At 38.9% G+C, this 72,089-nt stretch overlaps 2 protein-coding genes across 2 annotated transcripts; one reads left to right on the top strand and one right to left on the bottom strand.

Moving 5' to 3' along the window:
* Positions 1 to 22,711: 22,711 nt before the first annotated feature.
* Positions 22,712 to 25,282, bottom strand: LOC140837491 (uncharacterized). Its single transcript, XM_073203661.1, has 3 exons — positions 24,187 to 25,282; positions 23,167 to 23,395; positions 22,712 to 23,057 (listed from the first exon to the last, which is right to left on the bottom strand). Exons 1-3 carry the CDS (start codon positions 25,080 to 25,082, stop codon positions 22,893 to 22,895), a joined length of 1,290 nt encoding a protein of 429 aa, XP_073059762.1. The 5' UTR covers positions 25,083 to 25,282; the 3' UTR covers positions 22,712 to 22,892.
* A 10,388-nt stretch (positions 25,283 to 35,670) lies between these two features.
* LOC140837490 (protein GET1-like) lies at positions 35,671 to 39,520 on the top strand. The gene is made up of 7 exons (XM_073203660.1): positions 35,671 to 35,868; positions 36,023 to 36,102; positions 36,686 to 36,756; positions 38,245 to 38,315; positions 38,405 to 38,486; positions 38,725 to 38,774; positions 39,190 to 39,520. The coding sequence occupies exons 1-7, from the start codon at positions 35,758 to 35,760 to the stop codon at positions 39,259 to 39,261; spliced, it is 537 nt and encodes a 178-aa protein (XP_073059761.1). The 5' UTR covers positions 35,671 to 35,757; the 3' UTR covers positions 39,262 to 39,520.
* Positions 39,521 to 72,089: the final 32,569 nt, after the last annotated feature.

Below are 72,089 nucleotides of genomic sequence, written 5' to 3'. Positions count from 1 at the left end.
GAAATGCAATCGGATTGATTTTCGGTTATCGTATGCCATTATTTCGAAATTACAGCCTATGAGTATGATGGTGTACCGATTTTGAAGTGATAATGAGATTATTGTGATGTTGATGAGATTATGATATTGTTATATGTTGAGATTGAGTTACCGGTATCAAAGAAATACGCCGTTATGCCGTCGATTGTTACCGAGATGGAGTATGATTAAGTATTGACCTGTGCAAGATTTTGATATGAGTTATGTCTTGATAGAGTGCATTGTTACATTGTCATTTCAGACTAGATTTGACAGAGTGGCAGCTGATTCGAGAGTGTGACAGATTGTTCGACAAGAAAGGTATAATTCATGTGGTCACGGGATTGCACAACTCGATTCAGATTTGATACGAGTTTCCCTAAATCACATACTAGATTGTTATTACATTTGATTATGTAACGTCTTGTTTATTGATTTATATTCGAGTCCTGAGATAGGAGATATTGGCAGATTGGCCAAAACTAGACGTTTCGGTGTATCGACGCATAGTAGTAGATTTACTCTATGTGTAGACCCTCGATACAGAGTTGACCGAAGTCTAGGAATAAGACGTACCGTCACCCCGAGTGGTTGGGTAGGTGACAGACCGTCTTATTCACACCGGGATCCCTAGATTAGAAACGAATCGAGTCAAGAACTATATGTTGAATACAGATTTGTATTCCTTTACATGTTTAGATTTTAATTCAAGTTACTTGATATATGCTATGCTTTTGTACTTGATTTAGTTACATTGCATGCATCCATGTTTTATACTGGGATTCGTTCTCACCGGAGTTATCCGGCTGTTGTCTTGTCTGTATGTGTACTTGACAACAGGTGGGGCTGGTACAGGGTCACGTCGTTGAAGAGAGAGTTTATAGAGTGGCGATGCCGGGCGTAGAAGAAGACTACTTGATATTGTACTAGACTTGTACGGAACATTTGGACAATCGTGTATATGTATATCAGACAGATGTGTATGTACATTATGGTGGTTTAAATAATAATGACATGCTTTATGTTTACACTTGATTGAATATTAAAAAGCAAAATTTTGACCCACATTTTCGAGCAAAGATCCAATAAATCCCAAAAGAATTGAGTTAGAGCCCAGGTCCCCACAACAGGTGGTATCAGAGCAGTAGGTTCTGTAGACTGAGATAGAATAGAATGAGCGGGGTAGATCGAGTCATCTTCCTTGCTTTTGACGTGATAGCATGATTTACTGCTTTCCCTATTATATGTTGTATTGTATCTGAATTGATTTACAGCATATACTTGTCAAGCCTGAATCAGAACCGATTCTCGATCAGAGTTTATCATCAGAGGAGGGCTGAGACAGATGATATTGATTATGCACTAATCATTTTGATAATCAGATTTATGCCGCCTAGACGTATACCACAGCCAGAGCAGGGTAGCACATCCGGTGCACAGATGGATGTTACCGCTACGCCGATGGAGACCTTATTGAAGAGGTTTCAGTCTTTCCATCCGCCTACCCTGAAGGCACAGAGAGTGCAGTAGAATGCGAGAGCTGGCTTGATGATATCGAGATGTTGTTTGAATCTTTGGCATATACTGATGAGCGACGTGTGAAATTGGTAGGGCATCAGCTACAAGAGGTTGCAAAGAGCTGGTGGTTGACTACGAAGAGAGCCTTGGAGCACCGAGTCATTGATATCACGTGGAAAGTATTCAAGGATGAGTTCTATCAGCGTTTCTTCCCCGTCTCCTACCGAAAAGATAAAGGAGCTGAATTTGCGAATCTGAGGCAGGGACAGTGGAACATCGAGGATTATGTTGCTAAATTTTCTGCATTGCTACGATTTGCACCTCATGTGGCAGGGAACGACGAGGCAGTGGCCGATCAGTTCATCAACGGGCTGAATCCAGATGTCTTTACTTTGGTGAACACGGGACGGCCTAATACTTTTTCAGAGGCACTGAACAGAGCTAAGGGAGCAGAGGCTGGCCTGATCAGGCAGCGAGGCGCTTCTTACGGTGTTCAGGGGCATAGACCGCCACAGCCTACCGCCGTTCAGTTCCCATCACCTCCTCCTCGATTTGACAGTGGATCTAGTGGTAGTGGCAAGAAGGAATTTCTGAAGGCTAAGGGCAAGCAGTTTAAGAAATCCGAGAACAGTTCATCGAGTTCGAGTGGATCTCGACAGAAAGGTCAGGGGTCAGATTACAGTGGCGTGTATTGTAGTTCGTGCGGAGGGCGACATGCCACGGAGCAGTGTCAAAGAGTTATGGGACGCTGCAACATCTGTAGGCAACCGGGACACTTCGCCAGAGTTTGTCCCCAGAGAGGTGCACAACGATTCCAGAGTACAGGGTCATCAGCACCAGTGCCGCAGATGGAGAGACAGGCATCCTCTGTACATTCCTTCCAGCCACCATCTACACAGACCCAGCAGAGACCAGGAGGTAGTCAGACAGTGAGTCAACCTCCCAGACAGCAGGCTAGGGTGTTTGCGCTGACAGAGGAGCAGGCGCAGGAGGCACCAGACGATGTCATTGCAGGTAACTGTTTCCTTTTCGGTTATCCTGCATATGTGTTGATAGACACAGGTGCATCACATACATTCATATCTGAGCATTTTGCATTGAGACATTCATTGCCTGTTGAGTCTTTGTCGACTGTTGTGTCTATCACATCTCTGTTGGGAAGTGGTTTGATATCTGTGACTACTGTTAGACACTGTATGCTTCAGTTTGAGGGGCATGAGATTTATTTAGACTGTGTAGTACTTGGTTTAGCTGATTTTGATTGTATAGTTGGCATATATATGTTAACCAAGTACAGGGCCACTGTATATTGTTTCCACAAGATTGTCAGATTCAGACCCGAAATGACAGATGAGTGGATATTCTACGGCAAGGGTTCCAGATCTCGGATTCCCTTAGTATCTGCTCTGACTATGAGTAGATTGCTTCAGAGAGGAGCAGAGGGCTTTCTCGTATACTCAGTAGATCTACTGAAGTCGAGCCCAGCATTGGCAGATCTGCCAGTGGTTTGCGAGTTTGCAGATGTGTTCCCAGATGAGATTCCAGGGTTGCCTCCAGTTCGAGAGGTAGATTTTAGTATAGATCTTGTGCCAGGCAGTGTTCCTATTTCGAGAGCTCCGTATAGGATGGCACCTATTGAACTGAAAGAATTGAAGGCACAGTTGGAGGATCTTGTGTCCAAGGGATATATCAGACCCAGTGTATCTCCTTGGGGTGCTCCGGTGCTTTTCGTTCGAAAGAAAGATGGTTCGATGCGACTGTGTATTGATTATAGGCAGTTGAACAAGGCAACATTGAAGAACAAGTATCCTTTGCCTCGCATCGACGATCTGTTTGATCAGTTACAGGGATCTTCAGTATACTCGAAGATTGATTTGAGATCAGGGTATCATCAGCTCAGAGTTAGAGACGTTGATATTCCGAAGACTGCATTCCGAACCAGGTATGGACATTACGAGTTTGTTGTTATGCCTTTCGGTTTGACGAATGCACCTGCGGTATTTATGAGTTTGATGAACCGCATCTTTCAGAGATATTTAGATGATTTTGTAATTGTGTTCGTTGATGATATATCGGTATATTCGAAGAGTCTGACTGAGCATGCAGATCATCTGAGGATTGTATTGCAGACTTTGAGAAAGGAGCAGTTGTATGCCAAACTGTCCAAGTGCGAATTCTGGCTGAAACAGGTTGTCTTCTTGGGGCACATCATATCTGGAGAGGGTATTGCGGTAGCTCCGAGTAAAGTTGAGGATGTGATCAGTTGGCCGAGACCGACTTCTGTGCCAGAGATACGCAGTTTCATGGGTCTAGCCGGGTATTATCGTCATTTTATTCGAGATTTCTCCAGTGTAGCGAAGCCTATCACCCAGTTGACACAGAAGAACATGCCATTTGTGTGGTCCGAAGATTGTGAAGCCAGTTTTGTAGAGTTGAAGAAGAGGCTGACTAGTGCGCCTGTCTTGACGATTCCTTCAGGGTCAGGTGAGTTTGTTGTATATTGTGACGCATCTCACAGAGGGCTAGGATGTGTTCTTATGCAGCGAGGGCACGTGATAGCGTACGCGTCAAGACAGCTGAAGCCACACGAGATCCGTTATTCGATTCATGATCTTGAATTGGCGGCGATTGTTTTTGCCTTGAAGATCTGGCGCCATTATCTGTATGGCGAGAAATTTGAGATCTATTCCGATCATAAGAGCCTGAAGTATCTCTTTTCTCAGTCAGAGTTGAACATGAGGCAGCGACGATGGCTTGATCTATTGAAAGATTTTGATTGCGAGATCAAGTACTATCCAGGAAAGTCGAATGCTGCGGCAGACGCTTTGAGTCGAAAGGTATGTGCTCTTTCCTTGTCGACAGTAGGTGTATCGAATATAGTAGAGGATTGTTGCTTGTCTGGATTGACATTTGATACAGAGAGTAGACCGTTGCGACTTGCTGCGATTCTGATTGAGCCAGATTTGATTTTGAAGGTCAAAGAAGCGCAGAGGACAGATCCGAGCGTTCAGAAATCGATTGATATGGTCAGAACTGGTCATATATCAGAGTATCAGGTTAGAAATTCTGTTCTGTATGTGAATAACCGTCTAGTAGTGCCAGAGGTTTCAAATTTGAGACGACAGATCATGTCAGAGACACACTGTAGTCGGTTCAGCATTCATCCTGGTGGCAGGAAGATGTACAATGACTTGAAGACACAATTCTGGTGGAAGCAGATGAAGACAGATATTGCAGAATTTGTGTCTAAATGCCTGAATTGCCATCAGGTGAAGGCAGAAAGAAAGAAGCCCGGAGATTTACTTCAGAGTTTGTCTGTTCCTGAATGGAAATGGGACCACATTTCCATGGATTTCGTGACGAAGTTACCTCGATCTTCGCGGGGCTGTGACGCGATTTGGGTTGTGATAGACAGACTGACCAAATCAGCGTGCTTTATTCCGTACCGAATGACCTATCGACACGATCAGATGGCAGAGTTGTATGTCAGAGAGTTCGTTAGATTGCACGGTGTGCCGAAGTCGATCGTATCAGATCGTGATCCACGATTCACTTCTCACTTTTGGCACAGTCTGCAGCAGGCCTTGGGTACGACTTTACACCTAAGCACTGCTTATCATTCCCAGACAGATGGACAGTCAGAGCGGACTATCCAGACCCTAGAGGACATGTTGAGAGCTGTAGTACTAGATTTTGGTACCAATTGGCAAGATTCATTGCCGTTGTGTGAGTTTTCATACAACAACAGCTATCAGACTAGCATTGAGATGGCACCGTTCGAAGCTTTATACGGAAAGAAGTGCAGATCTCCGTTATACTGGGATGATATCTCTGAGGTACCAGAGTTGGGGCCTGATATGATTCGTGAGATGACCGAGAAAGTGAAGATCATTCAGAAGCGAATGAAGACGGCACAAGATAGGCAAGCGAAATACGCCAATGTCAGACGCAGACCGTTAGTGTTTGAACAAGGAAACAGAGTATTTTTGAAGATTTCTCCTTTCAGAGGTGTTGTCAGATTTGGCAAGAAAGGGAAGTTGTCTCCTAGATACGTCGGTCCGTATGAGATTCTTGAGAAGATTGGCGATCGAGCTTATAGACTTGCTCTTCCTCCTTCATTATCTGGGATACATGACGTATTTCATGTATCGATGCTGCGTAGATATATGCCAGACAGTTCTCATGTCATTCAGCCTGACGAAGCCGAGTTAGATCAGACTTTGAGCTATGTTGAGCGACCGATACAGATTCTTGATCAGAAAGAGAAACAGCTCAGAACGAAGACTATTCCGCTAGTAAAGATTCAGTGGGATCGTCATGGCATCGAAGAAGCGACTTGGGAGACAGAGTCAGAGATGAGACAGAGGCATCCCGAGTTATTCATATGATGTGAGTTTTCTTTCAGTTCTGATTTCATTTCTTCCTTTACTATTGTTGATTAGTGGTTTGCGAGTTCGAGGACGAACTCATGGCTAAGAGGGGGAGAAATGTAATGCCCAGACTTTTGATTAATGTTTATGAAGTACTTGATAAGTATGTTATGAATAATGCATATAGAGGTCAGAAGTGGAAAATGAAGAAGTTCGGCATGAAAATGGAAATGTTATAAGGCATGATCGAAACCACACCGCACCCGCGGTCTTGGAACCACCGCACCCGCGGTGCATGGCCAGTGAGTTGAGAAATTTTGTGGAATCAATACCGCACCCGCGGTGCATGCAGGGACCGCACCCGCGGTCATCATTTTTAGAAAATGGAATTGCTGCCGTGACACGAGCGCACCCGCGCTGTTGTTCACGCCGCACCCGCGGTGCTGCATGCGGAAGTGCCACCTTTGTTTGTGCTTATGACACATGGCATGTATATATATAGAGTCTCATGCTGATTCATTCTTCTCCATTTTTCAGTAGAGAGAACCGAGAGCTTCTTCCAAAATTCCTCAAGTTCTTCATGGCTTTAAATTGAGCTTGTACAAAATTCATCCATCCAAATTTTGAGATAAGTAGGGATTATCGATTCTTGCATCGTTGGCTACGAAAGGATGTAAGTATTGTTCATTTCCAGCATGTCTCGATATTTATGTGTTGGAGAAGTCATGATTTTATTGAAGGAATGTGTTCTAGATAGGGTGCACATTATAGAAATGCAATCGGATTAATTTTCGGTTATCGTATGCCATTATTTCGAAATTCCAGCCTATGAGTATGATGGTGTACCGATTTTGAAGTGATAATGAGATTATTGTGATGTTGATGAGATTATGATATTGTTATATGTTGAGATTGAGTTACCGGTATCAAAGAAATACGCCGTTATGCCGTCGATTGTTACCGAGATGGAGTATGATTAAGTATTGACTTGTGCAAGATTTTGATATGAGTTATGTCTTGATAGAGTGCATTGTTACATTGTCATTTCAGACTAGATTTGACAGAGTGGCAGCTGATTCGAGAGTGTGACAGATTGTTCGACAAGAAAGGTATAATTCATGTGGTCACGGGATTGCACAACTCGATTCAGATTTGATACGAGTTTCCCTAAATCACATACTAGATTGTTATTACATTTGATTATGTAACGTCTTGTTTATTGATTTATATTCGAGTCCTGAGATAGGAGATATTGGCAGATTGGCCAAAACTAGACGTTTCGGTGTATCGACGCATAGTAGTAGATTTACTCTATGTGTAGACCCTCGATACAGAGTTGACCGAAGTCTAGGAATAAGACGTACCGTCACCCCGAGTGGTTGGGTAGGTGACAGACCGTCTTATTCACACCGGGATCCCTAGATTAGAAACGAATCGAGTCAAGAACTATATGTTGAATACAGATTTGTATTCCTTTACATGTTTAGATTTTAATTCAAGTTACTTGATATATGCTATGCTTTTGTACTTGATTTAGTTACATTGCATGCATCCATGTTTTATACTGGGATTCGTTCTCACCGGAGTTATCCGGCTGTTGTCTTGTCTGTATGTGTACTTGACAACAGGTGGGGCTGGTACAGGGTCACGTAGTTGAAGAGAGAGTTTATAGAGTGGCGATGCCGGGCGTAGAAGAAGACTACTTGATATTGTACTAGACTTGTACGGAACATTTGGACAATCGTGTATATGTATATCAGACAGATGTGTATGTACATTATGGTGGTTTAAATAATAATGACATGCTTTATGTTTACATTTGATTGAATATTAAAAAGCAAAATTTTGACCCACATTTTCGAGCAAAGATCCAATAAATCTCAAAAGAATTGAGTTAGAGCCCGGGTCCCCACAGAGTTGGTGGCTCGCCCCAAACCAACTGTTGCTGCAAAGGAATCTGGTTATACTTCTGGTAGTCAAAATCCAAACCCCATCACGGATACTCAAAATGTTACAGAAGAAAAAGTTCCTGATGAGCATGAAGAAGATGAACAATCTCTGGCCGAGTTTCTTGCTCACCTTAAGGAAGAAGGGCTGCCAAGAAACAAATGTCTAAGGATGATGAACCTGATTCAGAAATGATGAAGGAATTTCAGCAAAACCGACCTGGAGCTTCTGATGATTCCTCTTCATTGTCTGTATCTGACTTTGAATCTGAGGAACAGGGTGATGATGAATCTAAGGATATTAGCTCTGAAGCTAGTGAGTCTTCTGGTGATGCTGCTGCTACTGCTGCCGGTGTTGAGGTGGATGTTGACAACACCGAGCCCAACATTGACTCTGCTGACTATGACTTAAGTAAGTCTTTTTCCCCCAAATGTTATTCTGAGGATGCCTTGGCATTATGGCCGCTTTTTGTTCAGAGAGAGCTGATTGAGGAGAAAAATATTGATGTCAATGCATATGGGAAATACAACCTGATTGAGTTTCTCAAAAACAGAGGGTTGCTATCCACAGTCACCACTGTTATGCCCTACTGTCGCCGTGTGGTGTTAGAATTCTACTGTAATCTTCTGAGCAGTGTTGGAAATGAGGAATCGGTGAAGTATGGGAGAGTGTTTGTTCGGGATCGTATCTACAAGTTTTCTCCTTCTGTGATCAATGCATTCTTCAACACTCCGGATATTGAGGAAGTTGACGAGGATCTTGACATACATGTTGTCACCTCTATGATCACTGGAGGCGTGATCACCGTGTTCTCTGATTATCCCAAGATATTGAGTGCTGCTAATCTCACCTCCTTTTTCTCTGTGCTGCACAAGACATCAATCTGGAATTGGACACCATCAACCAATTCTACTACTGTGACCAGATCTCAAGCGTTGGTGTTGTTTGCTATTGGCACTGGAAGGGACTTTAACTTTGGAAAGCTGGTGTTTAGGACAGCCCTACAATATGCTGAAGAAGATTTCAAGAAAACGAAGCTGCCCTACCCCTCACTCATTTATGGAATCCTGGAATCTCAAGGTTTCATCAAGGATATTGATGAAGAACTCTGTCCTGTCGGAGGATCACTGAAGATTTCTCCTGTCTATTTCAAGGGCAACAGAAAGATCATGAATCAATTCCATACTGGTTCCAAATTAGAGGGAGTGTTGCTTTGGATGTTGGCCACACTGGTGACACAACATCTGAGCCTCTGCCTGACTCTGTTGATACATCTGAGCCTCTGACTGCGAGTTTACCCCCTACACCTCCTCCTGGTTATGTTACATTCTCTCTCCTACATTCGCGCTCAGATAGCCTATGGTCGACAACATATTGCTAATGCCAAGAATACCATTGATCATTACGAAAATCAAGTGGCAGATTATGAGCTTCTACTTGCTGCTAGTATCCATTCTGGACAAAAAGGGGGAGTAGATGATACAGCTGGAACCAGTGGAGCCAAAATAGATGATGATGATGATGGTAGTAACGATGGAGAATGTGAGTTTGAGTTTTTTTCTCTTTTGATGTTTTTTGTCTGTGGGGACCCGGGCTCTAACTCTGTTCTTTGGGATTAAATGGATCATTAATATAAAAAGTGGGTCAAATTTTCGCTTTTCAACATTCATTCTAATGTTATATAAACAAACGTAAAGTCTTTATTTATTTTACAAACATACAAACATGTCGTGTTCTAATACATAAATCCAACTAGTGTTTAATACAATACCAAATACAAATAGTCCAAGTCTACTAAAACCACTAGTCCTCTGCTGCGCCCGTAGTCTCCACGCTATATCAATCTCGTCTCTGTCTCGACCCAGATCCTGCCCCACCTGTTGTTATGCACACATACAGACATAACAACAGCCGGAAACTCCGGTGAGAACAAATCCCAGTATAAACATGTATATAATCAATCTAAACATGAAACATGCTATATGAATGACAATCATATGAACATGCAATGCGAATCACACCATGTCTGGACTCGACTCGACTAGAACTCTAGGGATCCCGGTGTGAATAAGACGATGTATCACCTACCCTCCCAATCGGGGTGACGGTACGTCTTATTCCTAGACTTCGGCCTAATCTGTATCCACATCTACAATAGGAGACGAATCTTCTCCTAAGCTGTGATATCACCGAACATCTAGATGTTTGACTGTTTCTGTCAAGGCTCCCTATCTTAAATGCAATGCATAACAATCTGTAAACAATGCATAAACATCTCAAAAGATTTGAATACAATTCATAAACAAACCACAATCATAATTCAAGATAAACAATAAATCTAGTATGTGATTTTGGTTGGGAAACTCAAATGGAATCTCATTTGAGTTGTATCTCCCCAAACAAAACATGTACTATACCTTTCTTACAACAATCTGTGTCGTACTCGAAGTCTCAATGTCAATTCGGTCAGCTTCAGTCTGAAATAACAATGTTGATACACATTCTATAAATTTCTAATCTCAATCAACACATATCCGATTCAATACTTGATCTTGGTATAGTTGACGGCATTACGGCATGAATTCTCGATACCAATCAACTCATATAACAGTATCAAATAACCTCAACTCATATTCATCATAATATCTATATCATAAGCCCATATTACTTCTGAAATCTCCATCTTCCCAATTTAATACATGATAAAAAAATCATAACAATCACGTATAGTATCATTTTCTCGATCCGTTTACATTATTACGATGCTTATATTCTTAAGAACATCTAATAGCAATCACATCTTAATTCCTCCAATACATAAAATCTGAACCATGTTGGAATTCAAAAATACTTACATTACCTTGTAGCACTTAACGAGAGAAGCTCAAAAATGAAATCGGATTAACGTTTGGATGATTAAATCTTGTAAAATCAAGTCCTAGAAGGATTAAAATTTGGAGGGGATTTCTGAAAGTTTGGCCTTCTTTTTCTCGTTGCTAGCTGCTGAATGAAGACATACTATATATATATATTGCATTATTACGAACACATGGCTCATCCTTTGACATACACGTCTCGCGCATATGCGCGACATCACCCGCGCATATGCGCGAGACCTACTGGTCTCGGCAATGCAGAATTTATCACCTCGCGCATATGCGCCACTTTTCTCGCGCATATGCGCCATTGCTACTGGAGGTGTCGCGCATATGCGCCGCTTCTTTCTGCGCATATGCGCCGATGCTACTTTAGGTGTCGCGCATATGCACCACTTCTTTCCGCACATATGCGCCAATGCTACTGGAATTGTCGTGCATATGCGCCACTTATCTTCGCGCATATGCGCCAACTGTTCTGTCCTAATTTGAAGATTTTCTCCTCTTGTCCATGTATTTCCTATTCTCATCTCAATTAACACTCCTCATTATATATATATGCATACTCCTATATTCCGAGTATTATGTAAATGAGAACTGATAATCTCGAGCCTTACATTTCTCCCCCTCTAAGAATGATTTCGCCCTCGAAATTGCAGGCAAATTATCAAACATACATGACAAGTAATATAATCAATACTGAAAATTTACTTACATCATGTAAATAATTCAGGATGTTTCTGTTGCATATCCGCTTCTGTTTCCCAAGTCGCTTCTTCGATGCCTATGACGACTCCATTGGACTTTCACTAACGGAATAGTCTTCGTCCTGAGCTTCTTTTCTTTCCGATCTAGAATTTGTATCGGTTGTTCAACATAGCTCAAGGTCTGATCAAGTTCAGCTTCGTCAGGCTGAATGACATGAGAGATATCTGGCATATACTTACACAACATTGAGACATGAAAAACATCATGTATCCCGGATAACGAAGGAGGAAGAGCAAGTCGATAGGCTCGGTCGCCAATCTTCTCTAAGATCTCGTAAGGACCGACGTATCGAGGAGACAGCTTTCCACGCTTACCAAATCTAACAACGCCTCTGAATGGGGAAATCTTTAGAAATACTCGGTCTCCTTGCTCGAATACCAACGGTCTACGTCTGACATTGGCGTATTTGGCTTGCCTATCTTGTGTCGTCTTCATTCTCTCCTGAATGACTTTCACCTTCTCAGTCATGTCACGAATCATATTTGGCCCAAGTTCTGGTATCTCTGAGATGTCATCCCAGTATAGCGGAGATCGGCACTTCTTACCATATAAAGCTTCAAACGGTGCCATCTCAATGCTCGTCTGATAGCTATTATTGTAAGAGAATTCACAAAGAGGTAGAGAATCTTGCCAACTAGTGCCAAAATCTAGCACTACGGCTCTCAACATATCCTCTAAAGTCTGGATAGTCCGCTCTGACTGTCCGTCTGTCTGAGGATGATAAGCAGTACTCAGGTGTAATGTCGTACCTAAGGCCTGCTGTAAACTGTGCCAGAAGTGTGAAGTGAATCGGGGATCACGATCTGATACGATGGACTTCAGGCACACCATGTAATCTAACTACCTCTCGGACATATATCTCCGCCATCTGATCATGTCGATAAGTCATTTTGTATGGAATGAAGCAAGCGGATTTGGTTAGTCTGTCAATGATGACCCAAATCGCATCACAGCCTCTAGATGATCGAGGTAACTTCGTCACGAAATCCATGGAAATGTGATCCCATTTCCATTCTGGAATGGCTAAACTCTGAAGTAAACCTCCGGGCTTCTTCCTCTCGGCTTTCACTTGCTGGCAATTCAAGCACTTAGACACAAATTCTGCGATATCTGATTTCATTTTCTTCCACCAGAACTGTGTCTTCAGGTCATTGTACATCTTTCGGCCACCAGGGTGAATGCTAAACCGACTACAGTGCGCCTCTAACATGATCTGTTGTTTCAAATTTGAAACATCTGGCACTACAAGACGGTTATTCACATACAATACATGATCACGTACCTGATATTCTGACAAATGCCCTGATCTGTCCATCTGAATTGATCTCTGCACATTCTGATCCGTTCTTTGTTCTTCTCTAATCCTCCAAATCAAATCAGGTTCAACATGAATGGAAGCAAGTCGTAGTGGCCTACTTTCTGTATCAAATTCTAATCCAGACAAACAGCAGTTTTCAACTAACTTTGTAACACCTATCGTCGATAAGGATAAAGAACAAACCTTTCGACTCAAGGCGTCCGCTGCCGCATTTTCCTTCCCTGGATAGTATTTGATCTCGCAATCAAAGTCCTTTAGCAGATGAAGCCATCTACGTTGTCTCATGTTCAGTTCTGATTGAGAAAATAGTTACTTCAGGCTTTTGTGATCGGAGTAAATCTCAAAATTTCTCGCCGTAGAGATAGTGACGCCATATCTTTAATGCAAATACGATAGCCGCCAATTCAAGATCGTGAATGGGGTATCGAACTTCATGTGGCTTCAATTGTCTCGAGACGTATGCGACCACATGACCTCGCTGCATTAGAATACATCCCAAACCTCTGTGAGAGGCATCACAATATACAATGAAATTACCCGTACCTGAAGGTATCGTCAGTACTGGAGCACTAGTCAGCTTCTTCATCAATTCCACGAAGCTAGACTCACAATCCTCCGACCATATAAATGGCGCATTCTTTTGTGTCAACTGGGTGATTGGCTTCGCAATACTGGAGAAATCTTTGATAAATCTTCTATAGTATCCTGCCAGACCCATGAAACTGCGTATTTCTGGCACAGAAGTCGGTCTCGGCCAACTGATCACAGCTTCCACTTTACTTGGATCTACAGCAATACCATCTCCAGATATGATATGTCCCAAAAAGACAACTCGATTCAACCAAAACTCGCACTTTGATAATTTAGCATACAATCTCTCATTCCTCAATGTCTGCAATACAATTCTGAGATGTTCTGCATGCTCATTTCTGTTCTTTGAATACACCAAAATGTCATCAATAAAGACAATCACAAAATCATCTAAATACCTCTGAAAGATTCGGTTCATCAAGCTCATAAACACCGCTGGGGCATTTGTTAAACCAAAAGGCATGACAATAAATTCGTAATGTCCATACCTGGTTCGAAATGCTGTCTTCGGTATGTCTACATCTCGAACTCTGAGCTGATGATATCCAGATCGCAAGTCAATCTTAGAATAAACAGAGGATCCCTGTAATTGATCAAAGAGATAGTCGATGCGCGACAATGGATATTTATTCTTCACTGTCGCTTTATTCAATTGCCGATAGTCTATACACAATCGCATCGATCCATCTTTCTTCCGCACAAAGAACATTGGTGCGCCCCAAGGAGATACACTGGGTCGGATATATCCCTTGGCTAGAAGATCTTCCAACTGTGCTTTCAGTTCTTTCAGTTCAACAGGCGCCATCCTATAGGGAGCTCGGGATATAGGAACAGTACCTGGCATAAGATCTATGCTAAAATCTACCTCTCGAGCTGGAGGTAACCCTGGGATTTCATCTGGGAACACATCCACAAAATCCCGTACTACTGGTAAATCTGCCAATGCCGGGCTTGATTTTTGTACATCTACAGCATACACAAGGAACCCATATGCCCCTTTCTGCAACAATCTATTCATAGTCAAAGCCGAAATCAAGGGAATCCGAGATCTGGAACCCTTTCCGTAGAATTTCCACTCTTCTGCCATTTCTGGTCTGAATCTGACAATCTTGTGGAAACAATCCACGGTGGCTCTGTACTTTGTTAACATGTCAATCCCAACAATGCAATCAAAATCATCTAACCCAAGTACTATACAATCTAGATCAATTTCATGACCCTCAAATTGTAAGATGCAATGTCTAACCGTGGTCAGAGCTATCAAACCACTTCCCAACGGAGAAGTAATGGACACTACATCCAACAAAGACTCAACAGGCAGGGAATCCAATAATGCAAATCGTTCTGAGATGAATGTATGCGATGCACCCGTATCTATCAATATATAAGCAGGATAACCGCAAAGGGAACAGTTACCTGCTATGACATCATCTGGGGCATCCTGTGCTTGCTCCTCTGTTAATGCAAACACCTGAGCCTGTTGTCGAGGAGGTTGGCTCACGGTCTGGCTACCTCTGCCTTTGGGCTGCGTCTGTGACTGTGGTGGCTTAAAGGAGTGTACAGATGAAGCTTGCCTCTCAGGCTGAGCTACGGATGCAGATGACCCTGCACCTTGAAATCTCTGTGAGCTTCTCTGGGGACACACTTTGGCGAAATGCCCTTGTTGCCTGCATATGTTACATCTGCCCCCTACACCCTGACACTGTTCTGTGGCATGCCTGCCACCACAAGAACTGCAATATACACCTGTGTACCTGGTACTCTGATCAAAACCACTCTGTCTGGATCCACTGGAGCTTGATGAGCTGCTCCCAGGTCTTTTGAACTGCTTTCCTTTCGCTTTCAGCTGATCCTTTCGCCCACTGCTACTACCGCCGCTGTCGAATCTAGGAGGAGGTTGTACTGGAGGTATGGTGGTCTCGGACTCGGGGCCACATACGGAACACTCCGCTGCCTAATAAATCCTGCTTCTGCTCCTTTGGCACGGTTCAAGGCCTCAGCGAAATTGTTGGGTCTTCCAGTATTTACCAACGTAAAAATATCAGGATTTAAGCCGTTTATGAACTGATCTGCCACGGCCTCATCACTACCTGAAACATGAGGTGCAAAACGAAGCAAGGAAGAAAATTTAGCGACGTACTCTTCGATGTTCAATTGCCCTTGCCTCAAGTTTGCAAATTCAGCGCCTTTATCTTTACGGTAGGATATAGGAAAGAATCGCTGATAAAACTCTGTCTTGAACACTTTCCATGTAATCTCCGTGCCACGCTGTTCCAATGCTCTTTTAATGTTCAACCACCAATTCTTAGCCACGTCTTGCAGTTGATGGCCAATGAGTTTCACTCTTTTCTCATCACTGTATTCCAAAGACTCGAACAACATCTCGATATCCTCCAACCAGCTTTCACATTCGATGGCGTTTTCTGTACCCCGTAAGGTAGGTGGTCTGAAAGACTGGAATCGTTTTAACAGAGTCTCCATGGGTGTAGCAGTAACGTCCATTGGATCCCCGGATGTGCTACCCTGTTCTGGTGCTGTGGGTCGTAGAGGCACTGCTGCTCTTCTAGGAGGCATGTATCTGATATTCAACAAATTAGTATACAAACTATACAAACTGTCTCAGCCCTCCTCTGATCATTTACCTCTGATCCAGAATCGGCTCTAATTCAGTCTTTACTAATACATGTTGTAGTACAAGTCAGATAACAATACAACATGCACTAATAAAAGCAATAAATCATGCTAGCACATCATAAGACAAGGAAGAAGACTCGATCTACCCCGCTTATTCTATCTTATCTTAATCTAAAGGATCTATCGCTCTGATACCACCTGTTGTGGGGACCCGGGCTCTAACTCTGTTCTTTGGGATTAAATAGATCATTAATATAAAAATTGGGTCAAATTTTCGCTTTTCAACATTCATTCTAATGTTATATAAACAAACGTAAAGTCTTTATTTATTTTACAAACATACAAACATGTCGTGTTCTAATACATAAATCCAACTAGTGTTTAATACAATACCAAATACAAATAGTCCAAGTCTACTAAAACCACTAGTCCTCTGCTGCGCCCGTAGTCTCCACGCTATATCAATCTCGTCTCTGTCTCGACCCAGATCCTGCCCCACCTGTTGTTATGCACACATACAGACATAACAACAGCCGGAAACTCCGGTGAGAACAAATCCCAGTATAAACATGTATATAATCAATCTAAACATGAAACATGCTATTATGAATGACAATCATATGAACATGCAATGCGAATCACACCATGTCTGGACTCGATTCGACTAGAACTCTAGGGATCCCGGTGTGAATAAGACGATCTATCACCTACCCTCCCAATCGGGGTGACAGTACGTCTTATTCCTAGACTTCGACCTAATCTGTATCCACATCTACAATAGGAGACGAATCTTCTCCTAAGCTGTGATATCACCGAACATCTAGAAGTTTGACTGTTTCTGTCAAGACTCCCTATCTTAAATGCAATGCATAACAATCTGCAAACAATGCATAAACATCTCAAAAGATTTGAATACAATTCATAAACAAATCACATTCATAATTCAAGATAAACAATAAATCTAGTATGTGATTTTGGTTGGGAAACTCAAATGGAATCTCATTTGAGTTGTATCTCCCCAAACAAAACATGTACTATACCTTTCGTACAACAATCTGTGTCGTACTCGAAGTCTCAACGTCAATTCGGTCAGCTTCAGTCTGAAATAACAATGTTGATACACATTCTATCAATTTCTAATCTCAATCAACACATATCTGATTCAATACTTGATCTTGGTATAGTTGATGGCATTACGGCATGAATTCTCGATACCAATCAACTCATATAACAGTATCAAATAACCTCAACTCATATTCATCATAATATCTATATCATAAGCCCATATTACTTCTGAAATCTCCATCTTCCAATTTAATACATGATAAAAAAATCATAACAATCACGTATAGTATCATTTTCTCGATCCGTTTACATTATTACGATGCCTATATTCTTAAGAACATCTAATAGCAATCACATCTTAATTCCTCCAATACATAAAATCTGAACCATGTTGGAATTCAAAAATACTTACATTACCTTGTAGCACTTAACGAGAGAAGCTCAAAAATGAAATCGGATTAACGTTTGGATGATTAAATCTTGTAAAATCAAGTCCTAGAAGGATTAAAATTTGGAGGGGATTTCTGAAAGTTTGGCCTTCTTTTTCTCGTTGCTAGCTGCTGAATGAAGACATACTATATATATATATATATATATATATATATATATATATATATATATATATATATATATATATATATATATATATATATATATATATATATATATATATATATATATATATATATATATATATATATATATATATTGCATGATTACCAACACATGGCTCATCCTTTGACATACACGTCTCGCGCATATGCACGACATCACCCGCGCATATGCGCGAGACCTACTGGTCTCGGCAATGCAGAATTTATCACCTCGCGCATATGCGCCATTTTTCTCGCGCATATGCGCCATTGCTACTGGAGGTGTCGCGCATATGCGCCGCTTCTTTCCGCGCATATGCGCCGATGCTACTGTAGGTGTCGCGCATATGCGCCACTTCTTTCCGCGCATATGCGCCGATGCTACTGTAGGTGTCGCGCATATGCGCCACTTCTTTCCACGCATATGCGCCGATGCTACTGTAGGTGTCGCGCATATGCGCCACTTCTTTCCGCGCATATGCGCCAATGCTACTGGAATTGTCGTTCATATGCGCCACTTATCTTCGCGCATATGCGCCAACTGTTCTGTCCTAATTTGAAGATTTTCTCCTCTTGTCCATGTATTTCCTATTCTCATCTCAATTAACACTCCTCATTATATATATGCATACTCATATATTCCGAGTATTATGTCAATGAGAACTGATAATCTCGAGCCTTACATTGTCTCTCTTGAAGGTTCTAGTATTTCTTACTTCAGTTATCCTTTTATTCTCTCTGATATTTGTCCCTCCAGATTAATAAAAGATTTCGATGTTGTGATTCGAGTGTTGTAACATCTAACATAAAACATCTGTTTTAAACCAATGTTTGCTTTCAGGGAAAGTTTACCGGTTGAATTCATGGGTAGTCAACTAAAGTTGGCTGAGTCATTGATCGACTAATTCAGGGGGAGTTGAGCTGTATAACCATGTTGGGGTGTTTTGTCCAGAAAGGCAAAAAGGGGGAGATTGAAAGGAATTAAATTCCTTGATATAGTTTCCTTTTTTTAATATAATATTTTTAATGTTTTGTCTTTCTATACTTGAGAATAATGTCTAATTTATGATGTGATCTCTTGTAGATTTGGTATTCGATATGAGAGTCATAATATTTTTAATATATGGAATCTTGATATCTTTAAGATATGAGATCCTTATTCTTTAAGTAGTTTTTTGCTAATAAAACTCTGGGGGTGCTTTAATAGAGGAACGAGTGAAAAAAGGATTGACACAGAGACGAAGGAGTTCGAAGAATTCTCGAGATTGAAGCCATCTCGTGCTATTGTTTATGTGTTGCTGGGAAGTGTTGACATCATATGAAGACAACACCTAATCACTGTTTTGATTAGTGTGTTGAATTTTTGAAGACCTTTTACTTCTCAGTTGATGCATCCTATGTATTTTGGTTATACGGTTTGTTAGTGGTTTAGGATGAAATTTGGTACTCGCCTTTATAAGGGAGTTGTTTGATTCTTTCACTAGTATTGGTTTTTGTAAACTTACAAGTTTTTCTAGTGAATTATTTTGCCCTGAGGCACCGCACAAGTATTTGATACTTGTGCATAATCAACTAACTCGTCTCTCGTATTATTATAATTCAGGTTGTGTGTTAACTTGTTAAACTGTAACTTCCGCTGCATGTTGTCGTGGGTGTTACAACACCCTCGCACAACACCTACATACTGATTCACACAACATTCACCCTCATCACTCTCACACTGTGGGAACAGAACTTTCAATTGCACTCCTTCAATGAGAATCGAACCCGTAACCTTGGCTTTGATACCAATTATAGGACCGAGTACTTACCGCTTTACCAAAAGCTATAGCTGGTAGTAATTGTGCAACTCAAATCTTTTAAACCGCACAACAGCTCAAGCACCACGGTTCGATCGCTCTACCAAATAGAGACAATTATTGCACCCAACAAAATTCACATTATTCATCCCATTTGATGACATCTTCCAAAATCTTGAATAACACTTTATAGCAACTTGACAAAAAAATTGAAAAAAAAAAATCAATAAAATACTTTGAATAGTAATGGTGGATAAGATGGTGGAAACTGCCAACATGATAATGAATAATCAATTCATAATGTCTTTTTCAAAATAAAATAATTTTTAAAATGCTTTGAAGAAACAAACGCTTTGCATGCCATTCATTGTGTCTCTTCCTTTTTAAAAAAAAAAAAATCATACAAAATAAATGTCAAAGAAGGGTTGAATAATTCATGTCAGTTTCATATTTAAACTTTGTTCAAGTTTTTAATTTTTTTTAAAAGCAAAAACTTTTGTGAGACGATCTCACGAGTCGTATTTTGTGAGACGGATCTCTTATTTAAGTCATCCATGAAAAAGTATTATTTTTTATGCTAAGAGTATTACTTTTTATTGTGAATATCGGTAGAGTTGACCCGTCTCACAGATAAAAATTCATATATCATCTCATAAGAAACATACTCTTTAAAACAATATGATAGTGAGGCAGCCATCACTCACTTTTGATTAATGAAATAAGGCACAAGCGTCAAAATTGATGGACAGTAACTTAATTTTACCAATATCATATACCAACTCACATAGAATATATCTTTTACTGTCTATTCTATATTATAACAAACTAGGAGTTTAATCACGTTTTAATAATTAGAACTATCAAAAAATATTATTAAAAAATCACAATCAAAATTCTTAATTTTAATGTAATATCTAATTGTTTTAACAGAAATCTTTTAACCCTGAAAAGTATTGTACAAACTTTACTAATTTAATTCTAGATTACATTGCCATATTATTTTTTTATATAAAAAAGCATAAATTACCATATTATTAATAAAGAGACGTGGGGTATATTGGATAAAAAACTTTCAAGAAACATAACAAATTCCAATAAATAAAATATTATAACCCTCGAGATAAAGCCATTTTCAAAGATGATAGAGCCCCAAAAAGACGCAATCCATCATTATTTTAATCCTAAATTTCATCAAATCACATTATCCAACAAGGATTGGAATTAATACTAATTTATAGAAGAAAAATTAGTGGGCATTGCTTCGTTAAATTATACACTCTTACAGTCACAATCATAATTTGTTTTTTTAGTGCATGATATTTTAATTTCATTGGCTATAATGTGTAGGGTATGAATGTTCGATGTTGATTAAAAAAAACTAAATAAACTTTTAAGAGTAGGTCTCTTGTGAGACGGTCTCACGAATTTTTATCTGTGAGACGGGTCAATCCTACCGATATTCACAATAAAAGGTAATACTCTTAGCATAAAAAGTCATATTTTTCATGGATGACCCAAATAAGATATCTGTCTCACAAAATATGACCTGTAAAATTGTCTCACACAAGTTTTTGCCAACTTTTAAAGAATCATTTATGGTGGATCCGTTAGATAAAAGGTAATACTCTTAGCATAAAAAGTCATATTTTTCATTTTTGGTTTATTTTCTTAACTGATAAAATTTACTACATTAGTAAAAAAAAAGTAGAAAGATAGTAAAAATATATAATATTGGTGACAATTATTTATAGTAGTTGTCTACGCAGATGCATGTGGGGGTGTGGGGGAAGGTTTATAATTCAAGAAATTCGAATATTGAATTATGATTATTAAAGCAAATTAAATAACGAAAAGAGATATGGTATGATTTGAAAATTGAAAATAAGCAAAAGTTGGTGCCTTTTTGCCTACTAAAAAAATAAAATGAAATAGAGATTGTGGATCAAGATTCAAGCATGCATGAGATATCATAATAAAAAGTAGAATAATTTTTAACCAAGAAACCCTACCCACCACGATTGCATGTTCTTTCATAAAACAATCACTACTTCCCAACATTCTATGACTCGGGCATAAAAGGGGCACTTTAGATTTTCTAAGATTTTTAATGAAGTCATCTTGTGTTCTACTAAGAGATCATTTTCTTTTAAATATTATTGGATCGATCTGAAATCTAAATACATACAAAAATATTATAATTTTTGGTAAAAACAAGAAATGATAGATCTTCTTTAGTTGTATTATAAAAGTATATATTTTATTAAGCTAGGTATTTGAAAAGTTTTGAAACCCCGAACAAAATTCGAGTTTTCGGTTTCACTTCAGTATTCTTTTGTGTCAAGTTAATACATTCCAGTCCCATGTAATCATTTTCCGGTGAAAAGAACTAAAACGATTGGGAAAAAAGGTTAGCTAATGGACTAAAATTGTAAATTGATTGTGAATTAATTGATAACACGATAAAAAATGGAAAATATGCAAGTATAACAAGACCAAAAATATTATTGTCTTGCTAGGAAAAAACATTGCAAAAGTAGTGAGAAGAGTAAGGTAGGACTGGAAAAGACCAAAGCTCGAATATTATTTTACTATTTCTATACAAAATTAAGCCTTCGTTAAGAACACGTTGATAAGCAATCAACTTTTTGTGAAAAAAATGTAATATTAAAAAAAGAGAGCGGAAAAATCAAAATGCCACTTGCATAGTTAGAATCTTTCCCATTTGCATGTATGACAAATCAAACAAGACATTGCAAGTTTGCACATAGAAAAAGCAAGGGAAGTAGAGGAAAGAAATAAACAGTTAAAAAGAGGAAACATGAAAAGGGAATGAACAATTCACCACGCAGAATCATTCTCCACAAATAAAATATAACCAATGAAAAATACTGTACAACTCCAGATTTCGATTGTTTCAGGTTCGAGTACATAAGTAGCAAATGCATGTAAGATCGTAGCTCATTGCTGTGTTCCGAACCACTCGGTATAGCAGCATTATAGCTTATAACATAGATAATACCAGAAGGAAGAATCTAAGAATTTGGATTTCGGGGGACTGGTTTATAGAAATTACATACAAAAAAAAGGTAGTTTGAAGGGGGACATTACCCTGCATTATCTGCTAGATCCACTCTGATGATGCGTGAGAGGCAAGATGGGGTAAATGGCATGGAAAACAACATGCAGTATTATACCAATTGGACTGATGCAAAAAGAGCGCTTTAGACAAAAATTGATTTTCCATTGATTTACAAAGGATTTATGTACAATTACAGAGTTAACTAAACAAACTCTCGACCTCCGGAAAGATTTTTTGCTTTAACCGGGGTGTTTGTATTAATCCGATTTCACACCGGGACTTGGTAAAATTATCACTTCCAACAATGCTAGTTATGCTAAAAGTTAGTTTCGCAAAATTTCCCATCAATCCTATTCTGAACTGCTTTGACAGCAGCAACTCTTGCTGCAGTGGCGGCCCTGTTTGCAGAAATCACGGATTTGTTCACTTGTTCATCCACACATCGGAGGTGAATTGTGTTTTCTGCTGTTTTTCTAGTAGCCTGCAAAGGTACAAGAACATAATAAAAAAAGTAGGAGAAATTTTTTTTCCAAACTCTAAGGTTGATGCAAATGAATCATATTATCATATGCATTAACGAGAATAGTCACCTGAACTGCTCGAAAAACTACATCAGTTAAAGGGTGAAGTGGAATCTTTAGATTACCACCATCCCATTCACCACATTTGGTCTCACTATTTCGGAAGGTATACATGCCATAACCTTGCTTGCGGCCTTCATGCCATGACCCTTCATAACAATGACCGTTGGCGAAGTGATAGACCCCAAAACCATGAATTTTGTCGTTAAAATATTCTCCTGCATATCTATCTCCATTTCTGTAAGATAATTGAAATAGATGCAATAAGTTAAATTCACTCAACACAGACGCAAAGGCCAGACAGAATCAAAAGGTTGTGAAAGGGATTATGCACCTTTTATAAAATTGATTATCAATTTTATAATAAATCCCTTAAAACGAAATCAGTCAACTCATTGAAATAAAAGACAAGATGTTTAAATTCTTAACTGTGCATTGGATATCACGTTTCTTAAGCTGTCATCCATTCACTAGATCAGTGACCAAGAAACGTAGAACGACTCAACAGAAAAGGTTGACTTTGTATTAGCCGTATTTAGGAAGTTCGAATCAAAATTACAACTTTCAGGTCAAGCTACAAGATCAACAAGTTCATACTTTATAGAACTAACAAACACCCTATTATCAACAAAAATATCTAACATTCATCTCTCATTCAAAGATTACAAGAACTAGTAATATCAAGAACGCAACTGAGTTAAAAAAAAAAATCAATATTTATCTCTTCCGACAATTGAACTCCAGGTAAATAAATGGAATCCAGGAACTAAGTTCAATCAGTTTGGACAAGACCATAACCGAGTTTTAAAAAAAATCAATCTTTATCTCTTCCGAAGCAAGAACATTGAAACATCCGAACGAACAAAGCCAATCTTTGTCCACAGAACCATAAAAGACACCAAGCGCAAGTATGACATCAAGAATAGATCAAGTCCGACACAAATCAACTTCAAACATCAAAAGGAAGAAAAGATTAACGAAAATCACAAAATTAAACTAAGAAAATGATTTTTTTTCTTAAAGCATGACCTGAAATGGTAACGGCCAAGTCCATGTTTAACCCCACACTTGAACTCCCCAATGTAACAGCTCCCATCTGCACAAGTCTGCTGTCCAACTCCATTACTCTGACCATTACACCACTCTCCAGCATAAGTATCCCCAGTGTAAAAGTTGTAAACTCCATAGCCATGCCTCAATCCAAGCCTGTACTGCCCTCTGTATCTGCTCCCCTTGGCCCAGCTCTCAATCCCATATCCATCATATCTCCCATCAACCCAGTCCCCTTCATATCTCCCATTGACAAAGTAATTGTACACTCCGCTGCCATTGCACTTCCCCTTGTGAGATTCCCCTTCATAGAAATCCCCGTTACTGTAAAATTCCACACCTTCTCTAACAATTTTATCTTTTTCGCACTGCTTCATCTCCGTTTCCTCAAAGTTCGCCTCTCCAATGAACCACTGCACCGGTTTTGTCTGGCTTTTGGAGCCAAAACAAGAAAAGCCAACTCTTTTACCATACTCATCACACAAATGCATGAAAATGGTAAAATTATGGCGAATAAACGCCCTTTTTCTCGACACGAAAAACAGTAAAATCGCAACAAAAACCAGAACCAGCAGTAGATTCTCCGAGGCGGGAATGTCATCCCTGTACGAGAAGGCGAAAAGCGTGTAAGCAGAGAGCATAATGATAGCGAGAACCGGCGCCAAGCTACCCGTTCCGGACCTCGGACCCGGTCGAACTGGTGGGGAGCAGGGCTTGCTGTGCGGCTTCTGTTCCTCGAGATCCTCCATTTCTTGATCAGGAGAGATCTCGCTCACCGAAGACAAGCTCTGAATCGATGATCTTATGGTCGGAGACGACCTGAGGAGTGAAGAATTCGTCCTTGTAAGCTTCGCCTGGCTCTTCTGACCCTCCATTATCAACTACCTCCCTACAATTCAATCTTATCGTTCGATCTTCTCCACTCCCCCGCCTACTCCACCAACCTCCTATAGCTCGAAAAACTATGCCTCATACACTCCGGCAAGGGCTCCATCTCCGGCGGTCCGCAGGATAAGCAGCAGTGGGGCATATGTTTAAATTGAATTCAAAGAGAGAGAGAGTCGTTATGGAATAGTTCAGAGCGGAGCGGATCTACTGTGATAGGCCCTATATTTATATGTACGAAAAGGCTGCCTTTGGGGACATCTTGATTTGATTCAGACCGTCGATGGAATATCTAACGGTGCATATCGATACGTGAATCTTGACTGTTCGATGTATGGTTCCCGCTGTTGACGGGAATGCATGGTCGTTGGATCTAGATTCCGGTCACGTGACAATACATATATAATTTAGATTTCTCGATTTTAGAAATCGTCAAACGGGCAAACCTTTAAATGGAATTGAAATTTTGTTTTTTGTTTTAAAGAAGAAACTATAATAGAATAAAAAAGAAAATAATAAGAAGATTACAATGAATATAAATTATAATTTTCATAGATATTGAAAATAAAATTTACTCATGCTCTAAAAAGAAATATATAAAATTTAGTGTTCAATTTAATCAAATTTTTGAAAATTTTAATCGCATATTGATTAAAGTGTAACATTTCGCTAAATCCTAGAAGTGAAGCACCAGGCGATACAAATTATAACTAAAATTTCTTAATATTTTGGCCACATGATTAAATTGAATATCTAAAACTAAATATTAAATAATTATATCATTTGATTTACTAAAATTATTTATATATATTCTCGAGTACAATAATTGTTTTTGTTAAGAAAATAATTGACGTAGATATTTTGGTCGTTCTACTTTTCAAATATTAGAGTTGTGATTAGTGTTGTATACGAATCGAGCCGGTTCACAAACTTTTCTACCCGATTCGATAAATATTTAATTCATATTTGAATTTATCGAACTCGAGACTCGAACATGTTTCGAACTTTTTTCGAACTAAACTACAGCCAAAATTATTTTGTTCAATAGTTTGCAAGCCGCACGTGAGCTTTAATAATTTACTAATATAATAATATTGTTATACACACACACACACACACACACACACACATACATATATATATATATATGCATTTCGAGATTTCGAACGTTTCAAACCTTCATGGTCGAACTTAACATCCGAACAATAATTCGATTATCCCGCAAATAGGTTCGAAGATTTCAAGTTAAACTTGAATTCGAACTTTCTTTCGAGCCGAACTCGAGCAAAAAAATTTAAAAATTTTGAGCTTTCAATCTGTTGGATCTGGTTTTCTATACGCCCAAACGCAGCGGAAGTTTTAAAATTTTTTATTTTATTTTGAAAAACAAAATAATTTTGCTTTAGGCGCTCATATGATTTAACAAAACATTCATAGGATGTTTAGAAAATTATACCTTTGGTGAATAAATCACTGGACTCCAACTAATCCGGTATAAACGGATTAGCTCTTGTTGATTCCCTACGAACTTTCTTCAATGAAATCCTCCTATCAAGTCCACGACTAGATAATATGTTCCTCTTTCAAATTGCACTAGAGAATGTGAAAGAGATTTTTCGTATGAGAGGAAATTGAGAGACGGCTCAATATTTTCTATTCTCAAAACAAGTGGCCGAATTCCTTTTCCTTTTGAGTGGAGGCTCACGTAGGATTGTGTGGTGGTGGCTAGGGTTTTTTTGTTTGCTTGTGTTATATATAATTAAATTAAACCCTAATTACATAATTAACATTAATGGGCTTGATTTAATTAATTGAGCTAGTCCAACTAGTTTAATTAATTTAATCAAAGTCCATTAAAACTTTGATTATTTAATATGTTGGACTTGTACCCCTACAAGCCCATTAAACATATTATCCATCATATTTAATTTATTAATTAATTAACTCAACTTTTGAGCTTAATAAATTAAATACATTATAAATTCAACATTTGAATTTATTATTTAAATTATAAAGTCAACTACTTGAATTTACATCACCTCCAAAATTTAATATTTAATAAACCCAACATTTGAGTTTAATAAATTAAATTCTCAAATTTTATAAATTCAACTACTTGAATTTATCATAAATTCAACTCCTTGAATTTACTATATAATATAAATTCAACTTCTTGAATTTATTCTCTCAACGGGAACACACGATCCAGTACTTGTGTGACCCTCAATGGTTCAGGGATACAGCTAGCTGTGGGTTCACAACTCTTTGTGATTCAGGACATAATCTTTTATTCGGGCTTACCCTAGTTAGCCCCATTCTTTTCATCAACACCTTGATCAAGAATGTCAGAACTCATTTCTGATTGCACCAATCGGATCATAGTAAGAGCGTCGAGTAGCATCGCCCCATGATCCCCTAGGTATCACTGATAGTGCCTGCAAGAACCAGTCGATTATGATTAGCGTACAGTACGGTCCCTTTATCTCATATATCCCGATCGAATCTGCAACCATTGGTTCATCGAGGGTTGCATATTAATTCGATAACTATGTGATAACTATAATAGTGGCATCGCGTGTACTATTTGGTGAACTCCTTCTCCAACGTACATCTCGTACTCTGGCCAGAGATTCCATGCACTATTATTTCATTAGATCACATAGGATATCCACACCCGTAGGTGAGCAGTGAATTCCCGACTACAATGCACTGGCTCCTATATGTGTCGTAACTGTACCCAACCTCGCCACCTAATGACTCTCCTGGAGCCGGTAAACGAGTCAAAGCACAGCCCTAGCATATAGAGCCTCAGTGTTGTCTCGGGTCGTAAGGACTAATGGTGTACAATCATAACCACGGACTTATCCTCTCGATGAATGATAACCACTTGGAAAGTCCGAGGGAGGGTTGTTCGGTATAATCATCATATGACTACCCATCTGCATGTTTGGACATCTCTATGCCCTTACTAAGAAATACAGTACACAACATCACATATGCTAGTCTCGAGCTCAAGCGACCTTTATCCATGTTTTAGGCGGCTGAATCGACTAGGAACGAATTTAGATCATACAGTATTTACAAAAGAGTTTCAACATCGAATTACGATTCATTTGTATTAAAGTATAATCAAGGTCTTTATCTATGTTTGATAACATGGGTATACAGATAAAGAAATAACAAACCATGAAATAATAATTATATTAAAATAAAGATTGTTTATTACACTTGAGTCAATAAAATCCCTAGCCAACAGTTGGCTTGCAGGGCATCTACTCTAACACAATCGAGCTCGAACTCGAATATACTTAATTCAAACTAAATCCGAACCTTAAATTTTTATCAATATTCGATTCGATTTAGTTCGTTTACATCCTAGTTGCGATGTTGATATTAACTATAACTTTCACTTATTTTTGGGCTAAATTTTGGTAGGCCCAAATTAATTGGGTCCAAACCCAAAAGAATAAAGTAGCGGATCAATACAAAATAATTTGAATGAATCAAACAACAACCATGCAGAAGAAGATCGTGAATGTGAAGGAAGTGGGGAGAATCGCAAAATCAGTGAAAGGGAAGCATCGACTGAAAAAGAAACAGAACTCAACACATCAAACTCAACAATTCTCCAACACAAACTCTACAAATTTTAGTTGGTCTGGTTTAAGAATTTTCATTTTTCATTCAAGATTCTACCTTTATAATTTATTTTCAATCTAATTTTCAGCAAACTTTATTATATTTTACATGTTTTGTGAATTCCTTGTAATTTGTAAATATATAATCATTACGTGAGTTTATTTCTTCGATTTTTAAACAATTTTCATCGTTTTGAACATGATATTTTCTTGAGAGATTGGAACTTACTCTAGAATTTGATTCTTTTATGTTGTTTGAATTCCTATAAGTTGATTTTTTTATGTTTTTACTCAAGTTGGTGCATTTGCACCTGACACAACCGTATTCACAAAATTTGTAGCAAACAAAAAGTGGCACGCCCACTAGGACCGAAAAAATGTTGCCAAAACGAAGGGACAAATATGAGAAGATAGATAGGAGTAGAAAGTTTTACCAACCTTTGAAGAGGAGTTTAATGAAGAAATGATTGCAGAATAGGTTTTTGTTCATGATATGATTGAGCATATTGAAGGCCAACAACATGACCACAATGTTTTCAAGGAGTAGCAAACATTTAAAATTGTCATTATATGAATAATTAGTAACATGTATGAAGTTGTCATTAACATCTTATAATGACATTAAAAATGTCAGTAAGTTTAAGACGACATTGGAATAGAGGACATTTATTGGAGGTGTCACTAGAACTTAAATGTCACTAAATATTGAATATGATGATATTTATGAATGTCACCATAAGCATTTATTTTTGTAGTGGCCTCATGTCGTGTTCTCGTGATAAAGATCGTGTAACGGGTCTCTTGCTAGCGGAAACCTGGTAATCCAGATTCCAGTTAGTCTTGTGGGACTTTCGTCCTTGTCGACCTATCGTCTGAATGTAGTTAAGGCTCGATAGAGAGAACCTTGCGATCTCTGAATTTTTGTTTACTGGAAGAAAATGTGATGATCTTTTATTCAACCTTGAATGAATATATATACAAAAGAGTCCTAGCTCCACAATCTCCTAGAGATGATAACCAAATCTTATCCTAAAAATGAAAAGATAACAAACCCGATCCTAAATACCAAATCCTATCGAAAATAAATCAAACAGCTACTGAAAAAGATCCTAATCCCTAGACTTAAATTTGCCGTGCGTGAATCTCTTGTAAATCAAATCTTTCGGCTTATCTTGTGGTGTTTGGCCTGCGGAAATGTTCGTGACATCACCCACCCCCTGAGATTGGTGTTTGTCCGCAAACACAAAAGCTGGAAAACGTCCGGTGAATAATGCCACATCTTCCCATGAAGCTTCAGCTGGTGATAGCCCTTGCCAATGAATTAACAACTCCGTTCTGCCCTTGTGAACTCTCTGATCGAGGATGGCTTGAGGAGTAGGTAGTTGCTCTCCCGAGGACAGGGCCGGAAGTGTGGATTCGCATGTTTCTGCTCCCCGAAATGGTTTTAAAAATGATATATGGAAAACTGGATGCATTTTGGCGGAACCTGGGAGCTCGAGTTTGTAGGCCACTGACCCAATACGCTCCAAGACCTTAAAAGGTCCATAGAATCGAGGAGATAACTTCCGATTGGCTCGTGCTGATAGGCTTAAGTGGCGATACGGTTGGAGTTTTAATAATACCATATCGTTGATATTGAACTGCAGCTCACGATGGTTGTTGTCATATTGCACCTTCATTCAATTTTGGGCATGTAGTAGTCGTTCCCTGACGTTTTGGAGTACCCTGTCACGAGACATCAGTGCCTGCTCTACGGCCTCGAGGCGAGCTACCCCTTGACAGTACGATAGGAGGCTAGGCGGCTGCCGCCCATAAATGACTTCAAACGGAGTGGCACGCAATTACGAATGGAAACTTGTATTGTAGCAATATTCAGCCCAGGCGAGCCATTCGCCCCATTTCTTCGGGTAGTCGCTTGTAAAACAACGTAAATACATCTCCAGAACTCGATTAACCGCCTCCGTTTGTCCATCAGACTGAGGGTGGTAAGAAGAACTGAAACAAAGTTTGGTCCCTTGTAAGCGAAACAGCTCTTTCCAAAATGCACTCGTGAAGGTGACATCCCGATCGCTGACAATGGACTCGGGCAGGCCATGTAGTTTAAACACATGGTCAAAAAATATGCGGGCCACAGATACAGCAGTATAAGGGTGAGCGAGTGGAATAAAATGAGCGTACTTTGAGAAACGGTCTACCACCACGAAGATCACACTTTTCCCCTGCGAAGAGGGTAGTCCCTCCACAAAATCCATCGAGATATCTGCCCAGACTTGGTGAGGTATCGGTAGGGGTTGAAGGAGGCCTGCCGGTTGAAGATGTTCAACTTTATTCCGTTGGCAAACCAAGCAAGAGGCCACGAATTCTTTCACCTGGGGTCGCATTCCTGCCCAATAGAAGTCGCGATGCACTCGCTGGAAAGTCTTTTGGTACCCTTCATGGTACGAATTGTGCAGTGCCCCAATAATCCGAGAGATCAATGGGGAAGTCGGGGGAAGAAATATACGCGCCTTATACAGCAACAGTCCATCCGCATAAGACCAATTCGCCTGTGGATTAGCGCCTGTATGGGTTTTAATGAGCTGCTGAATTTCATCCGAGTGTGCGTGTTCTGCTTTAATATCATCCAAAAAATCCCAAGAGGGTACGGAGACAGCAGTAGCGCATATCGTAGCTGATTCCCGGCGGGACAAGGCGTCTGCTACGGTATTAGAATTTCCCGACTTGTATTCGATTTTGAAATCAAACCCCAATAACTTGCAAAGCCACCGTTGTTGGGATGGCGTTGCAATTCGTTGTTCTAGCAGGTATTTGAGGCTGTAGTGGTCGGTTCGAACAACAAATGGTTGGCCCCAAAAATACGAGCGCCAATGCCGGATTGCTCGTGTTAAACCCATGAGCTCTTTCTCGTAAGCTGGTAGTTTTCTGTGGTGTTGGGCGAATGAATGGCTGAAGAAAGCAATGGGGCATCCGTCTTGCTGGAGTACAGCCCCAATACCCAAGTCCGACGCATCACACTCCACGACAAAGGTTTTGGAAAAATTCGGGAGGGTGAGAACCGGTGTTGTAGTGAGGGCGTTTTTGAGTTTCTCAAATGCCGTGGTGGACTCCGTGGACCACTTGAAGGAATTTTTTCGAAGTAGAGCGGTTAGCGGGGCAGCAATCAATCCATAATTCCGTACAAAACGGCGATAATAGCCCGTTAAACCAAGGAACCCACGTAAAGCTGTTGGTGAGGTTGGCTGTGGCCAATCTGTGATGGCCTCAATTTTGGACATATCAACCTTAGCCCCTGATTGTGAGATCACATGGCCCAAGTATGCAACTTCCGGTTGAGCAAAGAAACATTTGGAGCGTTTTAAGAACAACTGGTGTTGCTGTAGCGTAGTGAGGACTATGTGCAAGTGATGCAGATGACTTTCCCATGTAGGGCTATAGATCAAAATATCGTCAAAAAATACGAGAACAAATTTCCGTAGATAGGCTTGGAACACATAGTTCATAAGAGCCTGGAATGTAGCTGGCGCATTGGTGAGACCGAATGGCATAACCACAAATTCGTAGTGTCCATGATGTGTTCGGAATGCTGTCAAGGGAATGTTGCCTGAATCCATGCGAATTTGGTGATATCCTGCTCGTAAATCGAGTTTTGTAAAGAAAGAAGCGCCAAATAGCTCGTCCAATAGTTCCTCGATGATGGGAATAGGAAACTTGTCCTTGATTGTCTTAGCGTTTAGAGCTCGGTAATCCACACAAAACCTCCAAGTTTTATCTGCCTTTGGAACTAGGATGGCTGGTGAGGAAAACGGTGAAGTACTGTGGCGAATAAATCCCTTGGAAAGCATTTCGGTACATTGCCTCTCTATTTCATCCTTCTGGGAATGTGCATAACGATATGGGCGGACAGCAATAGGGCTCGTCCCGTGTTCGAGAATGATTTTGTGACTGAAGATACGGGAGGGGGGTAGGTCCGAAAGTTCTTCAAAGACTGCTGAAAATCCTAGAAGAAGGCCGTGGAGGTCATGATCAAAATCCTTCTGCACTTGTATGGTGGCGAGCTGGCCACTTGATCTAGGCTGGTCCTTGGCAATTCCCTGAAGAGTAACTTGCTGTCCCTGTGACAAAAATTGCATACTCATTTTGCCGAAATCCCATTGAATGGGTCCCAACAGTTGGAGCCAATTGACCCCTAGAATTGCCCCAAAACCTCCCAAGGGAATAATAACGAAATCGATGCAGAATTTATGTTCATCCAATCTTAAAACCATGTTATGACATACTCCTGTACATGGGATCCGTCTCCCATTTGCCACCAAAACCCGGAGAGTAGATTTGGTTTCCATTGAGAGCCCCAGACTCTGAGCCAATGGTTTATCCAGGAAGCAATGTGTGCTGCCCGAATCAATTAAGACAAGGAGTGATTTGCGTGAGATTGACCCCTTGATTTGCATAGTTTGCGCCCCCCGTGTTCCTGTTAACGCATGAATCGAAAGCGCTGGCTCTTCTTCATCAACATGAGGGTTTTGGTCATCATTGTGTGTTGCATCATCTACTGTTTCGATCCAAAATAACCTCTTACAGCGGTGCCCTAGAAGATATAATTCGTCGCAATTATAACACAGTCCTTTTGCTTTGCGTTCCTCCATCTCGGAGCGATTTAGTCGTCGGATAAATGGACCCGTTGGTGGTTGGGCAGTAGGACGTCGTGTAGGGGCCGTAGTGGTGGAAGAACGCGCACCAGAGCGCACATCATATAATCGCGCAAGGCGCATTGCCCTTGGTAAGTCCAGCGGCAGATGGATGAGGACCTCCGCTGCAATGCCCTCGTGTAGTCCACTAATAAAAAGTTCCACCAGTTGATCTTGAGATAGATTGGTCGTCCTCGCCATTAAGTGTTCGAACTTTCTTTTGATAGTCTTCCACAGAACTCGTTTGTCTTAATTTAGAGAGTTCTCCCAATCTGGTGCAGCGTAGGATTGGGCCGAAACGTAAGTGGCATTGCTCTTTGAATTCATTCCACGTCATGTTGGGGCTGTTTTCTTCCACCTTCAGAAACCATAATTGCGCATCACCCTCCAAATGAAATGCTGCGATCCCTACTCGTTCGTGAACCGGTGTGTTCTGATGTCGGAAGAGAAATTCACAGTGGGTGAGCCACCCAAGAGGATCGGCCCGCCCATCATATCGAGGGAGGTCCAGTCGTGTATAGCGCTGCCCTCCGAAAAAATTTTCTCCCCTCTCTGATCCGCCGCGCCGTGCATCGTTGAGTTCCTCGCGTTGCTGTCCGTATCATTATTTTGCATGGGTTCTGTTCGAACAGCTGCTACGGAAAGGGATAGCTCTTCTAGTTGTGCTCGAAACCCTTGCTGAATCAGATCCTGTGCTTTCTTGTCTTCTATATACATTTTCATGAATGCATCCAATTGTTTCGAGATGGACGAGTCACCCATTACACCCTGCTCTGATACCACTTTGTCGTGTTCTCGTGATAAAGATCGTGTAACGGGTCTCTTGCTAGCGGAAACCTGGTAATCCAGATTCCAGTTAGTCTTGTGGGACTTTCGTCCTTGTCGACCTATCGTATGAATGTAGTTAAGGCTCGATAGAGAGAACCTTGCGATCTCTGAATTTTTGTTTACTGGAAGAAAATGTGATGATCTTTTATTCAACCTTGAATGAATATATATACAAAAGAGTCCTAGCTCCACAATCTCCTAGAGATGATAACCAAATCTTATCCTAAAAATGAAAAGATAACAAACCCGATCCTAAATACCAAATCCTATCGAAAATAAATCAAACAGCTACTGAAAAAAGATCCTAATCCCTAGACTTAAATTTGCCGTGCGTGAATCTCTTGTAAATCAAATCTTTCGGCTTATCCTGTGGTGTTTGGCCTGCGGAAATGTTCGTGACACCTCAACTGAGTAACAATCGAGTAAAGGAGAAAATAATGCAATTGACATGAAAGAAGCTTCAAAGCTTATGGCCTAAGGTATCTTGGCTTATGTGAAGGCAGTATTGAACCGAACTACAAAATCTGCAAGTGTAATAAGTCAAGGGAGCAATCGTCCAAGGAAATGGAACAAGGGCCACATAATTCTAAGGCAGGTGAGATTCACCGCCTAATCCCCACATCCCCCGGTCATGATGAGATGTACACATCATCTCACAAGAAGAGGTGTAGAGCTCAAAATCAATATATGTAAAACTAATGTATATATTTAAATTGTTAAATTATTTATTTAAATTAAAATGATTTTTAGCTGTGCATGATTTAAATTTGCATTATTTTTAATTATTTATGTTTATGTGATGCACGTTAAAATGTTTTCTTGATTTTCATGTTTCAGACGATTATTCGATGCGAGATCGAGGAAAATAGACCGGCGATGATTCTGGCGATTTTAAAATGTGGTATTTTATTTTAAGTTAGGATTGAGACAATTTAAATGATTTATTTAGTTTTTAGCATTTTAAAAGCCTAATTTAATTATTAGGTGATTTTATGATTTTAAACTTTTTGCATCGATCTCGTCAAATTATATGTTTTGATGTTTATTATGCGTGAAAATCTATGTACGTTGTGAAAAAGTTTGAACAAAAACGTTTGAAATGATTTTTGGTTCAAAATTTTTAGATCTCAAAACGTGTCTGCTGTCATTTTGATTACTGCGAAAATTGGATCGATTTTTTTGGAAAGGGTTTCATCGTACGAAACGTAGTACTCTTCGATATTTTCGATGTGACAGTAAATTCGTAATTTTTGGATAAGTAACGAGGAGGTTATGATCATTTTTGTGTGACTGTCTCAAATGGTGATGTTTTAGATTAAAAAAACACCAAAATCTTAAAAACAAACATGACATGAAAAAATTTACGAAGACAAAGAAATGGATCAAAATTACAAATTTGCCTTAAATAAATGCTGAATTTATCTCCAAAAACAACAAAGAATAAAAGCGGAAAGCAGAGAGAGATTTGTATTGTAGATGCCTTCTTCCCATCATAGCCCCATAAATTGCCGTTTATGGAAGAAACCCTTTCGGAGCGCGGGAAATCGGCGGCGGCCACCGTGATCTTCATCCTCGTCTTCTGTTTCCATTTCGCGTCAAAATACCTCGATTCTTATAAGAAAAAGGTAATATTTGGTTCTTTTATTCTCCATTATCGTTTTAAAACAAATTTCAATTATGATAGGAAAAATATTAGATAGGTTTTGATTTTATTTTCTTGATTGCGAAATTCGCAATTAAATTTTTTTTTTTGACAATTTTCTGTGTATTATTGTGTAGAGCGGATCAATGAGTGAGGTGGATGCTCAATTACGAGCCGAGATCCAGCAGCTTTTGAAGGAGGCTAATTCCTTATCGCAGTGAGTTTTTGTTTGTTTATTTATTTCTTGTAAATTCAAGTTATTCATGCTTTATTGAGATCTGAAAGGCTAATTCATTATCACAGTATGTAATTTTTTGCTTGTTAAACGAAGTTTTTCCGAAATTGGAAAATCAATTGTGCTACCTAGCTAGCCTAGCCACATTTTGTCTCAGCTGATATCTCCGTGTATTGGCATTCTTGAGCTTATGAAATTTAGGTCTCACTTGATTTATATGTATTTTGATGTGCGTTGAACAAGTATTTATCGCATGCTTTTCATGTGTTATAGTCAAATTTATGCCATAAGGTGATTTACACTGCCCAGTTGGTTGTCCAATATAGTGTCTGCTAAATTAGTTTATGATTGTTTGAAGAACTTTATCTAGACAGACGTGTTTATCTTTTTGAGAAACATCGAGACTGAAACATCACGAACCACTAAGCATTTGGTGTTATATTGCTTGACAATTTGGCTTCTCTTCATCTTGGAGAACTGGAGGAGCGGATATCATATGTTATTTTACCATATTTATTTAGTGTGTGGAATAAAATTTAGTAATTATATAACCTGGTAATTTCAGGCCTTCAACATTTGCACAATCTGCAAAGCTGAGAAGGATGGCAGCATCCAAGGAAAAAGTGCTTGCAAAAAGTAGGATATTTTTTAAAATCGTGTCCTACTTTTCTTTTTTTGGTGATCAGCTAATGAGGTCTTGTGGCAATTGGTTAGTCATTATAGGTTGGATGTGAATCAGAATTTGGATCTTTGTTTTACAAAACAAGTATTAATTAGACACATTGTCATGGGCCTACAACAAGATGGAAAGTTCAAGCCGAATGAATCATTCTGCAATCATCTTTTATTTTGAAATATGGTTTGTTGTTATCTTATCTTCTTTTGAATAATATGATCATTCCATACATGGGGTGATCTTCTATTTATGTTAGGATTTGAGTTTATCTTTAGCAGTTAAGGAAATTTATCTTGATCTATTAGTCGTTGATAAGGAGAAGGATTCAATTTGTTTATAAGTGATTGCATGAAAATAAATGGTTAAGCAGAATTTTCTTGAAAGCTTAGTACTAAAAGATCGTGAGATTCTCTTTAACGAGACTCAAACCATCTACGAGATCATGTGGTTTTCTGCCAAAACGAGCCTCTCAATTTTCATCATAATTCCATCAACCCCGCTAACACTATGCACAACTTGGGATCATAACCCACATCCTTAGAAGCACTTATCTTTCGATGGATTGATTATTGGGTATAAGCTCTGAACGACGACATACTATTCAGCTGTTCGGAGATGGTACTTTCCTGTGTGGATTGGGCCGATTGGCGATAAAATTCTTCTTTTACTCAATGTTAGTGCCATTATTGTGTGAAGAGCATTGTTTTGATTATACAACAAATCAAAAAAATGTTGTTGAGCTTTCTAGTAGGGAAATTTGCGAAGTTCAGCTGGTCCTGTTGTGACGTGATCTGCATAAAGTCAATGGTTGATTCCCCTTATTTATTATTATAGCCGGCATCATTTCTTTTTGTTTCCTCTCTTACTTCTTGCATAGTCGGTCATCATTGCTTTTTGTTTCCTCTCTTATTTCTTGCTTAGTCGGGCATCATTGCTTTTTGTTTCCTCTCTTATTTCTTGCTTAATCGGTTATTGAACATTGGAAAACACAAATGTCAATATGAGAATGATCTATTTTTTTAAAGAGAGGCTCCATTTGGATCCGGAATCACACTGGTATGCCGCCTGATTGCTCAGGGAATGTGATATTTAATTTGACCAATTTTCCTAGACTCTGGATGTTTTATTCGAGGGATTCCATATCCAAGGAATCCCAAGTTGCTTGCCCTCATCTCTTTTTGCTTCTGTAATGTCAAGTTATTGCACTCTTACGTATCCTTTGGTTTTCTGCTGTCTATGTTTTACTTCATTTTGTGATATTTCCACGTATGAGTGTCGATTGTTTTAAGTTGACATTATGCTTTTACCAATTCTCATGTTTCATTGAGACATTTGAGGTCCGTGTCTTTTCATGCCACTATTCAGCTTGTCATTTTATGTAATGTCATGTTGCTTTGCTGCATCTGTATTAGACGCTCAAGCTTCTAGCATTTTGATGTACTATGCAGATCAAGAACTACACAATAAAGATACAAAATCATCATTCGAATCCTATGAAAAGCTCTTAAAAACATCAAAGGTCACTCAAATAACACTTGAATTTTTTTGAATACTAAATGTTGCATTTGTTGAAATATTCTGGAATTGAATTCTGCTGTTTTTACTCAGTTCCTTGCGTACGCATTGCTGATTTTATGGTTTTGGGGGATGCCGGTGGCTACGATATCTGATCAGCTTGTGCAACCCTTTGGTAATTTTTTTCCTTTCATAATTTTCTCTCTTCAGAGGTTCTATTGTTGATTTTGGAGTTTTGATTCTTGATCACAATCTTGAACCAATTTATTAGCTTCCTCTCGCAATTCATTGTCTTTGCTCGACCAATAAATCTCCTGTCTGCTTGTTAGTATGAGTGCCTGAAAAATTGAGCTAATGCTGTGATTTTCTGTTTATTGGGCAAAAGAGCTTTACATTTAGTCCCACTACTGCAGGTAAGGTGTTATCTTGGAGAGCAGGAGGAAATTTGAAGGACAGTGTAATGGTAACAATTAGCATAGTTCAAACCCAGAGTTTAAGTTTTTTTTATCAATTCATGATTAAAATACTTATTTGCAATTTGCAAACCCAAAGTTTTTTATGCTTGATGCTGCTTCGTCACGTTTCTTTAAAAAAAGTTCAGATTTATGTTCTATAATTAAAAGAACATTAAAAGGGTGTAAAATGGACCAATATTACTCAAAAGGGGGTCATTCTACGTAACACTTTGTTCTTGTTTCTATATTCTATTGATATTGATCATCATATGAAATAAATTAATGAACATGAGAGTGACAATGGTCACGATACTGCAACGCTCTTCGTTTACACACACTGAATCGACAGTGGAGGAAACTAGAGTTTTCATTATGCCTCTCTTTCACAGGAGGTTTCTGATTGTTGGTAAAATGGTTTTGCAGGTTGGAATCATTCCATGGTTGATCCTGTCCACTCGGGTTAGCAAGTTTATATGCAGGAAGCTACTCAAGTAAACGTAAGATAATATACATAATAAGATTTTGATTAGCCTCTTTATTTTCTCATCTATCCTGAGGTAATGGTGATTTTGTTGTATGTTTTTTAGTTTTTTTTTTAAAAATTTTTCATCTCATTTTTTGGTGCACAAAAATCGAATTTTGATCTGAATTTTTTTTAATGGTGTAATATAAAAAATTAGGCATTCAGCCTTGAAATTTGATTTATTATGTTTGATCTTAGTTATCAAATTTTATTAAATGAAACATTCATATATGGCTTGAGTGAATTCACTAAATCACACACACACACACACACACACACACATGATAATATTATTATTTGAAAAGAACAAATACAATAAAAATTATTTATATTAAAAATAATGCATCTTTAGTATTTAAATCGCAAAAAAATATTTTAGCTCGCAAAATAATAAATATAAATCAACCACTAAATAAATATATGAAGAATTAATTTTTTTTTTTTTGAGCTAGAAACATATATAACGGAAAACATCTATAAAAAAAATGATTTATTTAATTTATTTACCTTAGGAGGGCACACAGTACACATAAGTTGGTATGGCGAGAGTCTAGCTAGATCGAACCCGGCCTATTTGGAACGAATTTGGGTAAGTCAAGCGGTCAGGAGGCAGTAGTGTATATTAAATTTTCAACCCAAAGGAATTTGGTTGGATAATAGGTTTATAATTGTTCTAAAATCACAGATTAAACACGAAACGAAGGGTGAAGAAAAAGCTTTGTTTTGGACAATGTTTGTGCTAAAATAGTACAAGCCTAATTTAATTATGTAAGTCCAAATAATTGAATTCCAGCCCAAGAAAAAAGAAGAAGATAAGAAGCCCACCAAGAATTTAAATTATTATTCATGAAACGTGCAGATAGGAAAAGAGCGTGAGTTATGCGTAGAGTGGATAGAATCGCCTAGTGTTTGGGAAAAAAAGAAAGCATCAACAGCAGAAAAAAAGAACAACTCATGACTCGGCACAAAATTCTACAAATTCTGTGCAACTATTTTCATAGTTTTAGTCTCAATATTTTAGCGTTATTTACCTTTTAGCGTATCTATCCAATTTCAGATTTCAACATATTTATTATATTTTTCATGTCTTAATGAATTTGTATATTTTTGTAAATTCAAAATCACGTTGAATCTTTGTTTTAATCAGTTTTCAGTCTCTCACTGATTTTCTTTAATTTTGTGTGTATTAGGATATTAGAATTAACGATCAGTGATTAACTTTGTCTGATTTGTAGAAGTTAGATTTTTTTCTTTTTTATACACATATTGGTGCATCTTTGCACCTGGCATAGCATAACATAAATATTATGCGGAAAAAAATTGGCATGCCCAGTGGGACACCAAATATGCCGCCAAAAAGAAGTGATCTGTCAGAAATAATAAGTTAGTTGAAGTTCATCCAGAATATGTAAAGAAAGTGTTGAAGAAAATGTAAAAAGATATCTGTACGAAACATGATTGACCAATTAGAAGACCAGTTTCATGACCATCTTCTATCTCATGAGACTCATGAATCTCAAGATCCTCCAACCAAAGATAACTCAAAAGAGGTGGAGGAATCATCAAAGCTATTGGCACACTAGCCTATGTGAAGGCTTTGATGAGTCAAACAACCCAGTCCATCAATTTTAGTCAAAAGAGCAATTATATCAAAGATGGGGGACAAGGTTCGGGGAGTGGTAAGGCATGCGATACTCACCGCCCAACTTCAGTATTCCCTGGTCATGAACAAGGATACATACCACCTCACCGAAGGAAAGAACTTGCTGAACAAAGAAATATGGTCTATGCTAGGGGGAGTGGAAGTGGAAATCTAAGACTACATTTGCATCAGTTGTATAATATGTACAATCCAATGAATCAGCTTGATTTTTACAATGAGGTAGTCAACGATGCCTTTCAATGAGCTAATGTTGGTTTCAATACAAGTTTCCAAACTCGCGGCCACATTATTATTATTATTATCATCCACTCCCAGCTCGGAACATCTACGTAATTGATCCAGAAATGGTGATGGAAACTGTTCAAGAGTTATATGGGCCGGTCTTGCGACAAATAGGCCGCATGTAGTTCCACAAGCCCCATCCACACTACATACATGTGAATAATCTTTATCCCAGGAGTTATAGAGTTCATGACTTTAGCCTATTCTATGGGGATGACAATCAAGGAGCATATAGCACATAGCAATGTGAGGAATTGGCCAACTTGGAGAACTTCAACAACTTAAAGTTGCGGTTATTCCCAAAGTCTCTCATAGGAATCACACCCATTAATTTAGTGATGAATTGGAAAGAGATGAAAAGAAAGTTTCACACCGAGTTCTACAGAACTGAACCAGATGTATGTATTGTCGATTTATCCTGAATCACTTAAAATAAAGGAGAATATGTGGAGTTGTTTATCCACGTGTTCAAAAAGATGAAAAATAAGTGTAATATGTTCTTATCTGAGATCGAATTTGTGAAAATAGCACAAAAGGGATAGATTTCGAATTGAGGAAGAAATTACAAGGCATGGAGTTCAGGAATTTCTTTGAGTTGGTTGCGAAAGTTGCTAAATATAAGGAATTGTTGAGGGAAGTGTAACGTACCGTATTTTTAAACTACTTAAAATTTGCGGAAAAATAAAAATTTTCTTAGTTATAAAATGACTCTCAATTTCGATTTAAAATAAATTGTACGTCTCAAAAGTGGTTGCAACAAAAGACCTAAAAATAAAGTTTTCCCAAAGCATTTGAATAAAATCTCATAACCAGTAACATAAATCAGAGTATTTTGATCATTTCATAAAACTTAAAATATGGCGGTCTTCGGATTTAGCCTCCCGCTCAGTCCAAGCCAGCTCCTTGCTCCCCACACCTAGTCTTCTCCAAGTCATCCTCACATGCATCGATCAAGTCTAGTGAGTCTAAAGACTCAACACGTATAAACTGGAAGTAACGAGTAATACGTAATAAAACCACATGCAACTTTAAAATAGAGCATACATACATGAACTTGAACTTGCAATTAAACTTGAACATACATACATAACATAGACTTGTCATAACGTGAAACTTCTCTTAACATGCTTGCATACTTGTACGTACTTGAACATATATAAACTTCATAATTTTGCGTAGAGGCATGTTTCAAAGTAAGTGACCCATAACATAATTCGCCTGATCAGACTAAATCGCAGTACTGGGCTGACAGGGAAGATCCACTGCCACCTACTGAACCAGAGGTATGTATTGTCGATTTATCCAGAATCACTCAAAATAAAGGAGAATATGTGGAGTTGTTTATCCACATGTTCAAAAAGATGAAAAATAAGGGTAATATGTTCTTATCTGAGATCGAATTTGTGAAAATAGAACAAAAGGGATAGATTTCGAATTGAGGAAGAAATTACAAGGCATGGAGTTCATGAATTTCTTTGAGTTGGTTGCGAAAGTTGCTGAATATAACGAATTGAGGGAAGTGTAACATACCGTATTTTTAAACTACTTAAAATTTTCGGAAAAATAAAAATTTTCTTAATTATAAAATGACTCTCAATTTCGATTTAAAATAAACTATACGTCTCAAAAGTGGTTGCAACAAAAGACCTAAAAATAAAGTTTGCCCAAAGCATTTGAATAAAATATCATAACCAGTAACATAAATCAGTGTATTTTGATCATTTCATAAAACTTAAAATATGGCGGTCCTCGGGTTTAGCCTCCCGCTCAGTCTAAGCCAGCTCCTTGGTCCCCACCCCTAGTCTCCTCCAAGTCATCCTCACCTGCATCGATCAAGTCTAGGGATGACAACTTTCCCTACGAGTTTGGGGCCCCGCGGGGAAAACCCGAAACGGGGATGGGGATCCCCGATTTTTTCGGGTTTGGGTTCGTTGATTGGGATTTTTTTAAATTCCCGATGTATTTCGGGACGGGTATGAGATTACTATCCCCATCCCCGAAATCCCCGAACCCGCCCCAGAAATAATATCAATAATAAAATAATAGTATTATTAACATTAATAATATAATAATAATATTATTTTTTAAAATATTAATAATCTTATTATTATTAATATTTATATTGATATTAATATTAATATTATCTTTAATAATTATAGATAATAATAACTTTTGGTTTGAGAAAATCTTCGAATTCGTCATCGTCTTGCCATATTAATATTTTTGGAATGGGGATGGGGACGGGGATGGGGAATTGATCCCCGAAGTTTCGGGTTTGGGGATTCCCCGAACCCGAAAAAACAGGGATCGGGGCGGGTAAACTGAAAGTAACGAGTAATACGTAATAAAACCACATGTAACTTTAAAATAGAGCGTACATACATGAACTTGAACTTGCAATTAAACTTGAACATACATACATAACATAGACGTGCCATAACGTGAAACTTTTCTTAACATGCTTGCATACTTGTATATACTTGAACATACATAAAATTCATAATTTTGCGTAGAGACATGTTTCAAAGCAAGTGACCCATAACATAATTCGCCTGATCAGACTAAACCACAGTACTGGGCTGACAGGGAAGATCCACTGCCTCATACATGAGATCCCCGTTCATGCTTTAACCGGTGGATTGGTCCCCGTTCATGCTTTAACGTTTTCCAATCCTGATCTAAACCCATTCATGCTTTAACAGGGTGGATGGGTCTCTGGTCATTCTTTATCGCTTTCCAATCCCATACATAATTTGGTCACAAGACATTTCGCATAGCTCAAAAAGTTAAAAGTATTTTCTTTGCTTGCCAAACATACTTACTTGGCGTTGAGAGATTCGTTGAATCTCGTTCGGGACCTTGCTGCACATGCTAACATGCTACCATGAACTTTAAATTCCACAACTTAATCATGCCTATCAAATGCATCACCCCTTGAATTACTAACTTATGACCTTCTAGAAATGCTCAGGACTCGACCGTGATAAACCGCATGCTAACCCCCGACTCAACCCCGAAGTCAATCTTGCCAAAAAAAGTATGAATTTCCCCACCCAATAGAAGTTACGGACCACCTTGCTTAAGATATAGTTCAATGCTCCCAAATCAAACTTCATGACATCTAAATTAACTTTTAGTATACTAGGACATAAAGACAATAGCACCCAAAGGAAGCAAGAGCACATAATTTTAAAGCCAAAAATTTGCCCGAAACAGCGCCTAGGCGCTGGAGCGCCAGACTGGCTGATGAGAATCCAAGTACGAATGAGAAGCAAACACGATTATCAGAATCGCACCCTCAACTCAATAACAAACAAGGATCTTTTATGTTGTCCCGATATTTTGAAACATGTAAAGATTTGTGATATTCACCTCTAAGATATTAAATCTTAGCAACAAATATCAACGAGGATAACAATTGAATCTCGAACGAACCTTCAAAGAACTTGTTTTGACAATCCGAGCGAAGAAACAATCGACAAACGCCACAAAGATGAAATCTTTGATAAGTTTGATTTGGTTTTCTTCTTTGAGAAGAACAAAGCTTAAAGCTTTGAAAGTTGAGAAAAACTCAAACAATTTTCATATCATTCAATGTATCTCGTTTTTGCAATAATACAATCATTATATAATAATATCATAACAAGAAAGTAGTGTGAAAAGGCTAAACAAAAGTGTCTAGCAATTTTGACACGGAAGTGCAGACCGCGGGTGCGCTGCAGACTGGACCGCGGGTGCGGTACAGTCTCGGGAAAAAAATTAAAATTAAAAATTTTTTTTTTTTTTTTTTATAAAACATGACCGCGGGTGCGGCCCTGTTTTGAGCGCGGGTGCGGTGCTGCTTCGGCGAATTTCATCTTGGAGCGCGGGTGCACTCCCTGTTGGAGCGCGGGTGCGGTTCTGCTTCAACCATGACCACTTGAATAACATTCCAAAAACCTCCAATATTATTCCCATGATTCCCAACCTCCTCTAATTTAGATATCCAACTTGTAGGACTTTCTTGATAGCTCATCAGGAGTCCTTGAAGTGCATCTTTAAACTTCTTGCTTCTTTCCCTCGTTATAGGTCCTTCGTTATATTCTTTGTTGAACTCCACCACTTGCTTGAATATGCTTGATTCATCATCTTTTATCACAATCAAGCTTGAAAGTCTGAAGCAACAACACATCTTAAATCTTCCCCCAAACGTTTGCACACGGTGCCTAGCCAGATTCATATCATACTCCCCTTCTTCAAAAAGATTTGTCCTCAAATCTTGTCTACCTACACAAAAACGAAGCAAGTTAGTAATAACAAGAAGTATATTATCAACATGCTTACCTTTAAGCTCAAGATTGTAGACGTTTTCAGGTGCTCGCTCCATCAGCACTGGAAACCCCAACTTCACGATCGCCTTTCCTATGTATTCATCAACTTTACCAAATACCAAATAAAAATTGACACCAAATGATAAAATATCATTAAGTATCACAAAAATTAAGTTCCTCCCTTTCTTAGACCTAGTTAACACACAAATGATATTCATACACGTGTACGACCATAGCTCAGTAGGAATAAGATATAACTGATGCACGACATATGAATATACTCGACATGTCATTTTCTCGTATGCAACGCATGTTCCCAAATCACACTCAACATGTCGTTTCATATGCAACCAACACATATACTCATGTATTTTATCAATGATGAATTCACAAAAATACGCCTCACTAGCGATTAATTCATAAAATGAACATAACATGAACCACTTAATCTCCTTAAAAATATATTCATCATGGACATAGAAATTCTTATATTCACTCATCAGCTTTCCAAAGTCATCATCAAACAAGTATGAATCATGCAAGTAAAACACGCTAGATGTAATATCCATGTAATCATTTAACTCATCACATGAATTTAATTCTAATGCATACAATTCATTGTCATGACAAAAACACATCAAATTGATATTCTCTGAGCACTCCAAATCAATAAAATTTGAATTTAATTCACACAATATATAGCCATTTTCAATTATATGACACTTTGGCAAAATTATCAAATCACAGTCATTCTTATTAAATGTAACACTTTCAACCCGTTCTACAAATCTTGAAAACAAGACAACACAAAATTACGGTAAGGAAGCAAATCATACCTCATAGTTGTATTGACAACTAACCTTACCTCATCTCGAATGCTCTTGACTTCATATGGATCATCCCATTGCAATCTCACACCATCAACATTTGTTCTCCTCTTCATCATGCCATCACAATAATCCTGCAAAGAAGAATTAACATCGCTCGGGATTGAACCGGCTATATCATCACAATGACAATAAACCACTTTGCACAAAGGTACTTTAAAGGGTTTATTCAAAAATACATAATTCTCAACCTCACTCTTTTTACTCTTTTGGGCCTTTAATTCATTTTTTCTTTCTTTTTCTTTGGCCTCTTTTTCTGTTTCATCTTTTATCTCTTTTTTATTTTCTATGGCCATCTCACTCTTTTGTTCACTCTTTCTTTCGGCCATTTCACATTTTTTTACACTTATTTCAATAAACTTCAATTGATCATCAAGAATTTCTTTTCGTTTCAATTGATCATAAGAAATATGTTTTTCTTCAAATGTTTTGAGCAACAAAGTTTCTTCTTGCCTACTCTCCTCCTCCTTAATAGACAAATCACACATTTCTTTACCACTCAATGATTCACTTTCCACTATACACAATTTAACATCATTAGACTCATCAACTAGTGGAATATTATCATCAAAAACTATCTCAAACACAACCTCAAATTCAGGTTCTTCTACAACATCATCCTCCATTCGGGATTCAAACTCACTCACAACATCACCCTCCATTTTAGAATTACGCTCAACTGGTGATTTTATTATGGTCACCTCATCACGTGGACAATGATTGATATCATGACCAATTTCTAAACACCAACAACATATAACATCACAAGTACTAGAAATTGAATTTTCAAATGTACCTTGATATTCATATTTGCTAGATTCACATCTCCGGCCACCTCCTCTATCCACCTCACATCGCCTATCATCATCATTATGTAAATGCCATGTTCTACTTCTTTCAACCCCACTACCTCGACTACGCTCATCAACATGCCTATCATGCATCGCCTCTTCTTCATAACCCATATATTTTTTTCGTAGAGGCTTAAACTCCTTCTCCCATATTTTATCCAACCCTCTCAACATTGTTTGAAATTGACGATCGTCAACCATTATACCTGCAAGAAAAGGTTAGCATAAACAATAAAAGATAAGTTTTCTCACCACGAATCCTCACTGATCACTCCAATGGAAATTCACTCGACTCACTTTTTTTTTTCACTACAAAATACTCACCGGTCACTCCAAAGAAATAACGCTCGCACTCAAGTGTTTTTCACTCGAATTTGATAGTTCTCTCTAAGATGTGCTCAAGCTTTGTATTTGTATATCAAACTAACAAGATTCAACTCGTGGACACTTGCAACTGTCTCACTTGGACTGCACAAAACAAAGAACACTAGAAAAACATAGATCTTACAACAACACAAAGGATAACACGGATCTGAAAACAGAATCGAAATTTTAGAAAGATATTGAATAACAACGAATAGATAACACAGATTTGAAAACAGAAACGAAGGAATAACACAGATCTGATAACAGAACGAATTTATATTTTTCTTTTCTTATATAGAAAGATTTGACAATAGAAACGAAAGGATAACACAAATCTAATAACAAAATGAATTTTTGTTTTTGTTTTTTTGATAGATATGACAATAGAAACACAAGGATAACACAGATATGATAACAGAACGGATATTTATATTTTTATTTGATTTTTAGACAGATCTGAAAATGAAGAACAAAATACTTACTTGATTTCAATGAGCCAAAGCTCTGATACCAAATTATGAGAATCCAAGTACGAATGAGAAGCAAACACGATTATCAGAATCGCACCCTCAACTCAATAACAAACAAGGATCTTTTATGTTGTCCCGATCTTTTGAAACAAGTAAAGATTTGTGATATTCACCTCTAAGATATTAAATCTTAGCAACAAATATCAACGAGGATAACAATTGAATCTCGAACGAACCTTCAAAGAACTTGTTTTGACAATCCGAGCGAAGAAACAATCGACAAACGCCACAAAGATGAAATCTTTGATAAGTTTGATTTGGTTTTCTTATTTGAGAAGAACAAAGCTTAAAGCTTTGAAAGTTGAGAAAAACTCAAACAATTTTCATATCATTCAATGTATCTCGTTTTTGCAATAATACAATCATTATATAATAATATCATAACAAGAAAGTAGTGTGAAAAGGCTAAACAAAAGTGTCTAGCAATTTTGACACGGAAGTGCAGACCGCGGGTGCACTGCAGACTGGACCGCGGGTGCGGTAAAGTCTCGGGAAAAAAATTTAAATTAAATTTTTTTTTTTTTTTTATAAAACATGACCGCGGGTGCGGCCCTGTTTTGAGCGCGGGTGCGGTGCTGCTTCGGCGAATTTCATCTTGGAGCGCGGGTGCACTCCCTGTTGGAGCGCGGGTGCGGTTCTGCTTCGACCATGACCACTTGAATAACATTCCAAAAACCTCCAATATTATTCCCATGATTCCCAACCTCCTCTAATTTAGAAATCCAACTTGTAAGACTTTCTTGATAGCTCATCAGGAGTCCTTGAAGTGCATCTTTAAACTTCTTGCTTCTTCCCCTCGTTATAGGTCCTTCGTTATATTCTTTGTTGAACTCCACCACTTGCTTGAATATGCTTGATTCATCATCTTTTATCACAATCAAGCTTGAAAGTCTGAAGCAACAACACATCTTAAATCTTCCCCCAAACGTTTGCACACGGTGCCTAGCCAGATTCATATCACTGGCGCCTAGGCGCAGCGTTGCCTGATGCATACCAGCAGCGCTGTGGCGCTGCAGAGGCGCTTGCTGGCTCGTACCTGCAGCGCTGCGGCGCTAGTTCTGCGCAATTTCACCGAAAATTCTGCACATGAATTCTCTATGACTTCTAATGCATGAACAACTTAACCAATCCGAGACAACACCTAAAAATTCACATGATCAACCCCGTGGACACTTTTAAACATAGCAAGGAACCCCCAACGAAGCCTGGAACAAGAAATTCTCAAGAATATGATAAGAACATATTTTTCAGAAAACGTAATTTGAGCAGTCCCATGAAAACGACCATAACTCACTCAATAATTATCCAAATATTTTGAATTTATTGTCAAATCAAAGATATCGAAAATATCTACGATTTTTATGTGGAAAGTTTTCTCAAAATCCCAACCGAAAAATCACATTAATTCAAAATATAGTGAAAAACGAAATTTCATATCTAAAACATTCAAAATCGATTCAACAAGTTTCTGCTCAAACTTCCACATAACATACATATGTATACATAATCAACATCAAAAAACGTAATATAACGAGATCGATGCAGAAACAACAGATTATACATGCCTTTTGATAATTAAAAGTACCGAAACGACGATACCGACGCGGAGAAATATGCGAGGTGGATCCGGGACGAACGTTGAACGATTTTCTTTGAAGAAAACACAACAAAACCTTGCTGGAATTTGAGAGGAAGGGGCGGCTGCTGTTCTTTTCTAAGAACCCTAATATTTTCTCTCAAAAATATGTAATAAAAATGTGAATTGTGAATTGTGTGCTGAAACGTATGTGTGTGTGTGTAAATTTGTGTGTCCGTGAGTTTAGGTAAAAATTTGGGGAAATACAAATTGTTTAATTAAAATTTAACAACTAACTAAATGTTAATCAACCACTAGCTTTACTAAAAGTCTATTAATTAAAAATAAAATGCACATGTACTAAATATTTAAAATTTTTAAAATCTTAAAATTACTAAATAATTCAATTAGACTTTAAAAATTCTAAAAACTTATAAATCATTTAAAAAATGCTCCAATATTAACTTAAAATAAATTACCACGTTTTAAAATTACCAAACTCGTCCCCGATCTCTTGTCCTCGATCCCGCATCGGATAATCGCCTGAAACATGAAATTCAAGAAAACATTTTAACGTGGATCACATAAACATTAAAATAATACAAATTAAATAAGTCATGACCACTAAAATCATTTTAAACTTAAATAAAAGATTTAATCATTAAATAAATGCATGAGATTTGCGTGTACTGATTTTGAGCTCTACAGTTCCTCCCCCACTTATAAAAATTTCGTCCTCGAAATTAAATCTTACCAAACAAGTCTGGGTACCGAATCCTCATATCTGCTTCAGTCTCCCAAGTGGCCTCCTCCACTGATTGATTCAGCCACTGGACTTTGACTTTGTCACCTTGCTCCGAAGCCTACGCTCCTGTCTGTCTAGGATTTGGACATGTCTTTCCTCATACGACAGGTCTGGAGCAAGCTGCAATGGCTCATAGCTCAAAACATGCAAATGATTAGCTAGATACTTCCTCAACATCGAGACGTGGAACACATTGTGTACCCCGGCCAGATCGGCGGAAGGGCAACACGATAAGCTAGTGTCCCAACTCTGTCTCGAATCTTGACCACCACATCTGCAGTCTGCTGAACAATCTTTGGACCAAGTTCTGCTCTTTCACCGACTTCGTCCCAATGAATCAGTGATCCCCACTTTCTCTCATACAATGCCTCGTAGGGAGCCATACTATAGATGATTGAAAACTGTTGTTGTAGGTAAACTCCATTAGAGGTAGCTTCAATTCCCAAGTCCCGTGGAAATCGATCATATAGGCTCACAATAAATCCTCCAAAATCTGAATCACTCGCTCAGACTGGCCATCTGTCTGCGGGTGGAAAGCTGTATTGAATAGTAGCTTCGTCCCCATGGCTTCATGCAAACTCTTCTGAAAGGACGATGTAAATCTCGGGTCTCTGTCGGACACAATCGAAACTGTGATCCCGTGCAATCGGACTATCTCCCTGATATAAAGCTCTGCATACTACTTCATGGAGAAAGTCGTCTTCACTGGCAAGAAATGTGACGACTTAGTAAGTCGATCCACTATAAACCAAATAGCATTGGATCCTCTGACTGATCTCGGCAAGCAAACGACGAAGTCCATAGTGATATTCTCCCATTTCCACTCGGGGATAGAGAGTAGCTTAAGCATCGCTGCTGGCCTCTGATGCTCTGCCTTCACTTACTAACAAGTGAGACATTCAGACACAAACCGACAGATGTCTCTCTTCATACCTGGCCACCAATACAAACTCTGCAAGTCTTTGTACATCTTGGTGCCTCCTACGTGAATGGAATATGGTGATGCATGTGCCTCTGTCAGAATATCCTCTATGATCGAATCAACACTAGGCACCCACATTCTACCTCTGTATCTCACAACACCATCCGACACTGTGTAGAGTACACTGCCATTGGCCTCATCTTTTGGCCTCTATTTCTGCAACTGCTCATCTGAAGGCTGTCCTCTACGGATTCGGTCTAGCAAATCAGATTTGACTTTCAGATTAGATAGTCTGGGAGCTTTTCCCTTTGAATAAACCTCTAACCCAAACCTCTGAATCTCAGACTGAAGAGGTCTCTGCACTGACAACTGTGCCACAACTGCCACTTTTCTGTTCAAAGCGTCTACGACAAAATTATCCTTTTCCGGATGGTAGCTAATTTCACAGTCGTAGTCTTTTACTAACTCCAACCACAGTCTCTGCCTCATATTCAGCTCTTTCGGCGTGAAGAAATACATGAGACTCTTGTGATCAGTAAATATCTGACATTTCTCACCGTACAAGTAGTGTCTCCATATCTTCAACGCAAAGACAACGTCAGCTAACTCAAGATCGTGAGTCGGGTAGTTCTTCTCATGCACCTTCAACTGCCTGGAAGCATAAGCTATCACCCGACCATGCTGCATCAACACTGCGCCTAACCCGAGCTTAGATGCATCGGTGTATATCACAAAATCTCCTTGCCCTGATGGCATGGCTAACACTGGCGCTGAAATAAAGACTTGCTTCAATGTATCAAAGCCCTTCTGACATTCATCACTTCACACGAATTTAGCATTCTTCTTGGTCAGTGAAGTGAGCGGCACTGCTATCGACGAAAACCCCTGAATAAACTTACGGTAGTAACCTGCTAAACCCAGAAAACTGCGGATCTCTGAAATATTATTCGGCTCAACCCATTCCTTAACGGCTGCCACCTTCGCTGGATCCACCTCAATCCCACTGCTAGACACTATGTGACCCAAAAACGCTATCCTCTCCAACTGGAATTCACACTTACTGAACTTCGCAAATAACTTCGACACTGCAAAACCCGCAACACTGTACTCAGATTTTGACTGTGCTTTTCATGGCTTTTAGCGTAGATAAGAATTTCGTCAATGAACACTATGACGAACTGATCTAAGTAGGGTTGAAATACTCGGTTCATGATATCTATGAAAATTGCTTGAGCATTCGGCAGTCCAAACAGCATCACCAAGAACTCGTAATGCCCATACCTGGTTCTAAAGGCTGTCTTGTGAACATCTGCATCTTTCACCTTCAACTGTACACTGAAGCTCCCTGTAACTGATCGAACAAGTCCTCGATTCTAGGAAGTGGGTATTTATTCTTTATCGTTACCTTGTTCAACTCCCGGTAATCGATGCACAGCCTTATGCTCCCGTCTTTCTTCTTCACAAATAGCATTGGCGCGTCCCTGTTAGAGTAGGTGCACGTCGAGCCAAGTGTTGGCCGACTGTTCACAATGAAACTCTTTGTATAAACGATCTTTATTTTAATAATATTTCAATTTATTAATTTGGCGCATCTTTATCTTTATACCCATGCTAGTTGCATAGATAAAGTCCTTGAATATACAAATAGTAGAAAGAATATGAGATGCTCATATGATGAGTATCATGAAACTCATATTTGGAATACTGTATATTCTAAACCGTTCCTAGTCGATTCAGCCGCCACTAAGAAGGATAAAGGCCGCTCGAGTTAGAGACTAGTATCTGCGATGTGAGTACCATGTTTCATTGGTAGGGGACATTGTGATGTCCGAGCATGCAGATAGGTGCTCCTTGTAGAGTGCACTGAACAACCCTCCATAAAAGGACTTTCCAAGTGGTTCTCACTTATCGAGTGGAAAAGTCCTGGTTTATGGTTGTACAGAATTAGTCCTTATGACCCGGGACAACATTGAGACTCTATGTGCTAGCGTTTCACTTTGACTTGTTTACCGACTCTTATGGGGTCATTAGGTGGCAAGGTTGGGTGTTACGGCGAAACATATAGGAGTCGATGCATTGTAGTCGGGGATTCACCGCTTACCTACGGGTATGGATATCCTATGTGTTTTTCATGTATATGTGGGTTGAAATCTCTGATCAGAGTATGGTGGTAATTATGAAAGGGGTTTCATAGATTACACCATCGATGCAACCACAACATGACACATAGTATCGATTCATTGACAACTCTCGATAGACCAATAGTTGTCGAATCGGTCGGGATATATGAGTTGAAGGGACCGTACTGTACGCTAACCATAATTGAATGGTTCTTGCAGGCACTATCATGTGATACCTAGGGAATCACGTAAGCGATGCTGCTAGACGTTTAACGTGATTGGTTGGGTACTATCAGACTTGAGTTCTGACGTTCTTACTATCAAGGAGTTGATAAGTAAGAATGGAGCAATTGGGGTATGCTCGAATAAGGACATGTTTAGTCCGAATCACATTGAGATGTGAACCCACGGCTAGTTGTATCAATGAACCATTGAGGGCCACACAAGTACTTGCTTAGTAAATCCCGAAGAGAAGTAAAATAGTTCAATGTGTTGAACGGCTTATAAATGTGTTTATAAGCGTTAAGAAAAATAGAAGTATGACTTCTAAGAGAGAAATATAAATTTTAATTTATGGAAGTGTTCCTAAGATTAAAATTGGCCAAGTAAATAATGTAGTTGAAAATTGTGATTTTCATGAACATTATTGGAGACTAAATTAAATTAATTCAAGTGTTGAATTAATTAAACACTAGTGGACCTAGTAGAGTCTAAATAATTAAATTAATTCAAGTGTTGAATTAATTAAATAATATTGAGTCTAGTAGAGCTCAATTTAAATAATTATTTAACTAGTGGGACTTGAGTAAAATCAAGTAATATTTAATTAATCTCAAATGTGTTTGAGATAATAAAATTTAGTCTATGGTTTTTAATGTGTTAAAAAACCATATAATATATGTGAGACATGCTAGGGTTTGCATGCTTGGGAGGTGAAAGGTTGTTGATTACTTTTTAATAAAAAATTCCAAAGACATGCAACTTTTGAGAGACAACTTTCACAACTACCTAGGCTAGTCTCCCACTCACTCATACACTCACTTGGCCGAAATCTTCTACCAATTTTTCTCTCATTTTTCTCTCAAGTTTTGTTCTTCATTTTTGGAGACAAATTTCTCTTTGAAAAATCCTCAAAAATTTTCTAGTGCAATTTTTGAGGGGATTTGCCTTGCTAAGTGGTGGGCTTGATTTAGGAGCAAGAAGGGAAGCTTGTAGACTCTTCATTCCTTTCAAGAGCTTGGTTGTTCTACAATCAAGTTGGTGCCATTCATCAACTTCTTTAAGTTGATAGGTATATCTTCTTAAACCTCCTATGTATGGTTTAATTTTTGTAAATATTGCACAATGTTCTTGTGGGGGCCGAAATTTTGCTCTTAAAATTTAATTTTTCGCTTCCGTTGCGTTTCCGGCCTCCGTAACCGGTCCGCTTTCAAGTGGTATCCGAGCTAAGGTTACGGATTTTGTGCTATATTTACGTTATATTATGTTGAGTATCGATTTCTAACCGCTTGAAATTTTTTGTGCAAAAATTTGTGAAGGCCGAAATTTTTACAAGCAAAATAAAAAAAAAAAATTTCGGGCTGCCCGAATTATTTCGGGCAGCATGTTCGGGCAGCCTACGGGCTGCCCGGAAAATTCGGTTTTAATAAAAAAAAAAATTTTTTTGGTGTTGCCGGAATCCGGCGACGGAGCTCCGGCGACGGCGGTGACGACTAGGGTTTCCAAAAGTGTTTTGGATAATCTTAGTGTCATGGGCCTTGAGATGTTGGGCCATTGGATGGCCAACATAATTTGTGAATTTTAAATGGGCCAAAGTATTTTTGGTGAAAAATGAGTTTTGGGCCCTTAAGTTTAAAATTACAAATGTTGCATATATATTTTTCATAAAATAAATAATTGAAGTGGGACTTTAATTATTTATAGTAAATTGTGATTTATAAGAAATTCAATTATAAATAAATTAATTTGAAAGTAGACAAAGGGGTTTGTATACTTTGTTAATTTAATTTATAATTGTGGCGGTTAGTGATTGGTTCAAGATACATAATATTGGATCAATTAATTATAGTGATAATTAATTGATGGTGTATGATATATGATATTGTGCATGAAGGATGATCAAAAGCCCAAGCCCAATTTGCTAGGTGTATGCTAGGATATTTGTGTTGAATGATTGTAATAATTATCAATTTATTAAGTGGGCTTGGTTTATGGCCCGTTCCCACCCCATGAGATGTATCCCTATGTGCCATGGATATTTAATTGTAAATATTAGAATAGGGGAAGATCAAGATTGGAAGATGGTGGCCTTGGTGATTATGAAGATCGAAGACATGTAATATAGGATGCTAATGTAATAGTTTAGTTGCATTGCATCCCTTGCATTTACCCTAGGATTGGACCTAGGCCCGTGTTTGGCTCACACGGGCCATTAGTGTTGGGGCAATTGATCATCCTTGTACTGTTTTCTATTTATAATATATGCATGATATGTTATAAATAATGAGTATGTGCGTTATTATTATTATAATAACAAAGTTGCATGAATCCGGCAAACATACGATCAAACATGGCGAGCTTTTAAAATAAAATTAATGATGAGACCTTTCAAAATTAAAAACCCTCATTTTGAATAAGATTCAAAATTAATATCAAGTCCGAAAAGGGGAATTATAAATTTGTTTATAATTTCCTTGTCTTCCATCGACAATGGATGCATGATGAACGCTACCCGTACTCGGGGCTCGGCTCATATTATTGAGGGGGCCCTGGGTGCCGGAAAGCTGTGACATCCATTGACATGGTGATGTGAACTACGTGGAACTCCCATGATTTCGGCTCATATTATTGAGGGAACTCATGGCGACCGTCCATTAAGGTTCAATATCGATGGGTTAGGCTTGACACGTAAAGATGAACGACGTCATATTATTGGGTCCTAATCAAACGTGAGACAAAAGTATACGTAGAGGGTTGCATGGCGATGCAATTGGAAACTACCTTTTGGGAGTTGTGATGGCCGATATTATTCGGGATCACAATTCGCTAATTGGACCTTACGTACCTACTGAGGAAAGTGTTTCCCGTTTTCACTAGAGGGTAGTGAAAATGTCAAAACAGTGGGAGCGATTATTTATAAAGTAAAAGTCCAAACTTTATATCTTATTAAATATTTTAAAATAATCATTAACATTTATCTGTTTTACTTTTCAGTACAATCTTTGACATGTCATCAATTCGCAACCCGTTTTCGGTCATTCTCGAAAAACACATACTAACCGGACCAAACTATATCACTTGGCTAAGAAACTTAAAGATTGTCTTGAACTCGGAGAAAATCGCATACACACTTACTGAGTCGCCCCCTGATGAGGCTCCGACTGACTGCAGTCCCGAGGAACTGCAGACCTACAAGGATTGGTGCGACCATGACTTGAAGGCCAAGTGTTACATGCAAGCTTCAATGAACGATGAGCTGCAAAGGCGATTCGAGGATGCAAAGAATGCTGCTGACATTCATATGCACCTCAAGGAGCTCTTCGGAGAGCAGACTCGGCCTTTGAGGCATGCCACAGTAAAGGAGCTCATCACTTTACGCATGCGAGATGGGACTTCGGTCCATGAGCATGGCCTAAAGTTGATTGGGCTCGTGGACAAGCTCGTAGGCATGGATTTGGTGTTGCCTTCGGAGTTGACCACTGATGTGTTGCTGCTGTCGCTGCCTAGCTCTTTCGATCCTTTCGTTGTGAACTTCAATATGAACAAGCTCGAGCCCAGCCTTGAAGAGTTGGTGAACATGCTTGTGACCTTTGAGTCCACAATCAAAAAGGAGAAGCAGGTTCTTTATGTGGGCTCTTCATCTGGCACGAAGACCGGTCCACATGGGAAGGGAAAGAAGCGTTCTTTCCAGCGTACCAAGAAGAGCGAGCCCTTGAAGAGGCAGACTTCGAGTCCCGTTGTGGCAGCCGCGCCAGTGAAGGCTGAAAAGACTGTTGACATCTGTCACCACTGCAAGAAGCCTGGACATTGGAGGCGTAACTGCAGGGAATATCTTGCGCAGAAGGGTTCTGCCAAAGGTATGTTCTATATTGAAGTTAACATCTCGATTAACTCTACTTCTTGGGTATTGGATACCGGCTGTGGCTCACATCTCTGTAATGATTTGCAGGTGATGGGAAGAAGTAGGAGGCTCCGAGAGGGTGAGACCTTCTTGAGGATGGGCAATGGGGCAAGAGTTGCTGCCAAGGCCATTGGAGATGTTTATTTAATATTGAACAATGATTTTAAGCTTATTTTGAGAGATGTTTTGTATGTACCAGACTTGGTTAAAAACATTATTTCCATTTCGATGCTTGATATTGATGGATTTTCTTGTTTATTTTGCAAAGGTGTTTGCAATATTTATAAGAATGAATGTTTAGTTGGTACGGGTGAACTTGAAAACAATCTCTATACCTTAAAATTGAAAGATATTCCACTTAACAATGTCCAAGCAATAACAACAACAAATAAGCGCAAACAAGATACTCTTAATTCGGCACAACTATGGCATGCTCGATTAGGTCATATTTCCCTAAGAAGGATGAACAAGCTAGTGGGAGTTGGCATGTTTGATATGTCCGATATTAATGCTCTCACGACTTGTGAATCCTGTCTAAAAGGAAAGATGACCAAAATTCCCTTTAAGGGCCATGCGGAGCGAGCCAAAGGGTTATTGGATTTGATCCATACCGATGTGTGCGGTCCGCTTAGCATCACCACTAAGCATGGACATGCCTACTTCATCACCTTTACCGATGACCATTCGAGGTATGGGTATGTGTATTTGATGAAATACAAGTCTGAAGCCTTTGAAAGGTTCAAAGAATTCAGAAGTGAAGTAGAGAAGCAATTGGGACGAAGCATCAAGACACTTCGATCGGATCGAGGTGGTGAGTACTTGAGTGCCGAGTTCCAAGAGTATCTAAGGGAGAATGGGATTCTCTCGCAGTGGACTCCGCCCGCTACACCACAGTTGAATGGTGTTTCGGAGCGTCGTAACCGGACTTTGATGGACATGGTTCGGTCTATGATGGGGTTCACGGAGTTGCCGCCATCCTTTTGGGGATATGCGCTTGAAACAGCGGCACTGTTGTTGAACAATGTCCATACAAAGGCAGTTGACAAGACTCCATATGAGATATGGATGGGTAAGCCTCCCAAGTATTCTTATCTAAGAATATGGGGGTGTCCTGCTTATGTGAAGCAGACAGTGGGAGATAAACTGGATAGTCGATCCATTTTATGCTACTTTGTGGGATATCCAAGAAATTCCATTGGATATTATTTCTATCATCCCCAAGAAACAAAGGTGTTTGTTTCTAGGAACGCAACCTTTTTGGAAAAGGAATTTCTATTAGATAGAAAAGGCGAGATGATAGAACTCGAAGAGGTTCGAGAGACACCCACAGTTGTAGAACCCACACCCGAGAAGCCAAGTGAGGAGATACAAGCTCCTAGGAGATCCGAGAGGATCTCGAGACCACCTATGAGGTATGGTCTACTTCTTGAAGAGGGCCATGATGAGCCTAATCTTGGATGTGATCCAAGGACCTTCAAGGAAGCGTTATCGGATGCTGATTCATCCAAGTGGCTTGAAGCAATGGAATCTGAGATGAATTCCATGCATTCGAACCAAGTGTGGAATCTTGTGGATCCACCTGAGGGAACTGTTCCCATAGGGTGTAAATGGATTTACAAGAGGAAACTTGGGGCGGATGGGAAGGTATTGACCTTCAAAGCGCGATTGGTAGCAAAAGGGTATACTCAAAGACAAGGTGTTGACTATGAGGAAACCTTTTCTCCAGTTGCGATGTTCAAGTCCATTAGGATATTGCTAGCCATAGCTGCATGGTTTGACTATGAGATATGGCAGATGGATGTGAAGACAGCCTTCCTTAATGGGGATATTAAGGAAGAGATTTACATGTCTCAACCTGAGGGTTTCACATCTATCGGAAGTGAGCATATGGTATGCAAACTTCAAAGATCTATTTATGGTCTTAAGCAGGCATCGAGGAGTTGGAACCTCAGATTCGATAGTACAATCAAAGAGTTTGGTTTTACTAAGAATCCTGAGGAACCCTGTGTGTATAAGAAGGTCAGTGGGAGTGCGGTGACATTCCTTGTTCTTTATGTTGATGACATTCTACTCATTGGGAATGATGTAGGAATGTTGCAATCAACAAAGATATGGTTAGCAAGTAAGTTCTCAATGCAGGACTTGGGTGAAGCATCTTTTGTATTGGGAATACAGATCTATAGAGATAGATCAAAAAGATTGCTTGGTCTCACCCAGTCCACATACATTGATACCATCGTGAAGCGGTTCTCGATGGATGAGTCCAAGAGAGGACATCTACCAATGTGTCATGGCGTGTCCCTATCCAAGTCTATGTCTCCCAAGACTGATGCAGAGATAGCGGCGATGACACGAATTCCGTATGCTTCGGCTATTGGTAGTATCATGTATGGGATGATATCTACACGTCCTGACGTGGCATTTGCACTAAGTGTAGTGAGTAGATATCAATCCAACCCTGGTCTTCCACACTGGAAAGCTGTGAAAGACATCCTCAAGTATTTGAGAAGGACCAATAAATTGTTTTTGGTCTATGGGGGTGGAGAACTAAAATTGGAAGGCTATACCGACTCTAGCTTCCAAAGCGATATTGATGACTCGAAGTCAACCTCCGGATTCATATTCATGCTCAATGGTGGTGCTGTCTCTTGGAAGAGTTCCAAGCAAGACAGTACTGCGGATTCCACCACTGAGGCAGAATACATTGCTGCATCGGCTGCAGCAAAGGAGGCTGTTTGGATTAGGAATTTCGTCCAAGAGTTGGGCGTCATTCCAAATGGAGTTGCTCCTATCCCGGTGATGTGCGACAACACGGGAGCCATAGCTCAGGCGAAGGAGCCAAGGTCTCATCAGAAGTCCAAACACGTATTGAGAAAGTACCACATCCTCAGAGAGATCGTGGAAAGAGGAGATGTCGTGATTGACAAAGTCGGCTCCGCAGATAATGTTGCTGATCCACTAACTAAGCCTTTACCAGGACCATCGTTCGAGAAGCATCGCGAATCAATGGGTCTAAAGTATATAGGTAGTTGGCTCTAGTGCAAGTGGGAGATTGTTAGAGTAGGTGCACGTCGAGCCAAGTGTTGGCCGACTGTTCACAATGAAACTCTTTGTATAAACGATCTTTATTTTAATAATATTTCAATTTATTAATTTGGCGCATCTTTATCTTTATACCCATGCTAGTTGCATAGATAAAGTCCTTGAATATACAAATAGTAGAAAGAATATGAGATGCTCATATGATGAGTATCATGAAACTCATATTTGGAATACTGTATATTCTAAACCGTTCCTAGTCGATTCAGCCGCCACTAAGAAGGATAAAGGCCGCTCGAGTTAGAGACTAGTATCTGCGATGTGAGTACCATGTTTCATTGGTAGGGGACATTGTGATGTCCGAGCATGCAGATAGGTGCTCCTTGTAGAGTGCACTGAACAACCCTCCATAAAAGGACTTTCCAAGTGGTTCTCACTTATCGAGTGGAAAAGTCCTGGTTTATGGTTGTACAGAATTAGTCCTTATGACCCGGGACAACATTGAGACTCTATGTGCTAGCGTTTCACTTTGACTTGTTTACCGACTCTTATGGGGTCATTAGGTGGCAAGGTTGGGTGTTACGGCGAAACATATAGGAGTCGATGCATTGTAGTCGGGGATTCACCGCTTACCTACGGGTATGGATATCCTATGTGTTTTTCATGTATATGTGGGTTGAAATCTCTGATCAGAGTATGGTGGTAATTATGAAAGGGGTTTCATAGATTACACCATCGATGCAACCACAACATGACACATAGTATCGATTCATTGACAACTCTCGATAGACCAATAGTTGTCGAATCGGTCGGGATATATGAGTTGAAGGGACCGTACTGTACGCTAACCATAATTGAATGGTTCTTGCAGGCACTATCATGTGATACCTAGGGAATCACGTAAGCGATGCTGCTAGACGTTTAACGTGATTGGTTGGGTACTATCAGACTTGAGTTCTGACGTTCTTACTATCAAGGAGTTGATAAGTAAGAATGGAGCAATTGGGGTATGCTCGAATAAGGACATGTTTAGTCCGAATCACATTGAGATGTGAACCCACGGCTAGTTGTATCAATGAACCATTGAGGGCCACACAAGTACTTGCTTAGTAAATCCCGAAGAGAAGTAAAATAGTTCAATGTGTTGAACGGCTTATAAATGTGTTTATAAGCGTTAAGAAAAATAGAAGTATGACTTCTAAGAGAGAAATATAAATTTTAATTTATGGAAGTGTTCCTAAGATTAAAATTGGCCAAGTAAATAATGTAGTTGAAAATTGTGATTTTCATGAACATTATTGGAGACTAAATTAAATTAATTCAAGTGTTGAATTAATTAAACACTAGTGGACCTAGTAGAGTCTAAATAATTAAATTAATTCAAGTGTTGAATTAATTAAATAATATTGAGTCTAGTAGAGCTCAATTTAAATAATTATTTAACTAGTGGGACTTGAGTAAAATCAAGTAATATTTAATTAATCTCAAATGTGTTTGAGATAATAAAATTTAGTCTATGGTTTTTAATGTGTTAAAAAACCATATAATATATGTGAGACATGCTAGGGTTTGCATGCTTGGGAGGTGAAAGGTTGTTGATTACTTTTTAATAAAAAATTCCAAAGACATGCAACTTTTGAGAGACAACTTTCACAACTACCTAGGCTAGTCTCCCACTCACTCATACACTCACTTGGCCGAAATCTTCTACCAATTTTTCTCTCATTTTTCTCTCAAGTTTTGTTCTTCATTTTTGGAGACAAATTTCTCTTTGAAAAATCCTCAAAAATTTTCTAGTGCAATTTTTGAGGGGATTTGCCTTGCTAAGTGGTGGGCTTGATTTAGGAGCAAGAAGGGAAGCTTGTAGACTCTTCATTCCTTTCAAGAGCTTGGTTGTTCTACAATCAAGTTGGTGCCATTCATCAACTTCTTTAAGTTGATAGGTATATCTTCTTAAACCTCCTATGTATGGTTTAATTTTTGTAAATATTGCACAATGTTCTTGTGGGGGCCGAAATTTTGCTCTTAAAATTTAATTTTTCGCTTCCGTTGCGTTTCCGGCCTCCGTAACCGGTCCGCTTTCAGTCCCATGGTGAGAAACTAGGGCGGATGAATTCCTTGTCCAGAAGCTCCTGAATCTGCTGTTTGAGTTCTAGCATCTCAGGTTTGGCTAATCGGTACGGTGCCTTGGAGATTGGCACAGTGCCTGGCATAAGATCAATTGAAAATTCTACTTCTCGATCTGGTGGAAGACCTGTAACATCGTCTGGGAAAACATCAGGGAATTCTCTGACCACCGGTATATCAGATATAGATGGAGTGGGCACATCAGGTGTTGATGATGCGGCCAAGAAAGCCTGACACCCCTTGGAAATGAGTCTTCGTGCCTGCATGCAAGAAATCATGCGAGAGAAACCTTTCCATCTGTCTGGCTCAAATAGAAACTGCTCCATTCTCAACGGTATAACCAATACCGACCTCTTCTTAAAGTCAATCAAGACTCGGTTGTTCGTCAGCCAGTCCATACCCAAGATAATGTCGAATTTTGGCATCGGCAATACTATCAGGTCGGCATACACTAGGTAGCGATGCAGTTCTATATTAATATCTCTGATCACACTAGTAGCTAATAGATCTTCCCCTGATGGGACTGTCACCGAGTAATTCACGTCAAGGCCGATAGACTTGATGTCCAAATGATTAGCGAATGTCTCCGAGATAAAGGAGTGAGTGGCCCCTGAATCTATCAAGGCCTTCGTGGCTAATCTCTTTATGAAAATGTTTCCAGTCAACAGTGTCGTGTCTGGTTTCGCCTCTTGAGCATGCATGGCGAACACCCTGCCCTAGGTAGGCTGACTCAACTGGGGCAATCCTTTAGCATATGGTCACTTGCTCCGCATTTAAAACACTTTCTTGACCCATACAAACACTGTCGTGCTGGCGATTGCACTTCGGGCACACCGGGTACTTTCTCGGCCTCTGGGGGGCCTTCTGCTGCAGAACAGGGACCTTGCCTTTCGGTGGTCTCTGATAAGGCTTCTTCCCTGAAGGCCCCTGGTAAGGCCTCTTAGGTTGTGGTGCTGCTGATGCTGATGTTGTGGTGCTTGATAAGGCCTCTTGCCCTGCCTGTCAACCTCGATATCTCTCTGGTCCTGCCCTGCCGCCAAGGCTCTAGATACTGCCACGGCATAGGTAGTCGGACCAACAACCCTGGCATCACGACGCAAGATCGGCCGCAACCCATCCATGAAATGCTTCAGCTTCCCCTGGGCATCATTAGCTATTAGGGACACAAAGTGACACCCCCTCTCAAACTCCGCAACGCTGTTATTCCCCTGACACAACGTCATGAACTCCTTGGTTAGGCGAGAGCGTACTTTCTCAGTGAAGTAATTGGAGTAAAAGACCTCCTTAAACCCATTCCATGTCAGTGTTTGCAAGTTAAATGATACTAATTCACTTTCCCACCACAGTCTGGCATCCCTTGCCAGAAGGAATGTGGCACACCTGACTCTATCTGCATCTTTCAACTCCATAAAATCGAAGATTACCTCGATGGACTTAATCCATCCCTCCGCTATCAACAGTTCAGTGGTCCCCGAAAACTCCTTTGGGTTTGTTCTCTAGAACCTCTCGTAAACTACCTCTGGTCTGGGCCTTGCCTCTGTATTTGTCGCCGCCTGGTTCCCCGCAAACTGTGCGAAGAATTGCGTCATACCTGCGAGCATCTGCGCCTGCATATCCGGAGGTGGAGGTGGGTGATTGGCCCTCCCCTCCTCTCGAGGCTCTTGGTTCTCTTCCCTAGCTTCATGGTTAATCAAACGTCTAGAGGCATACTATTCCAGAATTTACCCAACACGTAAGCCCCACATGCATGAACAAGATATCAATAACATAAGATGCACGTATTTGAACTTAAAAATATGCACATGCTGAAACAGAATTTCATGCTTACTACATAACGTAAATTTAAAACCTTAAAACTTAAAGACTTGAGGTGTGACTTCGTGAGCTTCTTGCGACTGGCAGTAGGCATAACCCTTTACAAGAACACCGCTCTGATACAAACTGTAACGTACCGCACTTTTAAACTACTTAAAATTTGCGGAAAAATAAAAATTTTCTTAATTATAAAATGACTCTCAATTTCGATTTAAAATAAACTGTACGTCTCAAAAGTGGTTGCAACAAAAGACCTAAAAATAAAGTTTGCCCAAAGCATTTGAATAAAATATCATAACCAGTAACATAAATCAGAGTATTTTGATCATTTCATAAAACTTAAAATATGGCGGTCCTCGGGTTTAGCCTCCCGCTCAGTCCAAGCCAGCTCCTTGGTCCCCACCCCTAGTCTCCTCCAAGTCATCCTCATCACCTGCATCGATCAAGTATAGTAAGTCTAAAAACTCAACACGTATAAACTAGAAGTAACGAGTAATACGTAATAAAACCACATTCAACTTTAAAATAGAGCGTACATACATGAACTTGAACTTGCAATTAAACTTGAACATACATACATAACATAGACGTGCTATAACGTGAAACTTTTCTTAACATGCTTGCATACTTGTACATACTTGAACATACATAAACTTCATAATTTTGCGTAGAGACATGTTTCAAAGCAAGTGGCCCATAACATAATTCGCCTGATCAGACTAAACCACAGTACTGGGCTGACAGAGAAGATACACTGCCACATACATGAGATCCCCGTTCATGCTTTAACCTGTGGATTGGTCCCCGTTCATGCTTTAACGCTTTCCAATCCTGATCTAAACCCGTTCATGCTTTAACAGGGTGGATGGGTCCCTGGTCATTCTTTATCGCTTTCCAATCCCATACATAATTTCGTCACAAGACATTTCGCATAGCTCAAAAAGTTAAAGTATTTTCTTTGCATGCCAAACATACTTACTTGGCGTTGAGAGATTCGTTGGATCTCGTTCGGGACCTTGCTGCACATGCTAACATGCTACCATGAACTTTAAATTCCACAACTTAATCATGCCTATCAAACGCATCACCCCTTGAATTACTAACTTATGACCTTCTAGAAATGCTCGGGACTCGACCGTGATAAACCGCATGCTAACCCCCGACTCAACCCCGAAGTCAATCTTGCCAAAAAAGTATGAATTTCCCCACCCAATAGAAGTTACGGACCTTGCTTAAGATATAGTTCAATGCTCCCAAATCAAACTTCATGACATCTAAATTAACTTTTATTATACTAGGACATAAAGACAATAGCACCCAAAGGAAGCAAGAGCACATAATTTTAAAGCCAAAAATCTGCCCGAAGCAGCGCCTAGGTGCTGCTGGCGCCTAGGCGTAGCGCTGCCTGATGCATACCAGCAGCGCTGTGGCGCTGCAGAGGCGCTTGCTGGCTCGTACCTGCAGCGCTGCGGCGCTAGTTCTTTACAATTTCAACCCCGTGGACACTTTTAAACACAGCAGGGAACCCCCAACGATTCCCAACGAAGCCTGCAACAAGAAATTCTCAAGAATATGATAAGAACATATTTTTCAGAAAACGTAGTTTGAGTAGTCCCACGAAAACGACCATAACCCACTCAATTTTTATCCAAATATTTTGAATTTACTGTCGAATCAAAGGTATCGAAAAGATCTACGTTTTTATTTAGAAAGTTTTCTCAAAATCCTGGCCAAAAACCGCAGTAATTCAATATGCAGTGAAAAACGAAATTTCAGATCTAAAAACGTTAAAAATCGATTCGACAAGTTTCTGCTCAAACTTCCACATAACATTCACATGTTTTCATACATAATCAACATCACAAAACGTAATATAACGAGATCGATGCAGAAACAACAGATTATACATGCCTTTTGATAATTAAAAGTACCAAAACGACGTTACCGACGCGGAGAAAGATGCGAGGTTGATCCGGGACGAACGTGGAACGATTTTCTTTGAAGAAAACACAACAAAACCTTGCTGGAATTTGAGAGGAAGGGGCGGCTACTGATCTTTTCTAAGAACCCTAATATTTTCTCTCAAGGATATGTAATAAAAATGTGAATTGTCAATTGTGTTTTCTGAAACGTATGTGTGTGTGTGTTAATATGTGTGTGCATGAGTTTAGGTAAAAATTTAGGGAAATAAAAATTGTTTAATTAAAATTTAACAACTAATTAAATGTTAATCAACCACTAACTTTACTAAAAGTCTATTAATTAAAAATAAAATGCACATGTACTAAATCTTTAAAATTTTTAAAATCTTAAAATTACTAAATAATTCAATTAGACTTTAAAAATGCTAAAAACTTATAAATCATTTAAAAAATGCCCCAATCTTAACTTAAAATAAATTACCACGTTTTAAAATTACCAAATATCGTCCTCGATCTCTTCTCCTCGATCCCGCATCGGATAATCGCCTGAAACATGAAACTCAAGAAAACTTTTTAACGTTCATCACATAAACATTAAAATAATGCAAATTAAATAAGCCATGACCACTAAAATCATTTTAAACTTAAATAAAAAATTTAATCATTAAATAAATGCATGTGATTTGCGTGTACTGATTTTGGGTTCTACAGGAAGAGTCGTACAAAAATAAAACAATTATGAGGTCCTATTATCAAGAATTGGAGGCTATTTTGTTGGTTGATATTCGATCAAGTGATTCGTGTATTGTTCTTTTGCTCAAAAATAAACTAGCATAACTAGAGAAGAAGAGTAGCCCCCAATTCCCCAAAGATATGAAGTATAATTTTGATGTATCAAAGACTATTGAGGTTTTTGATTTTCTGGTAAAAGATGAATTTATCACTTTCCCACCAGATAATAGAGTGTCATCCAAAGAAGAGCTGAAGGAACGAGAATAATGTAAGTACTACAACTCATATAATCATGCCATCAAGTCTTATTGGGCTTTTAAGAATATTTTGTAGGATAAAATTAACAAGTAATTTTTTAAAGTTCCCGAAAAACAAAAGTCCATGGCAGTGGCTCAACAATTGCTTAAAATGCATGAGAATAAAGACGACTTCCCTGGAATGTTAGGAGGACTTGTTTGCATGCATTGGGAGTGGTGGAATTGCCCTGTAGATTTGAAAATACAATTTACTAGAGGCGATTATGACGTCCCAACAATAATTCTTGAAGCGGTCGCGCCTGCATACTTGTGGATATTACATGCTTTTTTTTGGCATTGCACAGTCGCATAATGAAGTAAATATTCTTAACGAATCACCGTTATTCAACGCTGTCCTACAAGAAAATGTTATAGATGTTAATTTCACGATCAACAAAACATCTTGTACAACATGATATATCTTACAAATGGTATCTATCAGAATAAGTTGCTTTTGTGAAGAGCTTTACATGCCTCGAGGATCCCAAGAGGGAATCTATTCAAGGAGAAAAAGTAGTCTCGAAAAAGGATGTGGAGTGGGAATTTGGAGTGCTCCAAGCTAGTTGGACAATAGGTAGAGGTCATGTGCGATATTGGCACAAGAATTACCTAAGAAATATTATGTACACATATATTATTATTGCACAACATGATTATTTATGATAAAAGAGATGAATAAGTAAATTGGGCTGATGAATACTCTCCTCCACCAACACGAATACTGATAATGCTCTATCTAATAATTTCTGAAGTATCTCCAAAATTATAGCGAGCGACGTGATAGAGAAGAAATCACTAGCTTCGAGCTGTTTTGGTTGAACACATTTGGGCACGATACATATTCAATTAGTTAAAAATAATTTTATTATTAATTATGAATGTTTTAATTATTACCTCATTGTAATGATTTAATGCTTAAAAATATTATTTATTATAGCATAAAATAATTAAAATGAATATCATAAATATATATTTATACAATATATATTAATAAAATTAATATATGATATTAATAAAATAATTAAAATGAATATCATAAATATATATTTATACAATATATAAATTAAAATAATAAATAAATATAGTAAATAAAAAATGTAGAATGATGTGTGAACAAGTGAGCCTAGAGAAATATATTTTTGGGTATGTGTTTATATTGAGAGATTTATAAAATTTGTAGGTTTTTAAGTTTTGATGTGACAATGATGTTGCATAGTAGGTCTCATAATTAAGTTGAATTTGTTGTTTTAGGGTTGCGAATACCCTCATGCAAATATGTAAGGTGGGATCGGGTAGGGACCATCGCATAATTCTCCTTCCCAATTCTTGCGACAATAAGAATTCATGATAGTATTTTTTTCCCAATATCGTAACTTTTACCAGACTAGCTTGACTTGGAATGATGATCATATCTAATTTTGCTTAGTATGGTCCTGAGCCAACCTGACTTAACTATCAGGTTCTACATATCCAAGTCCACTATGCATTCTATTGTTCTTTTGATAAACATGTTTACTGACTTGAATTTCAGGTCCTAAATGTTCCTAAATTGTGTTTGATCTGACAAAGTCTATATTTTAAGAATTTTCATTTTTTAGACATAACTAATTACTTATTTCAGAAAATTTGCATTCATTATGAATAAAGCTTAAGTCTGATCTGTCATCATCTTGCTTTTGACCTTTATGCATTTTTTCAAGTAAAATAAAAGAATTTTTCCTACTGTTGTCATAGGGGTGTTCAAACTTCGGATAAAACCGAAAAAACCGAAAATCCAAACCGAAAAAACCGAACACTAAACCGAACCGAAAACTGAATTTTATAATTCGGATATAAATGTTAAAACCGAAATTAATTTGGTTCGGTTTCGGATTATAAATGTCAAAACCGAACCGACCGAAAAAATCGAAATTTAATTAAATTAATAATGTTATTTTATTTTATATTATTTATTGAGATGATATTAGTGAATGAAGAATTATTTTGAATAATACTTAGTTGATTATTGTTTATGTAATTCATTTGTACTTTATATTTAAATCTTTTACTAAGAAATCATTTAAAAAGACAACATATTATATTTTATAATATATTTATATTGTTAATTTAAATAATTGTATCAAAACCGTATAACCGACCGAAATAACCGAACCAATTCGGTAAAAAACCGAACCGAACCGAAGAAAAATGGTTCGGATATCGGATTATATATTTGTAAAACCGAAAACCGAAAAAACCGAAATAAAAAATCGAAAACCGAACCGAACCGACCGATGAACACCCATAACTGTTGATTAGATTATTCAACAATTGATTTTCAATCATTATGACTTGAATTTCATATCGCATATTATCATTTTAGTCGTGAGCATATTAACTTTTGTCTTTATATTGTCCAGTTCATGGAGCTATTTAAATCTCGAGCTACTGGACTTATCTGTCAAACATTTTGATGCGAACACGGATGGTCAAGTCCCAAGAAAAGCATGGGACCCTTTAGAGTTGCCGGATGGGCCAATCACGAGGGGACGACTGAAGAGATTCAAGGAAGCGTTGCAGGGGCTTATGAGCAACGAAGAAGGACTTACAAACGAGGTGCAAAGTGCTGGAGGGTTCGTGATGCATGGGAGTAAGTTTGGAAGCCAAAGGAACATTATTCAAGTGATAAATGAAGAGGAGTCCAGAAGCATCGGCGCCCGAGCGGCGAAAGATTACCGTCCGAGCGCCACACCTACTGTCCGAGGCGAAAAAATTCCAGAAAGCCTCGCGCCCGAGCGGTCATAATCTACCGCCCGAGCGTGAATAGTACAGAACCTCGGCGCTCGAGCGGCAATATCCTACCGCCCGAGCGCGAGCCAGTTGCGGGAAATATTGACTTTCCTAGTTAGGGTTTTAATTATTTTGGCAACTAGATTTTTGTTATCTTTTTTATATGTAAGGATATTTGCACGGAATTTTGACACACTTTTCAGATTCATTATTGATTTTTATCAAAGTTTAGAGTTTTTCTCTCAAACATTCAAAGCTTCACTTTGTTATTCAAAAATCAAACTTATCAAGATTCGTCTTGTGACGTTTGTCGATCGTGCTTGTGCGGATTGTCTTAGACCTGTTCTTTGAAGGTTCGTTGAGTTTTCGATTGTTTATTCCGTGATTATTTATTGCTAGACTTTTCATAGTTTAGAGGTGAAAATCACAACACACACACTTGATTCAAAAGATCGGGACAACAACGATTCTTTGTTCGTTATTGAATTGAGGGCGCGATTTGATTTTTAATCGTGTTTGCTATTCGTTCGTACGAAGATTCACATCATTTGGTATAAGAGCTTAGGTTCATTGAATTCAAGTAAGTATCTTGTTATTCAATTTTCATATCTGTTTATTTCTTCGTTCGTTTCTAGATCTGTTTTCGTTTATCGTTATTCGTCTCTTCGTGAATCTATGATTCTCGAAGAAGAGTTGATTTTTTTTATTTTGTTTGTTGGGTGATTTTCGAGTAATAAGTGCAAGATTTGCACTTAATTTATATTAGAATCCATTTTGAATTATGGTTGTTTCGAACAGAATTATGCGGTCTTTGGAATGTTTTTGTTGTCATTCCAGGAATGAAAAAAATAGTGGAACGAAGCCAATTGGACCAGGAAAACAGAGTAGTGCGTAGCCGAGAGCACACGCAGGAACAGAGGTGCGCGTGCGGCCGCGCCACTTCATGCGCGGCCGCGCGCACAACACATAAATCATCAACCCGAGAGGCGCGCGCGGCAGCGTTATTTCTCGCGCGACCACGCGCGCAGGAGCATAGGCGAGGACCAGTAGGCTGCGCGCCACATCGCAACATCATGCGCGATCGCGCGCCCTTTTCGACGAACATGGAATCCCGAGAGGCACGCGCGGCAGCGCCACATTACGCGCGAGCGCGCGCGCACAACAACAAGCCACACGACAGAATTGCGCGCGCCACCGCGCCAACTCTCGCGCAGCCGCGCGCCCAGAAAAGAGCCAGCGACCAGAAGCGTTCGCGCGGCCGCGCGACATCACGCGCGCGGCGTTCACAAAATCCATAAATACACGCGAGCTAGGTCAGAAAAAAAAGAGGGCCGTCGTGGGGAGAAATCACATGAAAATACACCACCTTGGGAAGGAAAAGGAAGGAGAAACGGAGCGCATACACGAGACGAAGATTCAGAGTGTGTAGAACAGTCACAAATACGAAGAACGACGGATCTGGGGACAGAGACGACACTTCGGATTTGTTATCTTTTCCTTTGTTTCTTTATTTTATTGCGTAGCAATGTCTAAATATTCAAACATGTGTTGCGTTTATTTAGAATTCGTCATGAATTAATTTTCTAGTCTACAGAATGACGTAACTTTGTGGATACGATGATCTGACGCAGTTGTTTATTTAACTGAATTCCATTTTTGTTTAATTGT

This window comes from Primulina eburnea, chromosome 7 (assembly GCF_022965805.1).
Source record: "Primulina eburnea isolate SZY01 chromosome 7, ASM2296580v1, whole genome shotgun sequence".
Classification (NCBI taxonomy): domain Eukaryota; kingdom Viridiplantae; phylum Streptophyta; class Magnoliopsida; order Lamiales; family Gesneriaceae; genus Primulina; species Primulina eburnea.
This window is presented reverse-complemented; position numbering and strand designations above follow the sequence as displayed.

Bases quoted from the DNA above. Each gene is read 5' to 3' on its own strand.
- LOC140837491 (XM_073203661.1), bottom strand. From the start codon at position 25,082: ATGGAGGGTCAGAAGAGCCAGGCGAAGCTTACAAGGACGAATTCTTCA. The intron at 23,396-24,186 runs GTCATGCTTTAA...ATTATCTTACAG, and splicing joins CTTGGCCGTTACCATTTCAG to AAATGGAGATAGATATGCAG. The intron at 23,058-23,166 runs GTGACTATTCTC...GTACCTTTGCAG, and splicing joins TAGTTTTTCGAGCAGTTCAG to GCTACTAGAAAAACAGCAGA.
- LOC140837490 (XM_073203660.1), top strand. From the start codon at position 35,758: ATGGAAGAAACCCTTTCGGAGCGCGGGAAATCGGCGGCGGCCACCGTG. The intron at 36,103-36,685 runs GTGAGTTTTTGT...TGGTAATTTCAG, and splicing joins GAGGCTAATTCCTTATCGCA to GCCTTCAACATTTGCACAAT. The intron at 38,775-39,189 runs GTAACAATTAGC...ATGGTTTTGCAG, and splicing joins ATTTGAAGGACAGTGTAATG to GTTGGAATCATTCCATGGTT.